At 45.4% G+C, this 71,295-nt stretch overlaps 3 protein-coding genes and 1 pseudogene across 4 annotated transcripts; 3 read left to right on the forward strand and 1 right to left on the reverse strand.

The window, feature by feature from the left end:
* The first annotated feature begins 10,932 nt into the window (after nt 1–10,932).
* LOC144118884 (superkiller complex protein 2-like) lies at nt 10,933–16,772 on the forward strand. Its single transcript, XM_077651670.1, has 2 exons — nt 10,933–11,134; nt 16,404–16,772. The coding sequence occupies exons 1-2, from the start codon at nt 11,042–11,044 to the stop codon at nt 16,770–16,772; spliced, it is 462 nt and encodes a 153-aa protein (XP_077507796.1). The 5' UTR covers nt 10,933–11,041.
* A 1,499-nt stretch (nt 16,773–18,271) lies between these two features.
* LOC144116790 (U2 spliceosomal RNA) lies at nt 18,272–18,407 on the forward strand (annotated as a pseudogene).
* Nucleotides 18,408–35,589: 17,182 nt separating this feature from the next.
* Nucleotides 35,590–39,129, forward strand: LOC144098063 (uncharacterized). Its single transcript, XM_077630624.1, has 5 exons — nt 35,590–35,865; nt 36,622–36,832; nt 37,408–37,547; nt 37,844–37,908; nt 38,011–39,129. The coding sequence occupies exons 1-5, from the start codon at nt 35,668–35,670 to the stop codon at nt 38,093–38,095; spliced, it is 699 nt and encodes a 232-aa protein (XP_077486750.1). The 5' UTR covers nt 35,590–35,667; the 3' UTR covers nt 38,096–39,129.
* A 1,008-nt stretch (nt 39,130–40,137) lies between these two features.
* LOC144115240 (uncharacterized) lies at nt 40,138–43,454 on the reverse strand. Of its 2 annotated transcripts, XM_077649531.1 has the most exons (5): nt 43,158–43,454; nt 42,296–42,457; nt 41,809–42,082; nt 41,536–41,646; nt 40,138–41,237 (listed from the first exon to the last, which is right to left on the reverse strand). In XM_077649531.1, the coding sequence occupies exons 1-5, from the start codon at nt 43,337–43,339 to the stop codon at nt 40,329–40,331; spliced, it is 1,638 nt and encodes a 545-aa protein (XP_077505657.1). In that variant the 5' UTR covers nt 43,340–43,454; the 3' UTR covers nt 40,138–40,328. The 2 variants fall into 2 exon arrangements, with proteins under 2 accessions (XP_077505657.1, XP_077505658.1); XM_077649532.1 differs by lacking the exon at nt 41,809–42,082 and having other exon boundaries at nt 41,214–41,237; nt 43,172–43,299.
* Between the last annotated feature and the right edge of the window lie 27,841 nt (nt 43,455–71,295).

Raw genomic sequence — 71,295 nt, forward strand, 5'->3', positions numbered from 1 at the left:
CTCGATGATATGACTTGCAGGCGAAGCGATTTAGTGAGAAACGAACTTTTATACAGGCTATTTACAGATGGTACAAACAAAAGTATGTATACGGCCACAACTATCCGCGGCCGACCTAGCCGACCGCCTGCACAGAGGCGAGGGACACCGCGTCCCAACAGTCAAACTGGCGCGCCTTGCACCAGCTCTCAACGGTCACTCCGTCCGCACTCGGCCAGACCGAGCGCCTCCGGCGGCTAGGAGTCGCTAGAGACAAAAGCCCACGGGCGCGGCTCCCTTCGCGGTACACCCCGAAGATGCCCGCGCCCCTTTCCACACGTAAAAATAAACTGCTAACTGCGGCTCATCAGTTTTGACGAATAGGAAAGCTCAGAACTGATGTCAGCGTTTTCCCTTACCCCCGAGTTCCTCCCTAGGTGGTCTCGCAATCCTTTGCCAAGGGGACAGGGGTCCAAGGTCGAGGCCTGCAGATAGCCCCGCCGTCCAGAGCGGCGAAGAAAACCGCAAGGACGAATGGGGAGACTAACCAAAAAGGCATGAGTCCCCTTCTAACGGCGTGCACCAAAGCAAAACAAAATAGAACAAAACCGGACGCGCAGCCCAGGTCACTGCCCTCTCGCGGAATATTCACAACACATGTATAAAAAGATGCGACAGCGTGCCGAACCCTACAGTTGTTTAACTCTCGTTACCACACCACTATGCATCGATCACCGGTGATCAACAGATTTGAACTGCGATTCCAATGCTACCGGGACATCCGAGGACTTGTTGATAGTGCCCCGGAACCAGTGACATGGTTGGTGGTAGTTTTCCAGCAGCCATTCTCTGCTCATGTCGACTGTCATGGAGCAGAGGTGGCGAAAACGGCAATAGCTTTTGTCTAGGCATTAGATTTTTTACGTGACAGCGCTGTAGTACAAGGAAGCCACCCTGGCTGACATTTGACTTGTTGCCAATATGTGCTGAGTAGCTTTGCGGGAAAGCCGACTTAACTGCTGTTTGTCACTGTTTCTTGCGGCCTCCGGAATTGCCGCAAGTGGCTTCAAAACAGTGCCAAAGCTATGGAAAAGGTCTCCCCCAGTTGCCTTACTTTCATTGATTAAATTTTGCTTCTCGACCATGAGTTTTGGCGAAGTATTGTATTGCAAATTTCGACTGTACTGAACTGTTTTACTTCTTTACATATTCTTTACTTATTCGCTATAGCGAGGTTTCACGATTACCTTATTTATTTTCATGTGTGTACATATTCATACATGATATGACACAGTCACCGCCGTTCTCGTAGTATTAATCTTTTTGTGGTGTCTGACCTCTGTATTGTAGAAATAAAAGTGACAGATCATTACTGCTAAGGGGCCCTGCGACGTTAATCAAGCGTATGGTTCTTATTCTTTCTATGCATAGCGCAATGCCTTGAATCTCGAACAAGATCATTGATATTGTAATATTCATGTTTTAATCTTGCCTAAAAATGCTTATATTTTGGGCAGCAGAAATGAGGTGGTACCTAGGTTTGGCACCACCTTCCTGGTTGGTTTGGTGTCCACTGTGAACTTCTCTTTACACTCAAGAAATAGATCCAAAATATGATAGCTCTTAGTGCTGTAAGCTTTTCTCATAGAACAGAAACTGAAAAGAAGCAAAGATAGCGAATGAAATCGAATAATAAGGATGTTAGGGGCAACATTTCCATTTTACTTCAAACTGCCATGGAGCCAAGTGCTGCTTTTCAAACTGCACCAAAAAGGCAAGAAAAAAGCCACTGACACGCCTTGGCCAAAAGTGAAGAGAAAAGCCAAACAGGAGGCGAGGTGGTGAGTAGCCGGTGGTAGCCTATCAATCCTACCAACGCATTACAGAAACACTGAGGAGCTTCCTTTGTTGAGTTAGTCACTTTTGCTCTGTCTGTGGTGTGTACGCGGACTTACGGCACTGTCAATATGCGCGGCTGTGGGCTGCCCTGGCCAGACGACATTTGCATGCAGGCTTCCACTGCACATATGCAAAGTGCGGTTCGTAGCGCCTAGTCTTAGCTCTGAGTGAGTGAAATGCGCGAGTGAAACGTGTTTTAGTCTGATTTTTTATTTTTATTTTTTTAAGTGGAATAACTTTTGTTTGCATGCTTCTATTTCAATAACCCTTTTTGTTTTGCACTGATGTCTGATACACGCAAGGAATCCAGTTATCCAGAATAATTGGCATTAAAAAAACGTTACAGTGCCTTTTTAAATAAAAGCTAGCACGTTAGGCTAGTTTTTGAATGGATTTATTGATAAAACTATACACACATGTGCAAGCCCTTGCAGAAAGTCGGCAGTGAAATTCATAGCCATTCCATCTCCTCTTCATGTAGCAGTATATCCGCTGAAGTTTTAGGTTTATTTACCAGGAGGGTGCTTTCGTGTGAGCAATCTTAAAGCAGGTCTTCTACATCTAGGCCAGTCGACACTTTGAGTTAGTTTTGAGAAATGTGTTAAGAAATATAATGCTGTGCTGGTGTGATATTTTCCTAGTTGTTGAAGTGAAAAGTATTGACATTAGTACAGTTCATATTGAATGTGGTGTGCAGGGTATCACAGTGTTAAGATAACACTTGGAAGGCGTGTAAGTGGCTACTAAAGGGCGTTACCATTGTATCAGTATACTGTGTGGTAGTTTGATTTGACATCTGATGATTTATGTGCGGGTGGGGCAAACATTATTATTTCTTTTGTTTCTTCAGCTCTTAAAACAACCTGGCACTATTGCAGTACCTTCTCTGTTGTGGGTTTCATTCTGACAGGTGTGAGTATATGTACCTGAAAATATGAAAGAAAGAACCATGACGTATGTCATTTTTAGATGAGTTTAGGTAGGGCTTGCAAAAATTTGAAGCAGCAGACCATTGCAAACTCGGGCTTCTGTGTGAATGTGCGAGTTAATGAGTTTTCAGGAATTTTTGTAGCTTCTGGTGCTGAAAGTAGAATGGTTAGTGCTCAGGAGAGCTGAGTAAACTTGTTTTGCACAAAAATGTAGCACAACAGCAGCGTGTGACAAGAGTGCCGGCTCTTGCCAAGCTGTGGGGGAAATAGCGTTCTTATTTTTTGTCATAGGACTGCAGTAGCCTGTAAGTTTCCAGTAATGGCATGGCATGAACATGTTGGGATTTCAATTCCTTTCCTTTCTGATTTGTCATTGTGTCCCACACCACACACTGCCTCTTGACGGGATATTTGAGTTTGCGCAGTTGTCCACCATTTGGTTTGGGTACATAGTGCATCGTTAAGCCAACAGAGTCATTAGCAAGTGGTGTGCGAATGTGGTTTTTGCTAATTCCAGGCAGCTGTGATGAGTCTATACCAGCGGCTGTGTGTAACTGCATTTCTGGAACCGGGACTGTTGTCAAATGGCCTCTGCAGCTGTGCTCTGTGGTGGGCTTATGTGTGCAGAGTCAGAGCGTGAGCATAGCTGAGCGATGCGCATCCCTGGAGGCAAAGCTAAGCTCTTTGGCACCTGTTGAGTGCCTCTCATGCCAGAACCTGCGCCTAGAGCTTCTAGAGGAGGAAGATGCTGCGCGTTTCGCTACCTGGAGCATGTGCTGGCACAACCTCAGGCTGCGCGTTGCCTCTCTCCAGGGCGCTTGCTGCTTGTGCGGTGCCCAGAGGGGCACAACCTGCTTGGGGCACTGGGCTCCCTGCACCTTGTGAGAAGAGGCTGATTTTATGGGTGCTAGCTGATCCCAAGGTGTGTATCCGGAGATGGTATCTGTTCCTCTGATTTTAGTGTAACTCTTTCCTTACGATGATTACAGTGGGCTTTTATTTCAGGCTGATTTTGTTGTTTTTTGTTATTGAAAATGACATGTTAAACTGACATGCAGCACATAGAAATGCTGATAAATGAATGTACTGCAACGAAGAAGACGACAGTGCGCCAACACCAACGACGATGAAGAGGTTTGGCCGGCCTCGGCGACCGGCTGCCACGTGCATTTGAGAGGTCGAGCTTGCTCACGAAGTCCGTACTGGTGCCGCCACTGCTGGGTCAGTTTGTGCCATGGTTACGCCGCCAGCCCTTTCAGCGTTACAATAAACCACTCTTCACTACTAATATTTTATGATATGCACTACAAATAGAAATACATTAGAATTTCAATGGTGCTATCGTGGATGATATGAAGTTCGCTATGATATGAATGAATAAAATAGACGGAATTTATGTAATGCACACAATGTGTAGAATTTCAGGTCTTTCAAACATGCTTCCAATATGGATGATACAAACACAGAAGCTGCAACTTCCAGCTGTTTCATGGTAAGGAACTCTGACAGAGCAATGGTGTGGCTGAGAAAAGGGGGTGATAGAGAGAGTGGGGTTTCAATGAGATGTCACATGCTTACACACTAGCGCAATTGACGGTTGCTCATCTTAGTGAGGGTGAGCACTGTCAAAAATGTGCTGTCTGTGATGGTATGATCTATGTGGACCTGGCCCATTTGGGTCTTGCAGTTGGCGCATGAATGGTAGAGGGTTGGTTGTGGCACAGCTGTTCTTGTTCCGTTCCTTCTTTGCTATGTGTCGTTCCTCTTTCTCTTGGTCCTGTTTCTCAACTTGCTGTAAGGAGGAAACACAGTTGTAGACTTGTCATGGGTTGTTAGATTCCTAAAAGTAGGGCATGTCATAAACAGACTGAAATATTTAGAATACTAGTAGTCCATAGCATAACAGTAACATATATCTATAAACACGTATTTGACGTGCAGTAGCCTTAGCCACTTATACGCCATAAAACCCAATAAAACAACAACAAAGCATCAACATGTGGCATCATTTTTCAGTGGACGTGAAGCGGCAGATTTGCCATTGGATGCTTCCTTGGGAATTGGTTGGGTGTGCAGTTTTCATCTAACTCCTTTGCAATTGACTACAGAAAACAAAGGAAAGTGAACAAGTGCTCAGGGGGGAGCCTCAGTGTGTTTAGCCAACGCTTTGACAATAGGACTAGTCGTCATGGGCAAACCGTTCATTGGCGGGGGTTAAATGGAGCCTTTGCTCCGAGAAGGAAGCCCCGCTGTGGGGAAGGAATAATGGTGAATTATGTCTGACTTCTACAGCTTTTATTTGGGCTGCAAAACAAACCAAAAACACTTGGTAAAGACACTTAAGACTGCTTACCTCTGGGAATGTGGTAATGTGAAAGCATTACTGTCCATGGGTGCATGGACACACGCGCACGCATGCAAGCACTCACGCGCGCATGCGTGCACACACGTGTGCCTATAACACCAACTGGAACACTGTATGACGAACGGTTGCTTCACAATTTTGATACAAAAATTGGTTTCTGAGGAAAGGAAATGGCGCAATAACTGTCTCATATCTTGGTGGAGACCTCAGCCATGCCTCAAGGGAAAAGGTAAAGATTCTGGGAAGGCATGCAATTAAGGGTGCGTATGTCGTCGGTTCAAATTCCGGTCGCAAGATAGCCTCCAACTTACATTTAAGCTATATACAACGAGAAATCGTATGACACAACACGTAGCGCTGTATGACAAACGGTTGCGTCACAGTTTTGGTACGAACCTTGTCGGAAAAACTGGCACCACATAGAGGTCGACCAGTGGCGAGTATATGTAGCCGAACAACATGTATAGGATTGTCTGAAGTGGCGATGCTCAGCTTTTCGTGTGCGTCATACGACCGCTTGATAACGTCACTCGATTTGTCTTGCCACCTCTGGGATGTTCTGTGCCATCTGCGAGTGCACACATTAATACACTAACACATATTGCCGACTTTTCTTGTAGTGAGATTAGTTATGCGTTTGCATTAAGCGTAATACTAAATCAAATGAAAATGATGATAGATGAGTATGGGGAAGCCATCTAGCGCTTTGCTTCAAACTCTCAGTGGTGAGCAGTTGTTTATAGGAGATAGCTCGAGCAGAACAAGAAAAACCAGTCGGTGGGTACACAATGGAGGTAATGATGTATGGAAGAAAAGGTGGAGCAAAGGTAAAAATTTTGCAACCCTACTTCTGCCCCAATTGAACAGCAGTTGGGGAGACACTACACCTGCCCACACTGCCTGCAGATGTGTATATAGGAAAAAATGAAGCCATCAAAAAGCATAGCTTTAACATGGGATACAGCTTTCCATGGTAGGGCTGCCATGACGTGCAAACTTCCACTACTTATATGAGAGGCATTGCACTGATTGGCGTGCAGCCAGTGTTGCAACTGGGTGACTGAAATGAGCTAGTTAAACGTATTATCTATTTTTCTGCTTGTATTTTGATTTTTATACCAGGAATAACTTTACCTCGCATATGCTAATTTCTGTAAGTTTTTGCACAGATCTTGGTCATGCATTACTTCATTATGAGCTGTCTAAAAGCCTTGCAGGACTTCTTATGATTTGCTGGGTATGTTACCTGCAACCTCAGACAAGTAACAAGACCCCGCTGCCTTGGCCACTCTCCAAAAAGATTGCTGTTCCAAATGAAGCCCTGACGGTACAGCAGATGACTGTTAAGTTCAACAGTGTCCTCTGCATTTATGCCAAAAGCGTCAAGATTGATCCGAAACGCATGTCATGAGTTGAAGTCTTCGACTTTAGTGCATTTTATTTGTGTGAGGAACAGAGCTGCAATATGAAAATTTAAAACATTGGCACAACCCATACAAAAAAAACCTTTGGGCGTCTATGGAATAAGCTATGTCCGTCTATGGCCTTTTATGAACGTCTATAAGCACCCATATAGGTGCTTATTGCCAGCTATTGAAAAATTTATGCCACTAAAGCTATAGCTTTGAAACCATACAATTTTATTAAGCTCTCTATAGAAAAATATATCAGTCTGTATAGACAGCTATAGACAGAAATAGGAAAGGTCTAGAGCTATTTGCTTGCTGTCTTTTTTTGCCTCCTAATTGATGCAGTCATGTTTGTTTGCTCTGCTGCTTCATTGCGAAGATGTTGGCGAGGACGCTGTATTTAAATATTTAAGGGAATAACCCAGTACATTAGTGATGATAATGCTACTTTACACTTCCGAGGAAAGACAAATGTCGTGAGCAGGAAAAGCTAAGCAGACTTAATATGGCTGTCATCTGTTCTGAGTCCAAACTATGGAAGACAGAAGATAGTCGAAAAATGCTATACTGTAAAAGCTTGTTAATTTGAACTTCAAGGGACCGGAAAAAAATGGTTGAATTACGAACCCGGACGCAAGCGAGGGGAATACACATTCGTGTAACGGTAACGGATGGGTGAGACTGCTTTTGAAAAGAAAAAGAAATGACCAGCGATGTGCCAGTCCCAGTCGGTGTCAGAAAAAGACCTGCAGCTGGATTCGGACGACTAGCGAAAGTGTGGGCCTACAGATGCCGTCGCTGTAGGCTAGCGGCAAAGCTCAGAGACCGAAACTACGTGGTGGGGATATTTTTTGGCATAGTGACAGGGGCCCTCCGATCGTCATCATGCCTGCCATTACACGCACTTAACATGTGTGCGGGTTACAGTGCACCATGCAAGAGGTGCGATATTCATGCGATCGCTTGCCCTGCTGGGACACCTAATTTGCCCCTTCCGGAACCTGATGCAAAATTTCACAAGTGGGCTTTCCCGCTTATCATAGTTGACAAAAACGAGATGGCGGAGCTCACGCCAGGAGAGTTGTGAAGGGGACATGATGAATGCCATGGTTGTGGGCTTTAGGTCTGTAACGAATTATGGAAGGATCAAACAAAAAAAAACACCGCTTTTGCGTTGCGATTGTTCGAAGTGGGGGGTCAGCCATCCTGTTTTTTCCCATCATGAGTTGCTTGCTTTCATTGTTCTCTATTGATTTTCCTTTTATGCTGTTCGTGTTTCTAATAGCACACTCCACAGTCTGCTCACCATGAATCAGCTGGAGTATTCGTGTTATTATTGAACAGACTAAAAAATTATGTTCGATATAACAAGTCTTTGCTTTGGTGCCTTGTTTTTTTTCCCCCACTTGAGGTGTCGTGACATAAAGTTAATGTACTTGCATTACTAAATATGAACCTGTGAAAAGAAATCTCTTGATTTATGTGGGGGGAATTCTCTTAGATTTGTAATACACATAAACAAAAAGTAATATTCCCTGCCATGGATACTGCTGGCGTGGTTTTGTCTTTGTTGTGTGCCTAGAATGCGTGACGTCAGCTTTATTTTTTAAGAAGGTTGTGTTAAAATCTTGCCAATGCAGTAATTAGTTTGTTTGCCTTTATTTTTGATTGGAAGTATGAGGATTGCTACATTTTAGCATTTGACAGCGGTCAAAGGGGGAGACACCATTTTTTGGTTGGCGCGTTCTTTCTTACAAACATTTCGTATTGCCTCAAGATGTGGGATACATGTGCCACGATTCATATGTGTGCGGTAAATAATTTATTATTGCGTTATTTATACTGACTGATTTTGGTTTTGGTTTCTGAGTGCTGGTGTGTGCTATGACGTCACACACAGGGAAGAGCAGCAACCCTGGTCACACGGGCCTCATAAGTAGTGACCCACGGACTGCTGCGTCATTTGCTCTCATACACATGCTATGCATACCATCGCCTTTTGAAATGCCGGAAAACTTGATCAATGCTGCGATATGCTGAGGAAAGCCGAGTGAGCGAGGGATGACACAGAGTTCTGAAACCAAGCGGCTCGCTTGGGCCGATCTCAGTTGGCATACCGCTTATGCCGGCGCGGTTTCTGCTGTGTATTTTGCTTTGCCGCACTACTTTGACACCGATGCTTGTTGGACGTCTGTGTCAGTGGCCCGTAGCCGAGATCGCATCAGTTGGCCAATCCCCTGGTCACATTACAACGCCGTGTTACCTCACTGTCCGTACCTACCAACATCTCTGTCTTCACTTCGCTCTGCTTGCGCAGCTGCACCGCGAGACTGCTCTGGGTCCCGTGGCTACTTATTTCGATATCTGCTGCTCGTTTAGCCAACAGTGCGTGCATTCGCTATACGAATTCGAGGTAATACTACAGGATTTGGTGTTTACCACGTGAATGCATAATTTCCCCAGGGATGTGCCCATGACGACGACTTCACCTTAGTACTATTTTTGTTTATATAGCTGCATGTGCACAGGCAGCAACTGCGTGACCGTTCGGCATGAAATGTAAGCTACGTTCGTCCTATAGTGAACAGTGCCTTTTCTTTTGCGCTGGTTGTATGTTTACTTGTTTACGCAGTCTGATAACTCTGTATGGATAACCGATGAGTGCGAGTGTCAGCCTGGGAAACGCTTCACAGCGAGATTGTTGGCACCGCATAGGTCCTGCGTTTCTCGCTCGTTGTAACTGCTTTTTCCGATGTGTCCAATACTTGACTTTAAAAAGCTTTATCTAGAAGTATGTTCGGCGCCCATTTTCAATAATTAAAATGGCTCAAATTGTCTTCTACAAGTGGCGTTGATGACTGCTGCCGGGCGCCTGCAGCTTTGGTCCGCAGACTGGATCAAACCTCCTAGCAGTGGTGCTTTCCGATCGATGTGTGTGTGTCCTAAGATGTGAGCAATCGTCTATGTCCGGTTACTGTTGTCAGTACTATGCTCGATGACCATTTGTATTTGCTAAAACTTGTGAAGTTGCTCTCCACAATCGCCGACATTGCAGATATACGAATCCTGCAGACTTGCTAGGCCTACTTGTACCGCTGATTATTGTCGAAGAGTGAACATGTGAAATGTAGTAAAAATAATACAGAAGAGGTATAGACAGGAGCAACTGTTCAGGTCGATGTGTCATCAACATGAAGGATTCTTCCGGGCACCGATGCTGGTGCTGGCTGGTGCATCAGCGACAGCATTTATTGGCCAATCACCCCACCAATGCAGCACCTTGCTGATGTCGTGCATCGCCGTTCATAGCACATCACATTACTGTGCTCTGATGTTGCTATTATTCACTGCTATCGTTCTTAAGGTTATCTGTCACCAAATATCGTGCTAGCGATAGGTCTCCATCATGAGAAAGAGCACTAAGAACTCTTTGAAGCTGAATTAAAATATATTTTAAGTATTTGTTGCATTCAGTACTTCGCCATGGGTGACATTACATTCAAAAAAGTCCGTAACAAGCTTTTTATAGCCTCAAAATTTGGTGCCTCAACCTCTTTAATTACGGGTGCTTGATGTTTGCTGCAAGTGTCAATGAATGCTTGTACACACCTTGTCTTAGAGTTGCCTTTATTCTGAAAAATAAGCATAACACATCATAGTGGTGTTATCGGAGTAACAGCATTGCTGCGTTTTAGAGAAATACAGGGGGCGCCTTGTAGCGCAGCATGATATACCTATATAGGTAGGAACACAGTGACCCATACCATTTGCAGATAAAGTTTCCTAGTTCCTCTAGGCACTACTAGATGACTCTTCGCCAAGTGGCTCATTTTCGCGCATTATTCGAACCTGTTGCATGGGTAAGAACCGGCACCTTGATGACAAAGCAGTAACCCTCACCTGGCATTCGCTTGTTCTTTTGTTCTTTCGCTTGATGGCTGGCTTGTTTGTTCGTTCCTGTTCCTTGCACCTGTTTATTTTCACCTGGTTTAGTGCCCGTGTTCCTCAAATAAGAAAAAAGGCTTACGACACATGTGATTGAACTGTACGGCAGCTGGCTGGCCAAATGCTAAGGAACAAGTGTCGCGAGGTAGCATCCGGTTTCTATGGCAATGAGGTAGTTCATGTATTTTTTTGTTTCTGCCAGCGAAATTTCACTGCTTTGCCAACAAGACGCTTTGATCACAGGCCTGATTTGGAGGTGCATGAGTGGGACTTTATCTGGCTGCTGGCATCCAGTGTGTTTCATATGTTGTGTCCCCACCTATATATTTTACACCATGCCTTGTAGCTTTTCTTATTATTTGAAACGATTCAAGGCTTCCCATGGTCATGTGATAATTCTATGCAGGCAACCACAGTGTCAGAATGTCCTGGGCCAGGAGCTACTTGAGCTAGTGGGAGCTCACCCTGGTGGTCCGCCAGTCATTAATGTGGTCTAAGGCCTTCCCCTGTCGGCCATGGAGACTGTGGACTTGGTGAAACGCAGCCAGCAGCTTGAGGAAAAGCTGCTGAAAAGCAAATGCCTCACTTGCCCCCTGTTTGAAGCTCATGTAAGTGTGAGTGCAGCCTAGCAGGTAGCATGCTAACTGATAACTGGACCCCACTTTGCCATGAATTGTTTCCATGTGGCAGCCCAGAGCAAGGAAATGTGTTTTTATTGGTTTTTAGCTGTGCAGAAATCCTCCAGAATGGGAAATTAAAGATATAGCACACAATGCAGATTGCCGCTGTACTGTTTGCTGTTATAAATTAGCATTGGAGCCGGGAAGGGTAAGCATTCATCTGCATGGTGGTACTATGTCGGTGCAGGCAAAATTTACTGCACATCTGCCGAAATGATGCATTTTGATTCAGAAGCATTATGTTGTTGCTCATCACAATGTGTACTGAATTGGAAGTTGCAGTGTGCTGAAATTCGTTCAAAATTCATTTCCATTGGAAAGTTCTGGTTTTGGTGGGGATTCTGCAAAAGTTCGCTAAACTGAAAAGTTCATGTGACATTCGTTCATTGGCATTTCAGTATGTTGCCAAATTTTGGTGGCTTGAGCATACACTGAGGATATATACAGGCTGTTTCTACGAAGATGATCCAGAATATTTAGAAATAAGCTTCTTGAGGCATAAAAAAATGGGTTCTCTGACATTGCAATACCGATGTTGGCATCCATCAATAAACAGGTCAGTCGTGTTAACTAGTAAGCTGGTTAACTATTTCTAAAGGCTATGTTATTGTTAACTACAGTTGAACCTCATTATAAGTAATTACCGGGCCCCTTCAACTTCGTAGCCATAGCTTTGTTGTAGCCCGTGTTGACCGAGCTTCCAAAGAGAATGGTCATTACTTCATTATATCCTTTATTTCGTTATGAACTGTTTCGTAATAATGAGATTCGGCTGTATTACAGTTAGGTCCCTCAATGTAATTACAGATTTGTAGCTGGCTGTTAGTAATAGACATATCTCTTTTTAGAATTTCCAAAATGCGATTACCTTTGTCTTGTGGCTCAACAAATTTTGGCCTTCGTGTGTTACATTTCAAGCATCGTGCATCTTTGGTACTACAGCGCCCACCAGTTTATGTCGCTCCGTGGCTCACATGTCACATTACCTTCACTTTCTCTTTCTATTGTCAGCGAACTTGTCGTTGTTGTACGCCTGAAGAATCTGCGCTTCATTTTTCACGTACGTGCTGAGCGTGCTTCTCTTTAGGTAGAATTTATTCATTTTAACGTGCCTAGGCACGCCTGCCTTCACGGCTTTCAATATTTGTACTTTCGCTGCCAAATCCTTCGCCTCATAATACTTCGCCCGCTTCGGTGGGGGACGAGAGCACATGTTGGCACGGCTAGGCGCGGCAACGAAGTGACAGGTGCACGCACAATGTCAAGAAAAAAGGTTAAACGCAAAAAAACGCTAACTAAATTTAACACACACAAAAGTTCTGCCGTCCTCGCCCACGTACCTGACGCAAACCGATAAACACGATAGAAACGACAACGAAAATACTGCACAACTCCATAACCACACAACTGCGCAAACAAAAGACAACGTCGGAAATGGCAGACAGCAATAGTAGAAAGAAAAAAAAAACATTTGCGAGGGTTGCTAGCATAGACCGATAACTACCATGCCGTTAACCGTAGCGGTGCAGAGGTAGTGCTAAGCGCCAAAAGCGACTGCAAAGCCAGAAGTACGTCATTGCCGCCATGTTGTTTGATAAGTAGGTTCGTCTATTAAAACATGGCGGCCTTGACGTCTTTCCGGCCTTTCGGCATTCCCAGCACATGCAAGCATGGCCTTTCAGATCAGCGCACGCTAATTGGAGACGCCATCGCTGGCGGTGCGATTTGAACACGACTCCACGAACTGTCAGAATTAACCGAAGTACATACGACCAAATATGTCCGAACTGATGGGAGTTTCGGGCCATAGGGTTATGTACTTTTTATAGGGTTATGTACATGACGGGGCCAGATGGCTCGGCAGAATTAACCGAATTTCCAAATTAATGCGGGATGAATTGACGAGGTTTTGCTGTACCACATTCACTATATAGCCTTGGTTGTACTACACCAGATGGCGCAACAGTCGATGCACTCACCACTATCGTCATTGCTTTTCCATCACCTTTGCAATAAGCACTTTCTGGGCACTGCCGTATTGCTCGCTGGACTGTCCTGCGCACCTAGTGCTAGCACGGTGAAAAAACAGCAGTAGAACCAGTTCGCAGCAGTCCAGAGAGGGAGCATTTCATCATTTGCATCTACACTGTGGAAAAGTCTACCTGCAAGCCAGATAGGGCCCCTTTCATGTAGGCTCTCTGGTGCGTGCTTCGGTACGCACTCCGCTCAGCCTCTTTGAGTAATTGGTACAATTTTTTCCTTGGGTTTGTTTCGTGCCAGCAGTGAAAGTGACACTTCGTTATGTAGAAAGTGGCAGAGGTTACTTAGTTATATTGAAGTTAAAAAAGCGTGGTGTTCTATGGACGCAAGAGTGTTAAAACTTGTTACACTAACGTTTCTTACATTGGAGTTTAACCGTACTTTGGTGTAACAAAAATTTCTTTTAGCAGGGTTTGGCTTTATTGGACTCGACGGGGATCACGAAATGGTTCAGTACATATATCGGCAATTTTATATAGCATGAGATATACCAGGAAGCCCGCCCCTAATTTTTAAGTATAGTGGTTTTGAAGTACAGAGAAGGCGGCATAGTAACACCAGTGTTAGCGGACGTCAAAAAAAACCAGCAAACCATGTTAACCTGTGCAATGATTAACGAAATTTTAGTAGTGAACTTTTTAACTATTGCAGATAGGCACCTGATTGTAATTGGAGATTTTTGCCAGCCATTCCTATAAGCCATATCAGTTTCTAGATTTTTCAAAGCGCGATTACCTTCACTGCTGTGGCTCAACTAATTTGGGCTATTTCTCATGGCCTTCGAAAACCATGCACCTGTGGGAGGGTGCAAAGCGATGGTGATCAAATCGTGTCACTTCGTGACGCACATACCACGCAACAATCTCTGAACCGACCATGCTGCGGTGCTCCCCGCTCCTCGCCACTTCGGTGCTTCAGTGTGGGTATGTCATGTGGTATATGTGCCACGGAGTGTCGTGATTTGATTTACGTAACTTTGTGCTCTCCTGCAGGTGCACAGCTTTTGAATACCGCGAGAAATGGCCCAAGTTAGTTGAGCCACAGCGGCGAGGGTAATCGTGTTTTCGAAATTCTGTAAACTGATATGGCTAATAATAACGGCCGGCTACAAATCGCCGATTACAATCAGGTGCCTATCTGTAGCAGTTAGAAAGTTCAATACTAAAATTTGGTTAATCACTTCAATACCTAGCATGTTTTGCCAGTTATTTTACGTTTGCCAACTCTGGCGTTACTATGCCACAAAAATCTTACCTTTACCTGCAAACGAATAGTTTTAAAAATTAGTGGCGGGCTTCACTAACACGGTGTGGGAACGGCGCTAAGAACAGGACAGAAGTCAAGCATGGAAGCACAGGGACGGGCGCTGTCCCTGTGCTTCCATGTTTGACTTCTGTCCTGTTCTTAGCGCTGTTCCTACACTATGCAATACCAACTAGCCCGTCAACTCGCTCTCCTTCACTAACACACCTGGTACATGCCACTATTGTAAGCTTATCTACAAGCAATGTGAGAGCCACTTTATGCCAAGAGCCATGATTGATATCAGCCCTTGTTGTTAAATGTAAGTTCTTTTTTGCGTCTGTGCTTCTGGTAATCAGAAAACATCGTGCCGGGAATAGTGCAGGGAAGACTCACAACACCTATTTAGCCACGATCCTGAACTTACCACGCCAACTGCAGCACCAGAAAAAAAATAATTACAGGAGGGGTACCACTGTATAATGCGAGATATAGCGACAGCTGTTCAGGTATTTGTGTGTTACAATACCGTATTTGCTTACGTAATTTGCGCTCCCTCAACATTTTACCCTGATTAAAAAACAACTTTTACTCGCAAATTTTGCGCTCTCTCCTGGGCAAGCACTCAAGCTTGCACACGGGTGCGTGCAATTCAGGCTTGGAAAGACCGGTGCGACTGCGAAAGGTTAGTGAGTGGTGTCAGAAAAAGTCCAATTTATTTGTAATTTGCTTCCGGTAAGGAAAAGTCAATTTTGCGCCGCTTACCCACCTCACTTGCTCTGTTGGTCACTTTCCCATATGAATGGCTGTGAGAGCAAGCTTCCAGTAACATCTGGAGCACCGTGCTCTGGAGCGCACATCACGCCAGAATCCGAAACTACCGAACCCTTGGTTGTTCTGTTTGCTGCTACTCAGCCGGGCCGCTATGGGGAGGGTGCCGTACTATCACCTTATATCTCCATTTAACTCTAACTGCTGCCTTTGCGATTGCATTGTTCCACATTTACTGCTTCGAGCTGTGCACGTGCTATCATGCCATCACGCTGGGAACTGCGCTACGCGAGTCTGTGGCAGGCACGGGGAATGGGTGGGTATCTTGCCTAGCTAGGAGTGCAAGTTGCCGGGCCTACTTATCAGCAAATGTTCCACTCAGCGGGAGTTTAAGTAAACACATGCAGTAGGGCTCTAAAACTTTTGCATGGGATTTTCAGTAAGTTGCTTTGACTGCTATCCTACAGGCGCGTACATAGCCAAGGGGGGGGGGGGGGGGGGGGGGGGCCGGGGGGCTCCCCCCCAAAAAATTCCTGGCTACGTGCCGGCTATCTAATAAAACATTAACTTGATATATCTTGGTTTTATATTATTTGGAATCAACTGTATTAGGTAACAAACCTCCTACTTCCCATTAGAAGCCATATAAAATGGAGTTGGAGCAGCACTGCTTGCCCTGTATTATTCAGGTTGTGTCTGTGTGGTAGTCATCACATTATCAGGCAAGTGTAAGCACATGCTTGGTTGCATCATTTCCATCGTAACTCTTGATAATGTAACTTGCTGCACCTTTTGAATCGGTAGTGAACGCAAAATGCAATTTAGTCAAATAACTAGCTTAGCCAAGACTTCTTGGCTAGACGATCATCTCCTGCTTCCTTGGTTTTTGGCTATGCTATGTCAGTTATGAATTCAGCCAAATGTGTGTGAAAATAGCAGAAGCGCTGAATAGGCTCTTGCTGCAAGCCAGTATTGTGACACTTGTTACTGCCACTTGTTGACAGTTGACAATTCCGTATTAAGTAATCCTTTAAGGTCGCACTTTTTGCTGATTTTGTATTTGTGAATTAAAAATTTTTAGAGTCAGTCTGTGAACAAGCACGTGCTTGGAGTTGCACTGAACGGGAAATGCTTGGGTGGGCAGTTTGAGCAGGAGCATCGGCGTCAGAGGCTGTCGGAGGAGGTGCGGCACCTGCAGCACCAGCTGTCAGAGGATAGCCTTGCTTCTATGCCTGACTACCGGAACCATGTGCTGGCACTGGAGCGACTTGGCTACGTTGAGCCAAGTGGTACGCTGACACTCAAGGGTCGTGTGGCACGTTCTCTCTCCAGCTATGAAGTGATGCTCAGTGATCTGCTGCTTCAGGAGTCGCTGCTCACCCTGGGTGCCCCCGAAGTGGCCGGCCTCTTCTCCTGCCTCGTCTATGAGCAGCGATCGAACAGCGAGGCAGTCGTCCCACGCTCAGTGAAAGCTGTAAGCAATTGCTGTCTTCTCAGACAAGTCTCGCAGTGAGGAATGTGCGATTGTTTAAAGTTTTAGATTGTTCGAATACATTAGTGCTAATCAATTTGCAATGCAATTTTACTATTTGAAGTATTCGAACCTCCTAAGCATTCATAAATTATAAAATTTTCAGTTCACCTGAACTCGTGGCCAAACATCGCAGCATTTCCAAACAGCGCTAAACAGTTATGCAATCTCATACATGGGTCATTCGACTCCAAACGTCCCAGCCGTTGCGCTCAACCATCTTCAATTTGTTAAAAAGTTCACGGAAACTTATCGTAATGTGCGTAATAAAAGCCTGAGATATTTTTGCCAGAAAAATTATTCGTGAGGTGAGGGCAATTTGATTATTTGGAAAAGGCGAGAAACCAGGCACTGCTCAATAATTAATAAATTCAAATTTTTAGAAAATACTTCAAAAATGTTTTTCATTGAATTTGCACATATTCTGTCTTTCGATATAATTCGGAGCAGGCAGCTTTACACAGCACAAGAATTTTTAAAAATCGAAAAAAAGTATGAAAATCTGCCATTTTTGTCGTTTTTGGTTTTAAATATCAACTTGATCTCGGAAATGGAGAAATAGCCCTTTTGTTCCTCTAGATTCCTAGTATTTATAATAAATGTTACAAATAATTAAACTCCGTACACAAAAATAAAAAAAATAAATTAACGTTGCGAAAAGTGCGTTTTGAGTTAAAAATACTCGTTAATTTCACCCTGAGGTGGTTCAAGTAAAAATACAAACAATAGCGGGTTACGTAGAACGATTTATTGCCTTTAATTTCTGAAATTGTTGTTGAGGTAATTTTTGTTTAAAGCGAGAAAGGAATTTTGATGTTGAGCTCTCGGGCCGCAAGTTGCGTCGTCTCTTAACGCCTCTTCACCGCAGAGTTCGACACTGTAGCTACGCGAAACCTGTAGTTCTTGTTCTTAAGTGAGGTTTACACTGCAGGCAAGCATGGGAATGTTGAGTAGTCGAACAGGTATTCGTGGGGAAGGATTTTGTTTACGTTGCTAGGGCGGCACATGCCCAAGTGAGCTAGTTGTTCGGTGTGGTTCTGTCGCATTCAGTCATTCTTGTCGGCGCCATCACAGACGTAATTACCAGCATAAGAGCTTTTGAGATGCGGATCTGGAAGTGACCAGAACGATCCGGTGTTGAAACAGTCCGCGACGCGGCGGCATCACGTGGTACCTAACCCTCGTGGCCGTCAGAGGCTCATGCCCGGTTGTTTCCGACATGGTGTGTTTGTTGTATTTGATTTAATCAGCGCAATTTCTGCATTAATACTCGAGCGACAGCTGTAGACGAGCCACTATGCTGGCGAAGCACCTTCATGCGAGCGACGCACCTATGCGCGAGTGGACCGCGTTCACCGCCAGAGCGTCTCGCGTTACTCGCAGCAGCGGTGTGCACTTCGCATCTTCACGTGCATGCGCTCCGAGGCGTGCGCTTGCCGCGGTCCTTTCGGATATAAATGAAGCACATGTGATATGACGATATATCTGATACGGGTCCCATTTGAACCCAACATATTATACTTATTTTTGGAAATGTGGCGGAGTGCTTGAAGGTTGCTTCACTTCCGCCATCGGTTGGCCCGATATTGCACTGCCTCCGGGATCAGCCTGGGACATTATAGCGCGCGTCTTTTCTATCCTATCTTTCTATCTTTCTATCCTATCTTTAGGCTCTCCTACTATCAGCACGTGGTAGCGATTGGGGCTCAGCTTGAGCCAGTGTGCAGGCCTGTGCACTTTCCTTTTCATCCTTCCTGGCAACAACAGAAGAAGACGCTTGCCATTACAGCTGGTCATCCCTCCTCGTGGTCCTTGCGAGAAAGCACGTTGAATACCCTTGTTTTTCTTCTCTTGGACGCCCCTCACCAAAGCGGGTTTGCTCGAACATCGAAAGCGAAAATGAACTCGTTTATTGCGTACTATCCGCCGAATGTCGTGGGATATCTTCTTTATCTTCAGCCCTAAAAATGCACGACAGTGAAAGACAGCAAACGATGTTATCTGGCGATAAGTGCCGTGCCATGCCAGGTGCCGTGCTCCGCAGTTAAGAGGAGTTAAACGATGACGCAACTTGCGGCCCAAGAGCTCAACATCAAAATTCCTTTCTCGCTTTAAACAAAAATTATCTCGACAGCAATTTCAGAAATTAAAGGCAATAAATCATTCTACGTAACCCCCTATTGTTTGTATTTTTACAGGACCCCCTCAGCTTGAAATTAATGAGTGTTTCTGGCTCAAAACGCCCTTTTTGCAACTTTAATATTTTTTTTAGTTCTGTGTACGCAGTTTCATCTCGTGTAACATTTATTATAGATACTAAGCATCTAGAAGAACAGAACGGCTTTTTCTGAATTTCCGAGAGCAAGTTGATATTTAAAACAAAAAAAACGACAAAAATGATACAATTTCATACATTTCTCGATTTTTAAAAATAATTTTTGCCGTGTAAACCTGCATGCTCTGAATCATATCGAAATCCAGAATCGGTGCTAATGTCAATGAAAAATATTTTGAAGTTTTTTTAATTTGAACTTGTTATTAATTAATGGGCTGTGCCTGATTTCTAGCCTTTTCTAAATACAGTCGATCCCGCTTATAACGAATATGAGCGTCACGCGGCGTCCGTTCTTTATATCTTGAAGTTCGTAGTAAGTGGGCCACAGCTTTAAAGACAGTTGCTTGTCAAAACACAAAAATTTTTCTTTGCGAAAATGTCCGTGATGGACGTCTGTTTGAGCAGCGCAGATCCGATGAGGAAGGTTTCCAGTTTATTTAAAGCAGAAGTGTGCTATCACCGAGGCCCTTGGCATAGACAAGCTGTCTGAGGCTCTCTATGTAGCTCATTCCTACAGGCGCGCTTATGGGTGCTGGCTCCGAACTTTCATGCTCATCTGATTCTTCCGCGTCACTCTCGTCCCACACTTCAGAAATGATGCCCTCGCCCGTGCAAGGTTCCGCGGTGTCGGCGTCGTCATCGACAGAAATAAAATCATTCCAACCAACGTCATGACCTCTGATGTCGGAGTCGACGACCTGCCACAAATCGTCGCCGTGCTGGTGATCTTCTGAAGCATCAGGCTCGACATCAGACACTGTGTCGACGAAGCCGGCCTTGCGGAAGCAGTTCCGCTCGCCAGTGGCCGTCACCTCCGCCCAGGCCCCTTTCATCATCTATACCGCTGAACACAATGGAAATGGGCATGGTGTTCCCGTATGCCATCCCGAATTAAAACCAGGGCCAGAGATTTGAACGAAGCCATCGAAACGTCCGCACCGCAACAAACAGCGCGATGGGGTAGACGTGCAACTTGCACAGGCGGCAGTTAAGCCAATCAAGCTAAAGATACAGACGCACAGGAGCGTGGCCTCCGCGATCGGCACAGGCGGCAGCGCGGTTTATCGCAGAGGCCACGCGCGGAGTTGCAGCAGAGTGACGAGAGGGGCGAAGAGTTGCGAGGAGGGGCGGGAGGGCGATGCTGGAAAGCGCGTCGGCGGGGAAGGGTAGCTTGCTCGATAGGGGCGCGAAACGGGGCGGGCAGTTGGCCTGCGATGAGTCTCGGGAAAACATGCCGCGCGCCGGGCGCACAAAAATAATAATAATAATTGGTTTTTTTGGGGAAAGGAAATGGCTCAGTATCTGTCACATATATCTTTGGACACCTGAACCGCGCCGTAAGGGAAGGGATAAAAGTGGGAGTGAAAGAAAGGAAGAATAGGTGCCGTAGTGGAGGGCTCCAGAACAATTTCGACCACCTGGGGATCTTTAACGTGCACTGACATCGCACAGCACACGGGCGCCTTAGCGTTTTTCCTCCATAAAAACGCAGCCGCCGCGGTCGGGTTCGAACCCGGGAACTCCGGATCAGTAGTCGAGCGCCCTAACCACTGAGCCACCGCGGCGGGGCGCGCACAAAAAGGTCGGAGGCAGGTTATCTCGCATCGCGCGCCGGGTTTACGCCGTCCGTTCGCTGTAACTGATCAGCAGGGCTTAATGACATTCGTTTTAAGTGTGATTTTGTGCCATTGCATGAAACAATGGGCGGGTTCAATTTTCCACGCTCGGGCAGCCCGCCGGCTGCCAGCAAGTAAGCCCCTGACAGGAAGGAGCGTCATGGTCACGTGAGCTGGCAGGCACCGGAAACCGCATGGAAAAAGTGTCGATCAGCCGGCTCTCGCGTCCTCGTCGTCTGCTGCGTCGTCTCCTGATCGCTTTCATCATGTCGAGCGAAGAGGTAGCTGCTCTTGCTGCGCTCACCGATGCTGTTGACCGGAGTGAGCCCGTTGACAGCGAAGATGATGACGACGACGTGTCTGTCGTGCTTCTCCTGGCGGTGCATGTAGAGAGGCAGGACCGTCACAGGGTCCCACTCTATGTGGATTGAGTCGTGCCCACATGCAGATCTCACTGGCGAATTTGAGGCATCTGCCTTCTGCCCGCAGGGATGACAAGGACGGCGCCAGATATCTGCCCAGAAGACGATGGTCATCGCCCTGACGTTGTATACATCGGTACTCATACCATGATGTACCAGATTGGCGACAAATTCGACGTGAGTGAGTCGACGGTCCACGCTGCAATATGTCGGGTATTAGATTTCTTGTTCTCGATAAGCGAGAGAGAGATATGCTGGCCGGACCCCGACGAGCGACAGCGCAAGCAAGACGGCTTTCTGCCAGCTCGGCCGTCGCGGACGAGTGCTGCCGGACGTCATCGGGGCCATCGATGGATGGATGCCGTGTCCGCATTGCTCCACCCTCGGAGTCGGAGGAAAGTTAGAATAATCGAAAAAAGTTTCATGCCATTGTACTCCACGGGGTCTGCAACGCTGACATGGTTTTCATAGACGTTTTCGTCGGCTTCCCCGGCAGCGCGCACGACTACAGAGTTCTCCGCGAGAGCTTCCTCTTCAAAGACGGAGAGTCTAAATGCGAAGGGGAGTTAAAGAACTTCTTATTGTTACTTAACTAATGCGTGTTTAATACATGCATGATGCGCGGAATTAGAGAGTTCTGAAAATTGAAAGCGGCGCGCGCATATATGCAAGATATGGTTTATGATTTATAGGGGTTTAACGTCCCAAAACAACTCCGGCTATGAGGGACGCCGTAGTGAAGGTCTCCAGAAATTTCGACCACCTGGGGTTCGTTGACGTGCACTGAAATCACAGAGATATGCAAGATATCGAATAATCATCTCGGATCGTTTCCGCTAGCATTAACCAAGCTGAACTCAGAGCCGTGTATGAAGGGAATATACGGCTCTGGTTGAACTGTGAGCAACAGGTATAGATAGTGATGCTCGGAATTACGAGTTTACAAATTGCTATTATATGCTAGGGTAGGCCATATACGCAGGAGGTTTTCGGTAATTTTTATTTCTTACATATGTGAATTAATTCGCGCAGGAGGATACTTTTTGGGCGACGCTGCGTATCCGTTTCTGCCGTGGCTGCTGCCCCCGCACCGCCACTCTACGACCAACTGGCAGCTTTGGATGGCGGCATTCCACAATGCGCACAGTCGGCTGCGCGTTGTTGTGAAGGGCAGCTTCGGCCGGCTGAAGGCGCGATTTCAGCGGCTCCTCTACATCGACGTCGCCAGAATGAGCCAGGTGGTGCACATCGTGCTGGCAGCTTGCGTGCTGCACAACAGAGCAAGGAAGTGCGGCGACGCAGTGGAAATCTTGGAGGAGGTGGACAGCGGAACCAATGTGTCGCCAACCGAGCCTGCTGACGACGAGGAAGAGAGTGCAGTTTCGGCAGGAACTGCGCGACAGCGTGGCTCAGAGCCTTTAATCGTGAAGTATATATGCCTCCTATGTATACCTGCCTTCATTTATTTTTTAATTGCTTGAGGTTTATGCAGTGTGAGCTTCCATCACGCCATTACATTTAAAAATAAAATTAAGGCTGAAAGCAGAGAAATTAAAATATTTGCTTTAAAGATAAAATTAAGGCTGAAAGCAGAGGAATTACATTATTTGCTTTCAGTACAATATGTTATGTATATGTTGCCTATTAGGACTATAAATGACGCAACGCAATTGGCACGTACTATGATTGACTTGCAGCCTTTTCTATCTTTTCTTAATGGAGTGATCTTCCTAGACTTTTTGCCAAGAGTTTTTATTGTCCTTTTAATTTCTGTACTTTTGTATTTGCATGCAATTTCTCAGTTTTCTTACACTGAAATATTTGTTATGTACATTGTATATAGATGGTGTGGTGAAGAATGGCGCATTGTTTATTGCAACAGCGCTTTAATTAAATGGTTTTTACCGTCCTTACTTACTTTATATCAAAAGATGTGGTTTTCCCTCATCACAATAATATCCCAGCTAGGTGTTGATTTCTCAATGGGAATTGCTGTTTTCTGTGGTTTTATTTGTCCCAGAAGGAATAAGTTTTCTTTTAGTGTATATATGGTCCTAATAGGGCAGCTAATTTTGTGCTGGGCTCATCTTCTGGTTCCTACTGGGAACTTCTGGTTCTGAAGTGGGATCTGCTAGCTCCTGCTCAGAATTTTTTTTGTTTAATTGGCACCCTTTTCTGTTGTGTGGTAATGGTATTCCTGAACCGTGCACTAGCAAAACTTTTTGCTGAATCTCATGATATTTCATGCAATAAATTGCATAAATAGTGCTTAAGTTTAATGAAAAAACTTTGCTTAATTATTAACCATACTCCACTGACACCTGCGGCCTCCCTTAATTAATGAGGGAGTATATCATTAATCCATGGTAAGAGATTCAATGTGAGCTGTATAAGTTTCTCAAGTTGTGTATATTGCAACGCTTTGTTGTTAGTCTTGTTCACACTGCTACATTTCAAACTCCGTGTTCTATGGGCAAATGTAGCTCTGTGGTCCTGCAGGATGACACATTTTAGTGTAGGTTAATTCCTTATTTTTTCCTTACTTCTTGGACTATGCAACTGCCTGTCACTTGCATAGACTGCTTAATGTAGCAAGGGATATTGGTACACAAAATGATGTTCATGTGTGATGTTCGTTAAATAAATTTTCATGCATAAATCATACAGAGTAGCCTTTCAGTTATCTCTTCGTATGTGCCTGCATTCTGCCCCCTGAACAGTAAATGACAAGAGGCAGTGTGTAAGCTAAATTGCAGGAATGAGTATGTGCAATAGAGAAATTATATTTAGACAGTTATGCTCTACAAGTAATCAGATTGTATATTCAACAAAACACCGAGATCTTATTACGTATGCATGGTTGTAGAATATATGGAAAGATGAAGCATTAGGATAATTTAAAGTACACACATATTGAAATGTAATAGAGGGTAAGAGACGAATTTACAAGTGTGCGTATACACACGCACATGCAGCCAATTAGTGGAAATATATGGAACTGAACAGAATGAAGCATACAGAAGCAATTAATTAATGAAATTTATAAAAAATGTAACTGCTGACTAGACGGAATAAAAGAAAACATTAAAAACCATGCATTAGTTACGAGGCTTGGAGAATGATGTGAGGAGGAGGTCCATCACTCAAGCGCTGCAGCCACCCAATTAAGTGCTGTACTCTAGTCAGCATCAATCTTTCTACAATGGCCATCCACTGCTGTGTGTTAGCTTCAGTCATCTTATTGGCTGACATGTTCAAATGTGCATTGTGTCCCCTGAATAGTAAATGACAACAAGCATGCAAGCTAAACTGCTGGAAGGATGGTGTGTGCTAGAGAAATTTAGACAAGTATGCTCTGCAAATTTTGTTGCAATCCAATTTATTATCAGTACACACAGAGACAAGTGATCAGAATGTACATTACATGAAACAAGCAGATCTTAGAGTGTTGTAAAATTTATTAAAGTATATACACAATATGAAGTGCAACCAAGAACGAGATGAATTTACATGTGTACACACGCACACATGCACACACACACACACATACATAGCAACTTAGTGGAAATATACAGAACTGAACACAAATATAAAACAGCAATTATGAATGAAAATTATAAAAATAAGCGCTCACTAGACAAAAACGAAACATTAAAATTAAGCATTATAGTAAGGAGGGCTGGGAGAGCGAATTGGAGAACGGATTGGAGAATGAATTGGAGAATGAGTTGGGGCACGTATCGGAGAATAGAGTGAGACAAGCGCCTGCCGTTCAAGTGCTGCAGCCACCCGCTCAAGAGCTCCTGTCCTCCTCTCTTCAGCAGCAACCTTCCTCTCTTCAAGAGCCATGCGCTCCTTGTGCTGCTGATGCGTGTTAGCTTCGGCCAACTCAAGATGGGATACGGCACTATCGAGCACTGCACGAGAGGTATCTGTCCTGGGCCTCTTCCTGGCTGGGCCTGGTTGCTGTTGCAGGGGGCTTGGCAGCGCGGATGGGCTTGGGGGCTGCTAGTCTCCAGTGTAGTGCTGCCTCTGCTCATGCTCGGTTGCGAGCTGCCAGGAATTGGGCTCGCTGTGGTAGTTACCCTGCTGGGGCCAGGCTGGGGGCTGGCTCCAGGTTCAGGCTGGCTGCTGGTGGCAAAATAATGCGACATCATTATGCATTCCTTACACTAAGGAACAGAGAATTTGTAGTGTATATGTGTAATCCCTACACAAAGAGCACTGTCATTCATTTAGTCATTTAATTTCATACATATAATTCTGCTGACAGCAAAAGTCAGCTTGGAGCACCTTTCAAACCATTTAGGAAACAGGAATTCAATTGCTATCAAAGGCTTTTCAATTTCAGTTAGCCAAAAAAATTATTTAACACTGCAGATTGTTTTGTCGTTTTGTTCAAAAAGGTTTACCCCATGGAATTAATCTGTCAAGTTTATTGTTGCGCCCTAAACAGCCATAGAATGAACTTTATAATGCTCATTCCGCATTTACATTTACAAAGGAGCTAGAGTGCAGCATTTTTCAAGAAGTGCAAACTAAATTTAACAGCTTTAATGTACTTTCAAATGTATCAAGATCCATTTTCAAAAAATGAGAGCATTTTATTGTCAGTAATTCTAGATTGCTGAGAGCGATGGTACAATATCGCTCAAAACATGAAGCCTTACATATGTGGTGCCATAATGTTCTTGATGTATTGGGCCACTATTTCACATGTTGGCCACATTAATCAAGAAAAATCACTCATTTGTAGACAAAGTCAATATTTTCAATTCTTGCATATGGCCTTCCATGTGCCCTTAAACCAGCTGTTTACTGCCTGCCACATATTCTGTGCGAGGTTCTGTGGCTTCCCTAAACACCCCCTTGTTATTTTGAAGGTCCTTTCTTAATTAGTAGTGAATTTTTTTCATACCTAACTCACGGATGTAACTGCTAGGAATGTGGCTGAGAATGTGCCATATATTTGTGGCAGTTCAGATATTTCATTAGTAGAAAACGCACAGATATACTCATGTCTTGGTTTATATTTCTTGATTGGTTGATAGTTATTGAGTGAATAGTCGGAGTGTGCGAAGAGCCTTGTACATCCTTGTGCTTGTACATATTCAACCAACTGTGTGTAGCAGCCATAAATCTTGATACCTAGATGTGTCAGCGTCATGCAAATCATCGCGGCTGACATCAAAGCTCCGAAGTACACCTTCCACGTGTGCGTACAGAGTTGAGCATGCACATGACACTTCTTGGTGTGTGTGTCTAATTACTGACTCGGTCTGTTATGTTCAGAGCAAAGATGCATGTTTTGCAGTTTTGCAAGTCTCTGATATGCGACTGGTGTTGAACAGAGATAGTTTTTTTTAAGAGTTATAGTAGTTAGAGCCACTGCACCGTCTCTGAACACATTTCATGTAGTCCTTGTTCCTTACTTTTGTCTCTTGATACATATGACTTGTATCCTTGTCTAAAGCGAAGCAACTGTTGGCGCTCTTTGTCATGTGTGTAGTGCTGCAGTCATGGGCCTTTCTTGTCCTACGTGCCACATCAAGACACAATTAAAAACTTAATAATGACTACCGCCACTTCCCTACTTCCACAACATCCTCTGAATTTATGCTTGGGGAAACCCCTGGTGGGGTTTGACTTCAAATATGTTTTGCATGACATGCACTGTCTTTTCCAAAAGTAACCAAGCAACTGGGTTTGTTCTTTAGGCATTTAATGCAGCACATGCATGGCACCCTTTAAACATTAAATCTGTAAGGAGAACCATTCCTCACTATCTGAGGTGATTTGCTGTGTAGTGGTGCCATAAGGGCTCCACTATATGGCTGAGAGGCAGGCCCAATATACTACTTACTTATTTTGACAAAGCCTGTGCTACGATGCGTTTAAATTCCCTGTCGCACTTCTCGTGTGTAGAAAAAAATGACCCACTCTTCGATGCTCCGGACGAGTCCTGGCCCCAGCAGGTAGAGTGGTTTGATGCTATGAGCTTTCTCAAAAATTTCAGTGAGCTACCTCAGAACAAAAAAATATAGGATCCATTTCGCACATATATATGACATCACTTAATATGTGTGCAGCTCTTTGCAAACACACTATTTCATGCATGAAGCTTGACATATCTATTCAGTGAGACAAGACACATGTACAGCTAGCCTATAACCACGTCATGCATAATGCCCGACTGTTGCCCAGCAGCAGAGCTGTTCACATGAGCCCAAAGTCCGGGTTTATGCCTCTCAGCAGCTGTGTGCAGCTGACGGAAAGACGGTCAATTTAACCACCCAAATGTTGCTGTGTAGTCTGTAACACCCTTAAATTACAACAGGAATTACATCATTTATACAAGAGATGTCCAAAATTGGTACAGGTAATTATTGTGTCACACAATCTACCTCGACCCAAAAAGTAAAAAATGCCGCAACATCCTTCACAGGTTTGTGGAATGACATTGTGGAAAAGCCCTGGATTGACTCTGCCTTACTAAAACGCATTACGAAGAAAAATAGTATGTTCCACAAATTCATAAAATCCAAAGACGGCGACTTGTTCAAAGAATTTTAAAAAAATCGCAATAAATTAAACGCTGATATCAAGAAAGCCAAGTAAGGCATGTTGCCGGGCAAGTTGGTTAAGCATCTTTGAAACTTGGAAAGAATCCAACCTGGCGCAAGTAAAACCACACACACAAAGGAAAGACAAGGAGACAACGGACAGGCGCCAACTTCCAACTGTTTATTCCTCAAGAAAACCACACAGATAAATAGTCTCAGGATACGCTCACTTTTTTTCACTCCATGTGCCTATCACAGCCACAAACTATCACCCTGCATTATCAGTTTTTGCACAGAAAATTGTACTCCGCCGCATACAAATTCACTGACGTGTCACTCATACACAAAGCCGCCTTTTTCTTTATGTGAAACGCTTCCAATAAAAGCCTCGCCTGTTTAACCTTGCTCCTGCCAAGAATCCTCACCTTTTCCAGTCGAGGTTCGCACTTGCACATATTAACATGGTTGACCAAGTTGGCATATTTATCTTTATTGTTTTCAACCTTTTTGCAATGTTCCCCAAGGCGTTTGTTGATGCACCTCCCCGTTTGCCCTATATAGGACTTTCCACAGGTCAGGGGTATCTCGTACACCACTCCTTCCATACAACGGGTGAAGACACGCTGATGTTTTCTAATGCATCCAGGGCACTCAGTGCCACAAATCCGGTTTATAAGTTTGTTCAGCTTGTTTGGTGCTGAAAATATTAGCGGTACTTCGTGTCTGTTAGCCACCTTCTTCAGATTATGTGACACTTTGTGCACATAAGGCATAACTTCAGGTTTTACTGCAGGGCTCCTTTCTTCCGGATTCTTTGGCCTGGTACAGCGTTTTGTTTTTTGGAGGAGGGTTTCAGCGACGGCAGTCAACACCACCGAGGGGAAGCCAGCAGCCAATAGGCGGCCAATCTGATTTTTTAAGCTATCGTGCATTTGGTGCGGACATGACTTTGAAAGCGAGGACTCAATGCAGAGAGAGGCGATGGTGCGCTTCACAATTTTTGAATGCGCCGTATTGAAGGGCAGGAGTTCCTTGCTAGTACGGGGATAGTAACCCCAGCATAAATGGTCCTCCCGGAACGCTAAGCTTAGATATAAAAATTGCAGTTTTTTGTCACTTGGGACTTCATGCGTAAAAACTAGACCGCGACCTTTGAGGTTAAAAACACTTAAAATCCTGGACACAATAGCTTCAAAAGAATTGTCAAAACCGGTGGATAAAAGAATAAGAAAATCGTCAACATATATAAAAATTTTAAAAACAGGTCCTCCTAAAAACAACTGTGCAAGATCCTGGTCCAAAGCAGCTAAAAAAATTTCACATAAAATAGGGGCTACACAGGAACCAATACATATACCTTTTCTCTGCAAGTAGGGCTGCTGATTAAAAACAATAAGAGTGACCTTAAGTGATCTTAAAGGGTCGTCCTTTTCGGGTTAAGAACTCGCTGGAGGTTGCTAATTATTTTAAAACACATCCAGAAATTAGGTCCGCTTTTTCAGTAGACATAGAGGATTTGTTTTATTCCGTCCCACACGCTGAGCTGCTGGCGTCTGTTATGTGGTGTGTTGAAAGGACAGGTGAATTGGCCTTCCGGGATGCTGCAGGTATATCTGTGGAAAATTTTTTGAATTTATTAGAGCAATATCTTAAGGTCAGTTTTATTGTTTTTAATCAGCAGCCCTACTTGCAGAGAAAAGGTATATATATTGGCTCCTGTGTAGCCCCTATTTTATGTGAAATTTTTTTAGCTGCTTTGGACCAGGATCTTGCACAGTTGTTTTTAGGAGGACCTGTTTTTAAAATTTTAGATATGTTGACGATTTTCTTATCCTTTTATCCACCGGTTTTGACAATTCTTTTGAAGCTATTGTGTCCAGGATTTTAAGTGTTTTTAACCTCAAAGGTCGCGGTCTAGTTTTTACGCATGAAGTCCCAAGTGACAAACAACTGCAATTTTTAGATCTAAGCTTAGCGTTCCGGGAGGACCATTTATGCTGGGGTTACTATCCCCGTACTAGCAAGGAACTCCTGCCCTTCAATACGGCGCATTCAAAAATTGTGAAGCGTGCCATCGCCTCTCTCTGCATTGAGTTCTCGCTTTCAAAGTCATGTCCGCACCAAATGCACGATAGCTTAAAAAATCAGATTGGCCGCCTATTGGCTGCTGGCTTCCCCTCGGTGGTGTTGACTGCCGTCGCTGAAACCCTCTTCCAAAAAACAAAACGCTGTACCAGGCCAAATAATCCGGAAGAAAGGAGCCCTGCGGTAAAACCTTAAGTTAAGGCCTTATGTGCACAGTGTCACATAATCTGAAGAAGGTGGCTAACAGACACGAAGTACCGCTAGTATTTTCAGCACCAAACAAGCTGAACAAACTTATACCCCGGATTTGTGGCACTGAGCGCCCTGGATGCATTATAAAACATCAGCGTGTCTTCACCCGTTGTATGGAAGGAGTGGTGTACGAGATACCCCTGACCTCTGGAAAGTCCTATATAGGGCAAACGGGGAGGTGCATCAACGAACGCCTTGGGGAACATTGCAAAAAGGTTGAAAACAATAAAGATAAATATGCCAACTTGGTCAACCATGCTAATATGTGCAAGTGCGAACCTCGACTGGAAAAGGCGAGGATTCTTGGCAGGAGCAAGATTAAACAGGCGAGGCTTTTATTGGAAGCGTTTCACATAAAGAAAAAGGCGGCTTTGTGTGTGAGTGACACGTCAGTGAATTTGTATGCGGCGGAGTACAATTTTTTCTGCAAAAACTGATAATGCAGGGTGATAGATTATGGCTGTGATCGGCACATGGAGTGAAAAAAAGTGGGCGTATCCTGAGACTATTTATCTGTGTGGTTTTCTTGAGGAATAAACAGTTGGAAGTTGGCGCCTGTCCGTTGTCTCCTTGTCTTTCCTTTGTGTGTGTGGTTTTACTTGCGCCAGGTTGGATTCTTTCCAAGTTTCAAAGAAAGCCAAACTTGCATATTATGAAACAATGTTTGCCAGGATAAGAACGGATCCGGCAAAGATCTGGAGGCAGGTAAATTACCTGACTGGAAGAAACCCATCACCGGTTAAAGCTGACCAAATAGTAATCAATGACTCCATAGTAGACAAAACGCTAGCAGATTAAATTAACGAGTATTTCATTAATGCAGCCGTACCTCAGCCATCTGTTCAACAATGTGGGAACTACTGGCCTTCTCGTCGAGTGAATTCATTCGTTTTGGAAGCCGTTACTGAAAGAGAAATCAATGGTCTTATAATACACCTAAAATAATGTCGCAAGTGGGTATGATGAAATTAAAGTTGAACCTGTAAAACGAGTGTCATTATTAATCATCCCTGAGTAAGCCTATCTCATTAATCTCACTTTTCTACTGGAGTCTTTCCGGATAAACTGAAGCTGGCCAAAGTTATTCCAATACACAAAGGAGGTAGAACTGACTATCTTACAAATTACCGACCAATCTCAGTGCTACCGGTGTTTTCAAAGATTTACGAATTGTCTATCAATAACCGGCTGTCAAAATATCTAACAAAGTATCATATAATATCACCCTCGAAGTATGGTTTTCAGAAAAATAAGACAACTCAGGACGCTCTTCTTGCCGTCAAGCAGCAAATAATAAGAAATTTTGAAAATCAGCTCTTCACCTTAGGAATATTTCTCGATCTACGCAAAGTTGTTGATTCCGTTGACCACGAAATCTTACTTATAAAATTAGATTGCTATAGAATTCAAGGCATCACATTGGACCTTATCAGGAGCTACTTTTCGTTTCGGCGTCAGTCTTAAAATAGACTGTACTTGTTCACAACAACTTGACATTAACTAGGTGTCCCGCAAGGTTCAATATTAGGCCCGTTACTTTTCCTTTTGTATGTGAATGATATAACGGAGCTACAAAGAACACCCACAATAACCATGTTTGCAGACGACACTACTCTATTCTTTTCAGGTAGAACACTATATGACATTGAGCAATCGGCCAATCTGTATTTAAATGATTTATCCACATGGTTGCAACACAAGAAACTTCAGTTAAATGCAGTAAAAACGAAGCACATGGTATTTAAGCCAATCAATAAGCATAAAAAATAATTAACTTACATTACAGAGGACATATCTTAGAACAAGTAAGTGTGCAAAAGTTCCTCGGGGTATGGTTTAGTGAAGAGTTGTCTTGTACCCCTCATGTTAATCATCTGCTTTCCGAACTCGCGAAGTCTGTTGGATGTATTAGAAAAAAAGCTTCTCATTTACCTCTGTGGCTAAAGCAATCATTATATTACTCCCCGTTCTATTCTAAACTTTTGTATGGCATTCTGGTCTAGGGAACAGCGACAAAAGGGAACTATGATAGGCTACAACTGCTGCTAAAACATGTCCTTCGAATTTTTGTGAACCACACCGGCCCTATTAGATTGTTGTCGACGCAACCAATTTTTCCCAGATTTGATGTTTTACATGCAAGTAAAGTCTATTTATGGATACTGGGACAGCAAATATATAAAAAGAATCTTCACAGTGTTTACACACCTGTTTTGGCTCAATATGATATTCGTAACCCCAAACGCAGAAATAAAAAAGTGAGAACAAATTATGGAAAACAAAATCTGGAATATCAAGTAATAGACATGTTAAATAACTCTGCTTCCTTTTTAGATTTCTGCGTACCCAGAAAAAAGTTCAAACGTGAACTGCGGGCAATTTTGTTTTCCGATGAGATTGTTAAGTAACAATGATAAATGAAATTTTGTTTTCAATTGTTGACTCTTTTTACGTGTTTTTGTGATATTTAAGGGAATCTCCAATGCGATTTAAAAAAAAAAACTATCCATAGTGCTTAAGTACAGCCCTATGTTGTATGTATGCGTGTACTATCTGTAACGCAGCTTCTCTTTTTTGTAACAGCTCTCTGCTGTACTGCTGTAGGTTGCTCGTTTGTTACGGGGGCAGAGACCTCGTCAGGCAACCATACCTTTAGTCTCTGCCACCCGCAGGATGATGTGATTTTCCTGCAAATAAAACCTGACTGACGTACTGAATAAACTGCTTCAGGGGAAAAAGTCACGTATGCATAATCAGGAAAACGTAACAAGTTTTCCATTCAGTAGAAATTAATTTACTCTTCTGAGATCATGTTCTATGTATACAAGTAATACTTACTCTTCAAAGTCGCATGTTCTCCGGTCCGCCCATGATTGGCTATTATGGTGTCGCACCGTTTTATATTTTCTCTCCACACCCCGTCACTTGTTCTCAATTTGCGAATGGGTCAAATGATATCCTAATTTTGAATTCACAAAATCAGCCAAATTTTTCCAGAGTTGCCTTTTAGTTTTTAGGTGTTTAGAAGGGTCTGATTTGAAATTTGTACATTCTTCAATCAGGAACAGAACTTTAAATTGGCCCGAGGCCACAACTCCTCAGGCTCGGTGGTAGATGGGACGGAGGCTGCCGGTGCATTCAGCTAAACCTGCACGTTGTCTGCAACCAAAGGAAAGCCTATATGTTGCGCACTAAGTACTGCATGATCAAATATTGCATATACATGCACAGCGAGAAAGCTATACGTACGTACCTGCTGTACGTCACATAAAGGCGCTGGTTTCTGTGGACAATGGGTGCACCAGTGTCGCCGACTACCTTAAAAATTTGTCTCCACACCTTCCACGAGGATTCTCAGCGGCGCGACCATCCTGTATCTCCTCCGAAATGAACGTATGAAGTGAAAGCGTTGGAAGGGACCTCGCGTATAAATAAGGGACGAAGAAGATGCAAAAGATAGCATGCAGAACGAGTGACTCCTGCTAGACATCCCTAAACCGCCAAAGAAACGGAATAAGATACTACCCGTAAGCTTAATTGCGCCAACAAAGGCGCACGCATGCATGTCTGCACCAAAGAGAGATCGCACGGGTGCCGCGCAGGGCTGGATGCCGAAGCGCTGTACGAAACAGAACGATATCGCTCAACCTCTGCAAGAGACGATCCAAAGATACGTCGCTACCGGAAGAGAGATACTGATATATCGTAGACGCCGCAAACTAAGCATTAGATGCCACTTAAGCTGCAGCAGCAAAAAGCGCTACAACGCATGCACGACGCATATGCGTGAATGCCTACATCAGAGGGAGCGCGCCGACACGCGCGTATGGGCTGCAATAAAACAAGACCCGACACCAACTCCGTGGACTTCACGAGAGATAACGGATGAATATCGTGTCTCATATACGATGCATCCGTTATCTGCCGTGAACCGCGCGCGTCTCACGCGTATACGAGCTCGTCGACCATCGGAGCGCGCGCATATGCCAATACGATCTAGCCGAAACCCAGAGGTGCGAACGAATCAGGCGTCGTTAGCGATCGCTGTGCCTGCAAGAGAAAAAAGCAAAGATATACAATACAGCTATAACTGATACGAGATGCGATGGTAGACGCCGCGCGCAAACGAAAAGGTATAGGCGCGCTAACGAGTTTGAGAGAGAGATAACGGCGCGCCAGTAGACACGCCACGAAGAGCTGCCGAAATCGCGAAGCGCGGACATCGTCGTCCGAAAAACAAATCGGGAGCGACCGCTGAACCTGCAAGACACGAAACAAAGATAAATACGGCTGATACAAGAATAGAGATCTCGTAGACGCCGCAAGAAGTGAAGATATGTGCCAGCGGCAAGGCAACGTACAACAAGTGCTCTCATGCATGCACGCAGTATACGTTAGAGAGGTATGCCGACGTACACGTAGTAAAATAAAATATGACCGGAAACCAACCCATCTTCGCAAGTAATCAACAGAGGTAACGACGCCTCGCACGAGACGGCGCGCGGCGGTACCGAAATAAGAAGCGTGAGTTGAAACGAGTAAACAAGATGCGGCTCGGAGATTCGACTCGAAATAAGGTACGCATAACCATGTTAGGAAAACAGCACAAAGATGCGAACGCGAACGCCGTTTCTGCGCGCTTGCTGTTAACCACCCAAGCTGTCGCGAATGCGCCTCCCTCCATTTTGAGGTCTGCTAGCCGCCACAGCGGAGAGCTGTGGAGCTAGCAGACGACGCTGCCAGCAAAAAATCGTCCAGGCGAGTCTGGCGGCCCGCTGGCTGCCCGAAACTGCCCAGCCAGAGAAAAACGAACGCGCTTTGGGCAGCCACCGGAAGTGCGCGGAGCAGCCCGAGAAAATCGAGCGCCTGGCTGCGCGCTCTGGCAGTCCGCGGACTGCCAGAGGCGGATAATCGAAGAGGCCCACTGTTTTGACGGTCGCGCAGGTCTCGTTTGTAATAAGCGAAAGTCCGTCTTAAGTGGGGCCGTTAAATGTGGGCTCGTCTGTATTCAAACTGCCCTCACCTAACGAATAACTTTTTTTTGGCAAAAATATTTCGGGCTTTCATTACGCAAATTATGATAAGTTTCCGTGAATTTTTTTTTCATAAATTGGATCTGGTCAAGCTAAACATCTGGGGCGTTTGGCATGGAATGACCTACATGCGACGTCTGCTAACTTGTGCTTTCCTCGTGAAATCGACATCCAGCATGCGGCAAAAGCATACTGTCACAAAGTTCATGCCTGCCCTGTCCACCTTTGACCTCTGTTTCCCAGAAACATGTCGCGGACCGGCGTCGACGACTTTTTCCCCCTCCCCCGCGTGGGGAACGGCATTCTCATCATAGCGCTGGAGGGGTCACTCAAAACTACTCCCCTGCCCCCTCCTAGCATTGTTGCCATACAGGTGGCAAGCGCTTGCACGTGTTGGGAATAGGAAACCAAAGCACCGCCGAGCGGCGCTGCTGCTCCGGACAGGGAGCGCCACCTCTGGCAGGAAAATAAACAGTGGGGATAGACGGGGGGCTCTCGTGCAAGCTTCCTTCTTTCGCTCACGCTTCCTCGCACGTGCAGACGTTTCGCGCTGCTTCTGTCGCGTGTCACAATGATCCGGCTGCAGTGCGGGTTCAAAAAGATATGCCAACTCGACAGCTTTTTCAGAAAGGCGAACCTAATCAAAGGTGAAAAGCTCCTCAATCATGTTTACTCCGTGGAGCAAATAATTGAAAACAACGAAGCCAGATTGAAAGGCAAGTGCGTGTCACAAGTCAGCGACAGTGTCGTCTACGACGTGTGCCTTGAGGTAAGCCTGTCCATTTGTTATATGCTCAAATCATCGAACGTTTTATAAGCACTAGGTACGAAACGAAGCGGTGCATTCGATTCGAGTTCTCCGTTGTTGTAATGCATGGGTTTCGATATGACATTTTTGCAGAATTAACAGAATTAATCGTGCGCTTTCGTGAACGACGTTTCCGGCGTGGGGAAAAAAATTTTTACGACCATATCATACTATCCACTGTAAAGCTTGGAAAGGTACGAGACACTTGTGCACCATCCGTTAGAACATCACCCGCTGGCTTGGCCGGGAGGCTGCCGAACTTAAGAGCTGAAAAGCTACACGTACTGTTCGCCTTTTTTTTTAGTTTCACGTTTTTATTCCGATTCTGATCGCATGCACGCACTTTATTTTTTGCGACTGTCGGATTTAAGGACGTAAATATGTAAAATATGCTTCACGAACGCGATGTTCAGCGTGAGGGGTGCCGAGCTAGAGGCGCGCTGTTGTAGCTATGGTATCGCTCGCGCGACGCGCTCGCTTAACATTGTGCTGGGTTTTTGAAATAGTCAAAGCTTTAACCAAATCGTTTGCCTTATTTCCAGTTTTGTACGCGCGCCCGGAATAGTGTGACAGAGAGGCAAACGAAGCTGCAAAAATGTACACTGTGCCAAATGACATGCTGCTGAAAATTTGTAGCAGAGAAATTTGGGAAGGAAATCACGCTTAAAAAGTCGGCAGGCGTCCACGCTGTCTCAATTTTATTTCCACATTTCATAGCTGGCATGGTCGTGCCACGAAAAGCAGGAGCTGCTTGTTCGAGAGGGGCGCTGCACCTGCAAGGCTGGAATTGCAGCTAAGTGCAAGCACGCAGCAGCGGTGTGCCTGTACGTGGATCAACACGAAGTGAAGTCGTGCACCAGCGAGCCCCAGAAATGGGGCAAACCGAAAGGAAATCCCAAGAGGAGCTTAGAGCTCTTCCTCTTCCCTCGTAAGTATTTTTGGACATCCGACGTGTCACACAATTCTAACTGGCAGTTTTCAGTTTGAGTGAATAATTACTCTCCTTACCCCTTGTCTTATTCTCCATAACAGGAGAGGGCAGCAGCATTCCTGATATCAAACCTGCTGACCCTAATACTATTTTCGGCTATCCGGACATAATGTGTCCACTGAGAGAAATATTGGAGCTGCAGGATCGAAGCGCTGATGATGTTATTTGTGCAAACGTCCTAAATGACATTGTTGAAAAAGTCACAGAAACTGTGGAAAAAGAAATATTTCACGATTTACTGCTACCAATGTCACACCGGCCTGTTTACCGGTATCTTAATGTCCTTGATGACAAAACAACACAGGCAAAAGACTTTCTTGTTGAAATGGATGAGGAAATGGCGAATATCTACAAAACAAAAGTAGTGCTGAAAGAATCACCATGCGACATGTGCTTCTACACCGTAGGCCAAGCAAATTGCTCACGGTATGGAACTAAACTTTAGTAAAGGATAGCCAACACATCTCATATACACTGTGTTGATTCATTTTTGCAAATTTTCCAATTTGCAGATGGCATGAAGAACGTCGCCTTCGAATCACTAGCACGAAAGCACATGCCATACGCACAAAACGAAGTGACGAAGGATTCCAGAAAGCTGCTGATAGCCTCTGCAAGACGTCATCGTACACGAGTGCTGCAATGCATTATGGTATTTATTTATTTTTTATTTACAGAATACTGCAGGCCACTCTGGGCCCTTACAGGAGGGGCCATACTATGCAACAGAAATACAGAAAACACTGCAATAAATTTTAAACACAAAGTCGATAACTTCAATGGCGTCAGTGTTCTATTTTTCTTTTATGTTTTTTAAACAAACATTTGAGGTGTTTAGTTATGGTGTCACATCTCTGCTTTCACTTCTGCTACAGCAAGCCTGATTTCAAAGTGTGATGTTCATGGTTTCTTTGCTCTGAAGTATAACGTGTAAATATGTTTCACTAGGCATCAAAACTGAAGCCACAGCACCAGAAGATCTGCAAAGAAAGCTCGGCATCCGTATTGTGCAGGTGAGGTTACTCACGAGTTTACGTTACAAGTTACTCCAGGCATGCTCTCTTTCCTGTTGTATGTTTCAGCTTAAGCACTAATCTCAATTATTCATGTTCTAGGCAGGACTCGTTGTGCTTCCGCAGCAGCCATGGCTGTGCTGTAGCCCAGATGGACTGGCAACAATTGGCAGTGAAACTGTGCTAATTGAAATCAAGTGTACATTCAAGTACAAGGAAGAACCTTTTATAGACTACGAAGAAAGGAGGAGCTTGCTCCCCTACTTAATGTTTGATGGGGATGTGATTGTGCTGAGACCCACACATTGTTATTACACACACATGCAAGTCCAGCTGTATATCCTCAACCTGCAATGGGCCATTTTTTATGTGTACAGCCCCAAACATTCTGTAATAGTGAAAGTAATTCGGGACGAGGCTTTTCTGTGGGAGCTTATCCCCAAGATGGAGCATTTTTATTTCAAATTTTTGATACAGCATTTGTTCTAGGCTTGTATGCTCTATTTTTCTGCATTGATTTTCGATGATTTCCTGAAATCAAACTTTTTGCTGGCATATCTGCCATTGTATTTTGGCCTTGTTCAAGTTAAACTCTTTTGTATATTTTGCTTTTATAATTTCCCTGTAGACGAGCCTATTTAAGCAGTTTTTTGTTGTAATTGTAGTTTTATCTAGTCGGGCTTATTGCATTGCATAGTTGTTGTTCGTCTGTGCAGTGTTATGAACGGGATGCACACCCACTGAAGATTAATGCGAAGATTCAATCGACCAGGATGACCACGTGGTAGCGGCAATTTCGACAGGTCGTTGACCCACGAGGCCCCCACGAAAAAAAAAAAATGTGCTGCGAATCTGCCTGCGGAATCTTTCCATGCTCTTCAGGAAGGGGGAGATGACCTTCCCTTTGTCTGTTTCTTCCAAGAAGTGACAGTGGTCAGACAACAGGGGAAGAAGGAAACTGCAGCATCCCCGAAATTAACCGTGACTGACAAGTGCCTGTGTTTGACTTCCAGCGAAGTAGCAGCCGACCTCCGAATCCTCCTCGCCCATTTTCACGGGGCTCCGCGTGCCATGTGTGGTGACTGTTTCGGTCTGTGCCTCGTGTGTTGAAAGGGGCGGAGCCTATTTAACATGCATCCTGAGCCAGAACGAACGCTCTGGGCCTTGGCGATAAGGCTCATCCAGTCGTTCGATGCTACGAACTCTTAATTCTTGACTGTTTGTTCTTTCTTTCATAAAATAGGTAAATAAATTTCTTCAAAGTGCCAGTAAACCTGTTTGTGTTTTCGTTGTCCCAAATGTCAGCTTCTATTCTTCATGATAGCTTATCCGGTCGTAACAGTAGTCATACTGCTTTAATTTGGTGTGGTAGGGTTAATAATGCGAGAGCATTACATGGTTATGTCGCGTCAGTAAAAAGTGCCCGCAAATTTTGTCCACACAATTATGTATTTCTGTTGAGATCAATGTGCACAAGTTTGATTGTGTTAGGTAATGCGTGAGTAGATTTTAAAATGGGAAAAGTGTGGTTCTTGAATTTAAATTAGGTAATTAATTTAATCGAAGTAATGAAAATAAATGCTGTGTTTGAAGCAGGTTTTGTGTGACGAATTCGATGAAAAATTATGTAAATGCGTGAGAAGGCTTACTTAGTATAAAAATCAAAGAATAAAATATAAAGAAACAAAAATTTAAAAATAACAAAAACAAATAAAACTACAAGATAAAATTTTAAATGAAAAGTAAAAAAGAACAGTGGACAGATAAAGAGGAAAGGCTTTCGCATTTCAGCTCTTAAGCAGACTGAAATGCTATCCTGTAAATTTTTTTTTGCAAAGAACTGCTTGTCTATTATAGCAATAAAATATATCATCAAGCCTTTGCTTGCTTTTTACAGACAGCATTGTTACAAATAAGGGCAACAATCAGAATCCTTCATTACGTTTCATTATTATAATTGAGCAGCATATACTTTTACATTGCACACTGGTCTATTTGATACTGGTCTGTGTTGTCTGAGTGATCTCCATTGCTGTAGTAGGTTACAGTTCACACTCAATAAACCAAGAATAAATGCTGTGTTCTCAAATGAGGTCAATGCATTGGCTTGTGTCCATTACTATCAATTTTGCATTCTTTAGCTTTTTACGACTGATTAAAAAAACATTCACATGCAGTACAATGACACATTACAGAACCATTACAGGACTTATCACTTCAAAATAAAAGCCAGACGGAAAACATTGTTGTGATTGCGGAACAAATTTATTGGTTAAAGTGCACATAATTGCGGCTGTCTAGTCACAGGTTGTCAAATGAAATTGCAGAGCTATTTTGTTTCTTTTGAAATGTCATCTCTTTTACAAATGTAATCCATGCACGGAAACCAATTTATGAATGCCACAGCAAACCAAGCAGGCCTACTTCTTAATTATCGGTGCTTGCATGTTCACAAGGGCAGCGCACACAGACACTACTTTGTTCATGTGTGGGACCAGGCTTAGCGGTATTCTGTTGCTTAGAACGTGATATATCTTCAACCTTTGGATTACTCGTTCTACATGGATGCGTACAGACGCAATCTTGTATGTCTGCTCCATGGCTTGTTCAGACAGCTGTCCAACCCCTGAATTAAAAGGAGGCATAAGTAGCACTGCGCCTTTCCCTTCTACAGTTGTCCGTATGCTTGGGAATCCTTTGTCACTTAAAACTAAGTCCCCTGGTTTGAGAAGCTGCAGGAAGCCAGAGTCCTGGGTTATGAAAGAGTCGGTGTGCCTTCCTCCATAAACCCTAGAAATAAAACTTATCATTCCATTAGGAATTATGCCTATCAAAAATTTCAACGTGTATCCTCCTTTGTAATGAGAATACAACATGTGTTGACAATCTGGATTTGATGGTGTTTCTGTGCGGACCTCGGTGCAATCTATTATTAAGGTGCAATTCGGATAGTTGTCTTTGAACGGGGCAGGCAAAGAAAGCTTAATTATTTCTCGGGAAGGCATGAAGACCCAATTTTTCAGGGCAATGCTTAGAATGTCAAGTGTCTTTCTAAACACAGTTGACGCTGTTGTGGCTGTGACACCAAAGATAGCTCCTAAGGCACTGTATGTGATCCCAAGCCGTAGCTTGGCAAGGAATAAGCATAACTTGTCTTCCCTTGACATGGCATTGCGCCTGTACTGTGGTGCTGGCAGCAAGTTCAGAAGGAGGCAAAAAACTTGCAGTGTCACACCGCACAAATCCTGCAGTGCCTCTTCCTTTTCCTTTAGGGATTCAAAGCCAAAAAATCCACAGTTTCGCTTCCAATTTTCATCTGTACTTGCAACCTAAAGGAGAGAATAAACATACAGGATGATGAAATGAAAAGGAGATACACTTAGGTAAAAGGAATAATACATTAAAGTGACATTTGTACTCTACGGTGTCTAAACAAATTCATTCTAAAAAACAAATTAACACAGGCATTAAAAATGATAAACAGGAATGTCATGCAGGAACAACCAATTAGAAAGGAACCTTGCCCAATAATGCAAGTAAATTGGATTGAAACAAGAGGTGCGGTGCTAACAGCAAGACAACACCACAATTCAACAAATTAGGTAACGAACAGCAGCATCGTCTAACCTTGTGACTCATTTCTGTGTGTGCGATTTGAGCAGATGCTTCAGTGCCATTTGTTGCTGAGAGAAGTAGAGCCAGCTTCCCTGAAGTAGCACATTCCTCTGTTTGGCATGCCTGAAAAACATGAAACAAGGATATTTTGTGGTATTTAGACAAACTTAGTGTGCTGCCTAGGGCAGTTGAAAGGACACTATTAAAAGCAAATGCATGCTGCCCTAGTAGCGCGCTTTGTTTACACTGACTGCACAGGAGCCCCAAACTGAAAGATGTCCTTACAGCATCCCTCTTTCTTCCAGTGGAATGACTTTCTTGTCTTGCACTACACACAAGCACCAAAGAATGCGAGTCACTCATGTTAAGCAAAGAGGTAGCTGTGCTTGTTTCCAGAAATGCATTGCTGAAATCCATGGTGTTGAAGTCACGATGCACATCTTCCAGAAGGGAGGTTTCCGGGGCCTGCATTGTTGCTCCAACCGCTGTACTTTGTGATGGATGCTCATCTCCCACAAGCTGTCTCGAAGAGATTTCCTTCTTGAAACGTGCCTGCCACCTGCATTGCACAATCAAAAGCTAAGGTTAATACCAATCGGGTAGGCTGCAAGAAAACCTGCCATGAAATGTAATCACTAAATACTTGCCCATGCATCTATTATTCATATTATGCTGACTCTGCAATTTCATAAACCAGGTTAAGTCAACAAAACATTGTTCAAAACATGAGTCTGTAATTTCTACTGGCAGCCTCACAATTTTTCTTTCATACCTTTGCGCCCTTTCCTGATCAGGCGCCTTTTTTCTGTAGACAGGTGGAAAAATGGTTGGGATGTAGGATGGATCTTGGCTGACGTCACTCTTGCTGTTGCCCACAAAATGTCGGCTGCAAATTCGTGTATGTTCTTTTGGCTGCCACAAAGTTCCATCCGGACTGCACAAGAAAGAACAATATTCCCTCTTATCCACTGCAAAGACAGGAACACACACTCATGCACTCACACACATACACGAACACAAAACGAAGGTAAATGCACGAACACGCACAGTAACACGAACGAGTGCACGCACTCTAACAGGAGCGCACATGAAAACACAGACACGAACGAACACATATGCACACAACAAAGACATGAACAAATAAAAGAAAATCGCACGAACTTCGAAGGTGGCAAATGAGAGAACCGCCGAGCTTCTAAGCACTGGACAAGTGATATTCACAAGTTAATATTCTACCGTAATAAAGAGGCACAACAAAGCGAACAAGCAAAACAATGTCAAAGTATATTGAAATTAAAAGCAGTTCGTTCCGACACGAGAAAGCTGCTTGCCCGACGCGTAACTTGCAGACCTTTGACAACGTCCGTAGTTCAGCTGAGTTTAACCAACAGCACAACAATCAAATTGCGAGTGTGAATTTAAACGGCGACACCTACGTCTAAAAGAACAAGCCGAATCAAAACGTTTAATGTTCTCACCATGCCACCGTAGCTTGGCTTTCACACACACACAGGCTGCGAGAAGGCAGCGAGCTCGAGATAACTTTCTGCAGTCGTCGCGCGTCGTGTTAAGGAACAAAAACTAGTAGCTAAAACGGTCAAAGCAAAAAGCGAGATAAGGCTGTAACGACTTACTTTACTCTCCTTACAGCGGTGATCCAGGATTGTCGCCTTTCTTTCTCGTACCATCTTCCAGGGAATCGATACAGTTTCACAGGCGGATCGCGTTCCCTGCTGTTGTCTGCACTGTTGTGGCAGCCCACGACACAGCAGTACTTCGGACCCCGCTTCTGTTTTCGTTGGGCCGTTTCTGCCATTGCGAAAATTCCGCTTCAACACCCTCGTCGAAGTAGCAAAGCACACTAGCCGTGCGGAGACTCCGCTGCGCACCGGCCGGACTGAATCACGTGCGCACGCGCGCGCCCACGCTTTCAAGCAGGCAGCACCCGCACGAGCGATTCCCAGTAGTTCCGCCTCCGCCCGCGCGGCGCTGTCGTCGCGCGGGGAAACTTGACCTTGGGTCCCCTATAGCAGAAGCGGATGGAATGCCCCGGCACTGTTCGCGGCCCCCAATGACTCCTCGTGGGATGAAGGCATTGTACCGAATTTTTTCGACATTCCTTCATGTGTTCTTTTTTTCTTTTTGGGAGCTGCATTCCTCTGTGCGTGGCTCCTGAAGAGTTTTTTTCCTGTGTTTTTTTTCTCATTCTTTGCCATGCGAAGGGGGCGACGGGAACGCCGCGTGCTGACAGTTGGTCTAGAGATTTCGGTGCGTGCTGTCATGAGTGAGGTCAGCCAGGGAAATGGTCGGCAAGGAGCCTAGGCGGAGATCTGACGCGTAGAGCGCGGCGACGGTGGTCCCGAAGACGCGAGGCCCAAGTTCGCCCGTATCCGCAAGCCCCCATCAGCCCCGCGACGAGCAACCGCAGCCCGACGCTCCCTGCGACCGGACCTTGCCACTCCGCAGCTAAGCCATCGTTTCTCACCACTCACTTCAACTCTTTTATCTTTGTATGTTTGCTTTCTGTGTTTCTCGTTGTAATACTTTGTACTGTATTTCCGTCTCGTAACATTTTTGTATAGCAAACGCCCTGATGTTTCTTTCTTTGTGTTAATTGTTGTGTTAACGTGTTCAATTGGTGCTTGTGTTATTTTCGTCACGTCAGTGTACGGCGCTACCTTGTCGGGCATATTGTAATACTTGGTTGTTGTTTGCCTAATTAAATTAATTCGCTGCGGAACTTGCCTACGCCTCATGCCTCCGGTCAACGACTAATCAGGCGTGGCCCCTATCGCCGGTCAGCAGTCGAATCACAATCTTTCGCACGCGGGGTGGAGAAGTTTGTCGCTCCTCCCTCTTCGAACTTACGGAGAGTGCAGTGGTGGGCAGGTTGGCCCGATTAATTGTAACTTCGGCGCCAACCAACACCACAGCCGCCCACGATATCTTGACACATACACATGGCAATTATACGCCGTGTATAAGAGAAATGGGTTAATGGTAATCGAGAGAAGGTGTTGTGCATTCATGGATCGCAAAATGACATGCAGCACTTTACCACATTGTGCCACAGTGCACTTGACAGGCAGTTATGAACACACCGGGGATGAAAATGAATGGGCGTCAGTGCTCCTACTTTCGATTGCTACAATAAAAGATGTGGGAATGGAATGGCCTCGGTAGAAGGTGGTGCAACACGTGAAATTGTGATCTGTGTACACTGTTTGGCACGGCCACGTTCATCCTACACACACTCCATCTGTGAGAACCTAGAAACTGCATATTTTATGCAACAGGTGGCAAGAAAAATGCAGAATACAGAAACAAAAGCCTTGGAGCAGGACAAGCAGCTGCATCTCGCAGCATGTCCAGTGTGCTGCCTCTTGTACCGTAGGTTCAATTTCGTGGCTTAGGTTTGCAATAGTGTTCGGGCTCATCACAGTGCTTGCATTACTCTTTTAAAGTGACGCACGAGGGCTAAGCAGGCTATGTCTCATCAAGAGCGTGCTGCGCTTGCTGCAGCATTTCACAACGCTTCGTCTTTGGGGTTGTGAAGGACCATGGAAGATGGTAGATTTTTTATGGGGCTTAACTTCCAAAATCAACAGGCTATGAGAGACGCCGTAGTGGAGCGTTGTGGATAATTTTGACTACCTGGTGTTCTTTAACGTGCACTGACATCGCACAGCACACGAGCCTCTAGAATTTTGTCTCCGTCGAAATGCAACCGCTGCAGCCAGGATCAAACCCGCGTCTTTTGAGTCAACAGCCAAGCACAATAACCACTGAGCCACTGCAGCGGCAGAGCATGGAAGAGTTGCCCCGCTCAGGTTGTAGGCCAAGCTGCCACTCATGTATCTGATGAGCCGTCTTGTTGCACTTTGATATGTCCCTTTGATAGCAACCTCTGGTGTCACTCTGCCAGTAAGGTGATATTTTGCCACTTTACAATGCTTCATGATGACGTAAAGGGGACATGCAGCTTTGAAATTAAAAAAAGGGCCAAAAATTGTTTTTTAAAATTGTTGTATCTGCCTATATGTTTCGTTTTTTACACTGTCCCGAAGTTTCGTTGCTCAAATAGACTCAGGATAGTTCTAGCGAAGATGAGGGGGGCTCCTTGTGGTATTTCTTTGGGATGTTTTTGTCCTTCCTCGCCTCAATTGTTGTTTTTTGGCTTGTAGATATGGCTGAAGGCATAATCTTTTGGAAATTTGTACCGAATCATGATATGACAGCAGTTGCTGCGTGCACAACCAACGGCTAAACAGCAATGAAGCATTTTCTTTACACACTGAACGATCGAGAGATCCGATCAGCTCGGCTACCTCAACATGTTAGTGAGCGAATCCGTTCATATATGGGTTTGTTTTCTTCAGTGCCACCCCTAGTTAGTGAGCGTGCTTTTTTGCCTGTATGTTTGTTAACGTGATGCCCCTTCGCAGTTTTACGACCAGGGGGGCGGGAGTTCGTTTTGTTCAAAACGCATGGCGAAGCGCGGACCCAGGAGCCGTCTGGCATTTTCTTGGAAAGCAAGTCTGTGCACGTGGGCGCTTCTCTGTGTTTATGTGTTACTTCTGTGTGTTTGTGTCTTTTCTCGGTTCTTAAGTTCGTGCCGAGGAAAACCAGGACAGCGGTGGTATAAATTAGAATGACAAGCGAGGAGCACTGTTTGTGATGAGTGGTCGTGTGTGCGAACGAGGGGAAGGCTGTACGATATGGCACAGAGCACTGAAGATGCTGAATGAGACATGAACTGGGACAAGAAAATAAAAACCTTGTTTTTGTGGGTCCTGTATGCATGTGCGATTACGAAAGGTGCGACTGAAAGTGCGCGCGCAAGATGCAGACGGTACAGCGCATTGGCTACACCCGCCCTTCACCTGTTAGTCAGAGCAAAGGACGAATGGAACGCCTTTCGCGAAAGTTTGGCAGATGACGTCATTCGCAAGGCTCGGGATGCCAGCGTAGGGGACGAGGAGGTTGGCTTCTTGAAAGGAAGAACGAACAGGCTTTGATTTGAATATTTGCTGCTTTTCGGGGCATGCATAGCTCTGGTATTTTGCGGGGGTTATCTTCAATGTCTCAGCTATGTACGGGGCATGTTTTGTCTAAAATGTCCAGACCCCTACTCAGTGGCCATTGGGTCGTTGGCCCTTCGGTCGCACATAGGTCGTTCCACACCAAACACACCAGAGTGCCCTCAACCCTCCCTGATTTCGTTTAGAAAATTCATGGCTCTTTGTTACACTATCGAAAGTAATTTCCTTCCATAATTCTGGCAAAAAAGATTTTCCGCTCATGTGACAGATTCTTGAATTTTCCAGATGGGATTAAAACCAGTTCGCAGGAAAAAATTTGCGAAAATTTGTTCTATGCTCACAATTCTTCCTGAAGAAACTAGTAACATTGCACTTTGGTATCGGCCAAGAATAAACTGCTGGCGGAAATGTTTTATGTACTTTGTAGTACTTCAATTTAGCCCTTTTAGTCACGAATTATGATGTTATCTGAAGAAAAATTCTATATTCACAGGTTTTGAAGTGTTAAGTGTCCGGAGGTGAAAAAAAAAACGTTCCATCGCACCAGAACAATTATTATGCAATTGCGGTCGCGTCCTCATATGGAGCCATCGTGACTCAATCCTGCTTTTTTATATAAAAAATAATAATTAAGGTGAGCCATTGTACACCAAGGAGGTAAAATATTTATTTTAGAGGGTGCAATAGGTGTGTTGACCAGTTCAGTGGTTGTGGTAACGGTAGAAACAGTCCTTCTGAGTTGCGATGCACAAGAAAACGTCGCATTTCCTGCAGCGGACCCTGGTTTTCGCAGAACATTTCTCATACTTGCAGCGCTGTGGAAATGGCAGCTGGACCTGCTGAGGCCAGTGATCCTTTGCATCGTACCTCATAACATTTGGCGGTAATGGACGAGAGTTGTGTGTGTGACTTGGTGTTACCTCAGCTGAGTCGGCACTCGGCCGCCCTCTCTTCGTTGGTGCCGTTTTGTTGGATTGCACTAGGCTGAGAGCCACATCAGTCTAGAAGGCGAGCATGTCGAGGGCCTTTCTTCTCAGAAGTCTCTGGTTGCTCGCCTCTCGCACGTACTCCAACCACGAGTTGGCCAAAGCCAGTGAGGGGAAGTGGCACATTACTCTGACAAGCCATTTTCTGGCTTTTGCTTTCATGGGGTAGACGGCCATTACAAAATCTAGTTTGTCCACTCTTCCCATGAACCTGTTCTATTCCAGAATTGCTTGCGGGCATGGTATTTCTACCCTCTCAGATCCTTTGATGCATCACTCCATCTGCTGGCGACACCAACCGAACCGCATCCTACTTGCGTAGAAGCGATGTTTACGACACCATTGCCAAGGCATCTAACTAAAACAACATCACCTTCTTCAGTCACTTTCATGCCCATCGCTCCTTTTCCTTCCTTTTTAAGCTGTTTCTCATTCTTCAGGTTGCAACCCATCAGTCTATTTCCCCTGATTGTTCCTGTTGCTTGTTTCCGACCATTCGTAGTTCACGAAGCAGGTTGACAGATGTGAACTAATTGTCAAAAAAAACATTTGAAGTTTCTTCTCTTTGGCAATTCCTCATACAGTGTCATTACAGCAGAGCCACCAAGATCGAGATGCAAACAGCTGTTTTCAATAAGACTTCCCTTGCCCTGGTATATTTTGAAATCGTGGGAGATTCCATCCGGACTACATCAAACAAAATCTTTAACACCCTCAGAGTTTGACATGGACTTAAATACCTGCTTTTCGGGAACTTTTCCAGTGAAACGTATCATCCGTTCATCGATGCTTGACTGTTCCGTTACGTCAAGCTCCAGCATCGCTCTCTCACGACATCAGTGGTCGCGCTTTCCAGAATTTATTAGTGCTGTTGGCGGCTGGAGAGCTCGCATCGGTAATGTGAACAGCATCCGAAGCTTGTAGAAAAACGGCGGGGGACAAAGCCGTTCACCCCGCCCGCACTCCCACTCCGCGGATGCAGCGTTCCCGCTCGCTAACCGCGAAGGGGTTCGTGCTCGAGGGAACAAAAGGAGGGGACGACAAAAGCGTTAACACTCATATGACATTTATTACACTTGCAATTAATCCACAGAGCGGGCCAGCTAGCTACAATACATCAACGAGGCATTCATCGGAAATAGTAGGCAACGTAATAAGGACTTCCGACTTACCGGATGGGGCACGGCCCGACTTCGGAAGTATAGGTGGCGAACGTTTGTATGCGCCGACAATGGCGGCCGGGTTCTCCCGTGCGCGCCACATTCTTGAGACAAAGCCATTCCCTAGCATTTACTGGGGAAGGCGACCAGAGCGCGCGTTTGCTGAACTCGCTTCGCTGCCTGGAACCAGAAGTCCAGCGGCAAGGCACAACGGATCCCCGTGCGCCTGCCGCGGAAGATCACGAGAGCGTGCGGCTCCAACCGCTCGTAACGCTGGCCGGATCCCGAAGAGACTCTGTCCGGTCCCGCAGATTTCCGCGTAACCTAGGAGGTGGCGCTCCCGTCGCCGTTCCCTTTCCTCCATGAGGGAGACTTCCCTCCTCGCCCAGCCGGGGCTGTCCCGGCGCACACCGATGGAGATGGTCGGCCCCGTCGAAATGGAGGGGGAAAACAGGTTTCCACATTCGTCCCTCCTTAAAAGTCGGCCTACGGTTGAACTCGTCCATGGATGCCATCGAAGAAGGGGCCACGAGCAGTGCGGTGACGACTGCAAGACAGCTCGTACAGGCGGGGTGTCGGGGTCATACGATGAGCAGCAAGGTCACCGGGCACCCGTCCTTGTCCCGCGGCAGGCATCCAAAATTAGCGTGTCGGGATGGTGTTGTTCGCGCCGACGCACCTTTGGGAAGGTAGAGGGAACTGGTCTCCCCGCTCTCGTAGCCGCTGCAAACTGCTCGCCGGAGACTCCGCAGCTCGATGACTCACGGCCGCAAGGCAGCAGGCAGGGACCCATATAATGGACAGCAGGCCGGGGCAGCTTCTGTTGAACTCTGCATATTGCTCCTAGGACCTCCAAAAGGTTGAATCAAAAGCAATGAAGACCGCGCAAACTCACCATTTGGTAAAATGCGGAGCAATGCAAGTGCCAAACAATCCTATCCGGCACCGCCCAAACGCTCGGTTCATTTGAACATAGCTGGCTCTCTTCGGTCGAAGCACATGCGCAGTTCGCTTTCCGGCATGGTGATGTTAAGCTCATTTGAACTCCGTTAGCGTCTCTGGTACCGCGAAAATATAAATTCGCTTCGCAGCCCAAGAAAATAATAAGTTCGTTCGAACAAAGTCAGCTTTCTGTAGTTGAGCGAGACCTGTCGGTTCTAGCGAGGTTAAATATAAAACAAACAAATCCGTTTGCGCGCGCTTGTGCCGCGGTAAGACTGTCTGTCCTCCCAAAAGCGACAGGCAGCTCCCGAAGAGCCTTAGGCCTACTCGCTCTTACACTTGCGGGTGCCAACAAAGGGCCAAGGACAATAGCTAGAACAGAACGCCACGAGGAGATACGTTTCTGCCAAGGTGACACTAACGCGAACGGCGCCTACCTCTTCTCGCGGTGTCGCAGCGCCTTGGTGCATTTCCTGTAATCACGACTGCAATCCAAATCAGCTGACTACGGCACCCGGCTCCCAGAGCCAAAGAGACAGAACAGAGAATATTTACAACTATGTACAAGAAAAATCGGGCCACCCTCCAGGCTTCCGCATTCACTCGCTTCTGGCTTGATGTTCCCCGTGGACGTCTCGGTCTCGCTCTCCATGTGCGAACCTCGTAGGTACACCTTCCAAAGGCGCATCGATGAAGTGCTCATCAAAAGCGTAGCATGCACGGCAATTCTCTGATGCTGCTATTGCGCTCATCTCGCTGTAAAGAAAGCATGTTAGCGTTGCTAGCAACTCCGAATTCGGGTCAGGCCTAACGCTGTTCCAAATCCGAGCGGGCATTCCACGAATCGAACTGACTGTCGTCCCTCGTCCCAAGAGCTTGCCACACTTTGGGACGCCATTGTGGAAATACTGCGGGGGACAAAGCCTTTCGCCCCACCCGCACTCCCACTCCGCGGATGCAGTGTTCCCGCTCGCTAACCGCGGAGGGGTTCGTGCTCGAGGGAACAAAGGGAGGCGACGACAAAGCGTTAACACTTATATGGCATTTATTACACTTGCGATTAATCCACAGAGCGCGCCAGCTAGCTACAAAACATCAATGAGGCATTACTCGGAAGTAGAAGGCAACGTAAGAAGGACTACCGACTTACCGGCTGGGGCAGGGGCGCGACTTCGGAAGTATCGGCGGCGAACGTTTGTATGCGCCGACAATGGCGGCCAGGTTCTCCCGTGCGCGCCGCATTCTTGAGGCAAAGTCATTCCCTAGCATTTGCTGGGGAAGGCGACCAGAGCGCGCGTTTGCTGCACTCGCTTCGCTGCTGGAAGTCCAGCGGCAAGGCACAACGGATCCCCGTGCGCCTGCCGCAGAAGGTGACGAGAGCGTGCGGCTCCAACCGCTCGTAACGATGGCCGGATCCCGAAGAGACTCTGTCCGGTCCCGCAGAATTCCGCGTAACCTACGAGGTGGCGCTCCCGTCGCCGTTCTCTTTCCCCCATGAGGGAGACTTCCCTCCTCGCCCAGCCGGGGCTGTCCCGACACACACTGATGGAGATGGTCGGCCGCGTCGAAATGGAGGGGAAAACAGTGTTCCACAAGCTTAAAATATCTGTTGACATTCATTTCATCTGCAGCCACGGCAATCCGGGTCCGCTGCTGCCTGTACATTGAAATTCTAGGAAAGTTTAGCACCACCATGTACATCATAACGCTGAAAAAACCTTTATTTCCTTTGGTGTAGTGCCCAGGGCCGGTTTTGCATAAGTAATACAGGTTTAAGCACTCTGCAAGTCTTTCAAATGTGCTGTCAGGGAGGTATTTAATGAAATACTGAAGAGGTTCAGCCAGCATCTCGTTTTTTCTGGGGGCTGGGATCCATGAAATGTCACCTGGATCGAAGGTTTTCTTCACCCAGATTACAAGTTTTGTGCGCAGTGTTGGGTGCTTCACAACGGCATCGTTATCTTCATCAGAGTCGCTGCTCTCCGTGGCCACTGACGCTGAAGCATATCTTGAGTCTCCAAGGTCAATATCCTACAATAAAAAATAAAACGTAATCGTCTAGGGCTCCGCTTCGCTAAACTTCATGAAATACGTTTCCGAAATATACATTCCATATCCACAACATCGTAAGACACTTCGGCCTCGTCGTCAGATAGGTTAGCGTCGGACAGGTATCCGTCAGCAATAGCCAAAAAAATTTGCTGTGCTGCAGAAATACTGGCCTTGCGGCGAGTCCTGCGATGCCTCTCATAGCCGAGAAGAGACGAATGCTAGCAAAAATGAACACCACTCGAATGGCACAAGCAAACTTCCCGCGGCAATGCTAAAATCAAGTACAGGTTAAAGGGCACTGAGGAAAACTCTGTCAAAATTTTTTTGTTAGCAAAGTCTGATAGTTCGGCATTTCATGGCTTTGTTGCCGCTTGTCCGGGAGCGAAACAAGCATTTATTTCAAAGAAATTTGGATTCGAAGTTGAAAACGTTTTTCCCGCCGTTCCGATACAAACTCGAGAACTCTTATAACGTCATGGAGAACTGTTATGACGTCATAGGACGGAGTGACGTGATACGTGACGTGAACGCAGACTCCGTGATTTCTGGTGGCCAGCGGTGCGGTCTAGCAGCTGCCGAAATTAAAGCTAACGCCGCCACACGTTGAAGGCACCTATCGGTGGTCGCTACCATCGCTTCGTTTACGTTTGCACTGGCGTCTTACCATGGATCCCGTTCCCGAACCTGGTAAAGAAGTTCTCTCAAAAACTCCGGCCTGCATTTCAGCGACCTCTGCCCCACCGAGCGTGCGATGCTTTTGAGGGAGCACGGTTAGGTTAGGTGCCGGCGGGTCGTTTCCCCCTTCCTCAGTGAGCAGCCGTTGCAAACTAAATATCATAACCCCAGTGCGGGGAGTCGCGAGGGGCCAGGACAAGGTCGGCGCGTTGCGCCCATAGGAGTCTCGCCGTGGCTTTGGGCCCTACGGATTGTGATTCCTTGAACGGCGCGGTTGCACGGTGCAGCAGGCGGCGTCGAGGTCTCCCACGGTTGTGAGGGTCACGTTATTTATTTATATTTTTGCCCCCAAAAAAGGAAGGGTGCTCAAGGGCGGTCGCATTTAAAGTTGGCGGCTTGAAACTAAAGCCGACGCACGACGCTTCAATGGCTTCCGCTAGATCCAACGGGTCCACTGGATCGGGCTCTCTCGCCCGCTTGCGTGTACCTTCAGATGTGTACTGTGAATGGATTAAATTAGCCGAGAGCTCGAAAAGAACAACTCCGCTAAACTACCGAAGCTATTGAATGACATCACAACGCGCATCTCGCCGCGGAGCCGAATCGGTCTGGCCAGGTCGTCGCGGCGGGTGCACACGGCGCGAAATAGAGACAAGCTCCAAGTCTCCGCAGTGCGGTCAGAGTACGCCGAAGCCGCCGAACGTGTCGGCAGTCAAGCGCAGTTGAAGTATAGAGGGTCTCCCTTTTGCTGACGTGACGTCGCCGTGCAGCGCGCGCGCGCGTTACGCCGGAGCATAAACGCGCCTTAACAGAGCCTGCGCTTAACCGCTAACCAACGTATTCGGTGGCGGCATCTATGGGAGCCACTGAAACCCCCTGCCCACTCACTGAATAAAAAAAAACAATCCTGTGCCGAGGCTCAGAATCGAACCAGAGCCTCTGGCGCTTGAGGCGGAGCCGCTACCACTCCGCCACGACGGCTCAAGGCATAACCACCAATAAAGGCGCATCTAGTGAATGCACTCTTCCGATGCAGAAATCTCCGCGCTTTCGCTACGTATATCCTGGCCTAACAGAGCTAGGCCATCAGCAATGTTTCTTAACTGCCTTGTACCTTGTCTCCCGTCCCTAATAAACGATTTCCGTTAAGTAGTTTGAAGTTGACTGGCACAGCCGGGAATGTTTCGCCGGGCGAGCGTGCGAAGACATAAGTGCTCTTTATACTGCGAACTGCATTGTACGATCACCAACCATCGTGCCATAATAGTTTTTCATCGACCGTGGCGATCATCTGACCAGCCTTAACAGGCTTATTCAAAGGTTAACTAGCACTTGAAGCGGCACTTGGAGTTTCTTTTCTGTTCGGCGCTTGTAAATCAAGGCACGTTAAAAACAAAACCACGGGGCACGCAAAGCTCAGACGCGAAGCGCCATAACAAATCGAAACTCTCCTGGCCACCTGTGGCGCCGACAAGCATCGGTTTTCTTTGCTTCCAACATTCATGTTGTCTTTTGTCTGTCTTCCTTGTGTGATAAATCGCATGAATTTTATGCCGCGTTCTGAAATGAACTGTGCACTATTGGATTTAAAACAAAACTTACTTCAATATTGAACTGAGCTACCTTCTTTTGTCAGCCTCAGAGATTCGCGGCACCATTTAGGAAGGAAAATTCCTCCAAGGTGGCGTCTATTGTCCTATGATGTCATCACACTAGTACTGAAGCAAAAGAATTACAGAGGCATTGGCTGTGATTTAAGCAGCAGTTTGAATTATCTGGTTTTCCAGATTAATAATTGTAGAATTAACAAGCTTTCACTTTATTGAACGCCAGAATTTTTTAATTCAGGGCTAGCTTCGGAAAATCTGTAAATTGCTTTTATTAAGCAGTTAATCTGTTGTACCATACAGTACCAATATTACATCCACTAATTTTCAAAAATTGCTGTAGTTTCTGCGCTTTCCTACTGGAGGATGTGTTAGTGTATAAAAAGAACGCAAAGCATGATTTTGTTTGTTTTTTCCTCTGAGAAATTTAAGTTCCAGAACAATGCAGCAGCGTGAAATGCCAAGAATACTTCATGCATTGCAATACACTTGGGACTCTATGAGTTCTGTAACTATTGCATGGCAATGATTTAAAAACAGAGGCTTTACTGAGAACAAAATTTTATTTTTTCAACTGTACATCTGCAAAGAAAAGCAATCTCTCTTCTCACAGAGTGACAGTAGGAAAGGGATTGGGCAGTGCTACTCACAATTTCTGCAGGCAGCAAAGCACCCATCAGTTGAACCTTTGCTGTAGTGTGCAGTGCTGTAATCATGTGGTGTGTAAACAGAACACTGCAGAGTGAGCTAATAACACCTGTTGGTAGGTGCTGGGTTCAAGAATGCGCCACCACCTCTAAGGAAGTGCTTACAAAAAATGGGCAGGTTGGCTTTGCATTTTTGCTGCATGCAGTTTGCAGGTGCTATACTGCAAGCGCTGTCATTGAAATTGGGTCTCTGAATAGTCGAAATAGTCGAAATTTTGAATAATTTGGACTGGCATTTTCTGTTTTATTCGACCACACTTTTGTTTTAAATAAGTACTCAAATTAGCAGTTAAAATTATTTTCTGCTCACTTGAACTTCTCCAATCTCCCAGTATTTCTGAATGGCATTTAGTACAGTTAAACCTGTATGTAATTGACCTCAATGTAGCGAATTCCTCGATGTTACAAAGTTTCTTAATTATCCAATGCCGTTCCCATTGAAGCGTTTGTATTCTTGTACTCCATATAATGAAGATGCTGCTGTGGTTCATCATGATGTAACGAATTTGCTACGTCGACTAGTAGTGCTGTGGTACTTGACACGAGGTGAAAACAAAATCAATTTCCCAGGGCAGTTACACCCGGCGAGACCAAGAGTCGGGCCATGCGGGAAGATGGCAGCATCATCTCGAAGTTGCGGCACTTTGTTATTGAAGATATCTTTGTGTGGGGTGTCATTGTATTGGGTGTAGTGTCATTGTAGGGGATGCAGTGTCATCATGCGTCGTCGGTTGAGGATCTTTTCGTTTATATAAAGTAACCCTGCCAGCAATGGTGTATTTGCTGTTACCGCTGCCACTCAGCTAATTTATGCTTGAGGGCATCAGTCTGCCCGAAAAAAGAAATTTCGAGTTTGACGCACGTTTTCTTGTTTTCGTTCTGGCCTGCCTGCCAACATATTAATGCTTGCGCAATCCCCTAGTAAGGCAGTCTTGGTCATGGCTACTACAATGCATTTATTGAAAGTATGTGAAACAGTGATCTCTGCATTGGATTTCGTGATTGCTAGTCGCAGCATTTCTGGCCTATTTCTTCTTTTTCCTCTTTTTGCTCACATAGTTGGTCACTAATGTATCGCTTTGTTTCTTTATTTAAGCTTGTCTCGAGACAGTGGGTCTTTGACTCTACCTTGTGCAATGGAAATTACCTTGTGTCATGGCGCTCTTTGGCCAAAGCTGCCCTTGCGCCATAAAAATTCATTATCAATCATCAATTTCAATTTCTCTTGCCCTTGCTTCAGATTGTATGTGGAAAGCATGCGGAAGTTTTTTTTCAGTGACAGCTGTTAAGCGCCCATTCCCGGATTTCGTGCCATAGCAGCTGTAGTAGCCGGTGTAACCGGCGGGTGTGTTGCCATGGAAACCACTCAGAGTATGTTACCTTGGAAATTGGGTTTTATAACTTGAGTGAAAAAATGCATAACCAGTGTGTGGTTACCACTGCAACCAAAGGTATTGCGAGGTCAGAGGAATCCACAACTGTAGGATGGTTACCGTCGAAGGAGGAGGGTATGGCGAAAGCGTAAGAAGGTGCAACCGGTTGGTGGTTGCCATAGCAACCTACCGGAGGGTAGTTACTGTGGAAGGAGGAGTGTGTGGTTAGAGTGAAGGAAGGCGCATTCGGACGGTTGTTACCACAGGAACCGCCAGGAAGGTGGTTACTGTGTGAGGAGGAGGATGTGGCAAGAGCGGAAGAACTGCCAACCAGCGGATGGTTTTTGTGGAAGTAGGAGGGTAAGGCGAGGGCATAAGAAAGCTCTACTGGAAGTAGGTTACTATAGGAACCACTTGGAGGGTGGTTACCATGAAAGGAGGAAGGTACGGGGAAAGTGTAAGGTGAAACCAGAGGGTGGCTGCTACGGGAACCACCTGGTGAGTAGTTACACTAGTCTGAAAAGGAGAAGGGTTACCATAGAAGAAGGATGGTATGGTGAGAGCATAGAAATGCATAACCGGAGTGTAGTTACCATGGGGTGATTGCCATCAGAAGGGTGATTACGATGGAAGGAGGAGGAAGAGTATGGCCAGACCCATACAAAAACGTCCTATGGACCTCTGTGGAAAAAGCTATGTCCGTCTATGGCCTTTTATGAACGTCTATAAGCACCCACAGAGGTGCTTATTGCCAGCTATTGAAAAATCTAAGCCACTAAAGCTGTACCTTTGGAACCATACAATTGTCTTCAGCTCTCTATCGAAAAATATATCAGCCTGTATATACAGCTATAGACAGAAATAGGAATGGTTTATAGCTACTTGGGCCAAAATCCTATCGCCGGCCATAGGACATTTTTGTATGGGGAGGGGAAAAACCTAGCGTGGTCCATCTGTGGCAGCCGCTGCAAAATGCGCCACATGAGGAGAGTGAATGCCAGAGCCGCGCGCCTATAGAGACGGACTGGAGAGGAGAGCTAGTTGAATAGAGAGTATGTGTGGAAAACTAAAAAAGAGCGTTCTTGAGCTATACAGATATGGAGTTGCTCTTATATTCTCTACCTCAACATTTTGTAAAATATCAATACCTTAACAGCTATCGCTCAATATCTTGTGGTAACCGTCCTTTCACTTTTTGTGTGTTTAATGTGCTGCCCTAGAAGACTTAAGTTCAAACGTTCTAAACAAACAGAAGATGTAAATGGTGATAATCGTTGCTACAAACTATTGATTATAGCACCCTTTTTTATGCTTACAATGCAGTACTTCGCACACATCATGGAGCTGACAGAGGTGAAGAAGGTATTATCGTTCGGTGCAACGAACGCCTGGATGAGCCCCTCAAGGATGTCAAGACAGCTGAGGGCGTTGTCGGCAATCCTGAACTTCGTGCCAAAATGACAGAGGGATCGCGATTGATTCGTCGAGATATCGTTTTTGCAGCCAGCCTTGACTTGCAATGTGGTGTGGCACCACTGTTTTAGTTTAAAGGGGCTACAATTGGGTGCTTTTATCTTGTCTACATAGCAAGTTCTTGTATTTTCTTGCTGAGAGCACACTTCAAAACGGTGCAAAACCTTTTTTGTCTGCTCGCCTTGTTCAGCAAATACCAGCAGGGGTATTTCCAAACAGTGTAGTTTGGAAGTTCTCCAAAACACTAGGAATGGCAATGGATGCAAGATACAGCCGGAATTATATTTTCAAATGGAGTCTGATCCCAAGTTTGTCATGAGCCACATGATGACGTAGGCTTTTTGCAACAGCTTTGTTCTTTTGTGATACTATTCATGGCACTTGACGCTGTAGAGTACAGGTATAAGCAGGACCTGTGCCAAAGGTCTTTTAGAACTCTAAACCAGGTTTATTCTAATCAGCATGGCAATCACAGAGCCTTATCTGCATGTTATGCGGATCGTGTCAAATTGTGTTTCTTCATTGTTCGGTTGACAGCCATGCCACTACCGCACCAGAGGCAGAAAGGAACTGCTGCTACTGGGTGACCAGTAAGGGAAGGCGCTGGCACTAGTGAACATGGCGAGATGCTTTTTTCGCAGTCGAGAGACGTGTAGGGAGATGAAACAAAAAAGCGTAGTTGGCAAAAGAGGCCAGCTTGTGTCTCTCAAGAGCAATCGAGTAGGGCACCTATTAGTGTCCACTTTCTATGATGCTGAAAAGTGCTCAGGGATCCAAATCGGTCCGGGTTAATGCGGCTGAACCAGCTCCAGTGGGATCCGTGATGCACAAAAACTTTTGTAGCTGTGTGCAGTCTGCGTGATACACAAATGTGCGAGATTTTCTAGGATGTGATGATTAAGGGGGGACACTGGTCTTGCAACTATTTTCCTTTTTTTTTAGTTCAATCCTAATGAAACTGCATCACCTTGCTCGGTTTTTTATACAGATTTCAACTCTGAAATTACCTTTTTCATAAATTAGTTCATAAGATAATTCATTTTAATTAGTCATTCAATAGTACCTTGGTGCAAAAAGAAATTGGTCTATAAAAATAATTAATAATTCATGGCTGTTGGTATGGTGAGTAAAAAGTGCAATAATGAAAACTGTTTAACCATCAGTCATTTTACTTCACATGGAATATCAACAATAGTGGTGTGAATATAATGTATCGGTAAACTTTGGAAAATTGTAAATTTTTGAAGCATGATTAAAAAGTTCTGCTGTGATTATTGCACACAATGTGCCTTCAGCTTCCATTCTCTGTATCTGTCCTAGATTTTGAGATATCGACCTACTAAGACAGCCAGATGTCCAAAATTTTCATGCCATTAAATTATCTGTTCCTGCAAAAATTTAGGCCACACAGTGATCTGGATTTAATATTATGATCAAAATACTGATTCGTGATGGAAAAATTTGGTACAGTTAGAAAATAATAGCTATATTTTCCACAAACGTCATTTTTATAAGATCGTTTTTTTGGTTCGGCCTCAAAGACTAGCGTCCCCCGCCGATGATGCCAAAACATGTTTCAGACCAGCTTGATGTATTCGTGTCTGAAGAGGGGGTCAGACTGTATAGTTGTGGAGCATTTTTTCTACAGTACACTCCAATGAGATTTTTGTGTAGCAACATGGTTGCTATCTATATTTTCAGTGCCCTTATTTTTTATTTATTTACAAAATACTGCGGACACTTAGTCCAAGCAGGGTGGGCGAACAAGTCAATCGAACTACAAAAAACGCAACGCTTCAAAACAACACAGCATTGTAATAATTGGTTAAAACTCATCATGACAATGATTAGCTGATTCCAGTCTCATTGTACGTGGAAAGAACGAAAACTTGTGTCTGTTCTAGCGAATATAGGGGTTAGAGAGCTGGGTTGATGTTGACTAGCTTGTGTGGTTGGTGCAGGTAATAAGAGTGATCAGGGATCCAAACCATGTTTGTTATGTAATTTAGAGAGAAATAAATTCTAACCTAAGCTTTCTTGTGGGATGTTCAAGTGGTTCAATTTTATTAATCTCCATTAAAGTGGTTGGGCAGTCAGTCCTTGCATATTTACTAAAAATAAACCTGAAAGCTCTTCTTTGTATTCTTTCCATATTTTTTACGTTACCTTTAGTATACGGGTCCCAACTATGCAAGCATATTCGAGTTTAGGTCTAATTATTGAAGAATAACAGGGTAGCTTAATGTTAGAAGGGGCATCTTTTAGTTTGTTTTAAGCAGCACAATTATCGAAATGCAGCAGAGCAGATATTGCTTATGTGCAAGTTTCACGATAGATTGCTACTTATGGTTACTCCTAGGTATTTGTAGTTCGATACTTGTTGGAGAGGGAGCGAGCCTAATTTATATGTGTAGCTATGATGTATAGTTTTCGGGTTATCGGCATATAAACACTTTTATGAGGGTTCAGAATCCTGCCCTATCGGGCGCACCATTCGAAAACGTTCTTAAAACTATTGTGCAGGTCACATCGATCTTCCTCATTTGTAGCCTCTTGGTAAAGAATGCAATCGGCAGCGAACAATCGAATATGCACTGGTGGGTTAAGAACTTGAACAATATCATTGACATACAAAAGCAAAAGCAGAGGGCAACGGATGAAACTGGAAAAGAGCCCGAACGATGTCCATCCACTTCAACAAACTGTTTGGGGTCTTTTAAGTATGCAGTAATCCAGGTTACTAAAATGTCAGGAATGCCAATTTCTTTCATTTTAAAAATGAGCTTATTATGAGGAACTTTGTCAAATGCTTTGCTGAAATCCAAAAATATTGCATCAATTTGGCCTTTATTATTTATGCAGGAAGCAAATGAATATATTACTGTAATTAGCTGTGTTACCGTCTAGAATATTTTTCTGAAGCCGTGCTGGAAGCGAGTTAGCACTAGATTTTTTAAAATAAGTTCACATAGTGTGCAACTATATGTTCTAATAGCTTTCAGCACGGAGACGTCGATGATGTTGACAGTAGTTGTGCAAAAGAAGTGTGTCTCCTTTTTTATAAAGGGGAACAATTCGGGCTGTCCTCCAATCATCAAGTATTTTGCATATTGACATTGAAGCGCGAAAAACTACCACGAGTAGTTTAGCCAGGGTTTCGGCATAACGTCTCAGAAATGCGTTTGGAATGTTGTCAGCCCCGCCGCGGTGGCTCAGTAATTAGGGCGCTCGACTACTGATCCGGAGTTCCCGGGTTCGAACCCGACCGCGGCGGCTGCGTTTTTATGGAGGAAAAACGCTAAGGCGCCCGTGTGCTGTGCGGTGTCAGTGCACGTTAAAGATCCCCAGGTGGTCGAAATTATTCCGGAGCCCTCCACTACGGCACCTCTTTCTCCCTTTCTTCTTTCACTTCTTCCTTTATCCCTTCCCTGACGGCGCGGTTCAGGTGTCCAACGATATATGAGACAGATACTGCGCCGTTTCCTTTAACCCAAAAACCAATTATTATTATTATTATGTTGTCAGGGGCAGATGATGTTTTGGATTTCAGGTTCAGTAACAAGGAAAAGACATCAGGGTAAGAAATAAAATTTACTTCGGCGGGATAATACACTCGGCTGTTATGTGCTCGGGGCAGAAATATACTGTGAAAATAACCAATAAAATGCTGAGCAATAGCCTTTGGATCACCTACCGTAGTGTTGTTCACAAAAATTTGTGTGACTACTTTTCTTTTTTCACTAATATAATTCCAAAAACTTACTTGGCTGCGTTTTTATAAACTTTTGAATGGATGTGTTGTAGAATCTTATGAATCACGTAGGGCACGGGCCAGATTCTCCAGCAATTTCTTGAGCAGTTCAGGATCTGCGCGTTTCTTGTGCCGTTTTACCCTTCGCCTCATTTGAATTATATTGCGTGTCATCCATGAGGTCTCCTTTCTATTTTTTTATGCCTGCTTGGTACAAAAGTTTTGATACAATACAGATTTTTTTAAACGGTCCGAGAGTGCGCAGACATTGGCATTATCGAAATCAACAAGACAGGTTTCCAGACGTTCAGTGACAGATACGTCATTGGCACGCGAATAATCTTTAAAGTAACGTGGCGATGAGTGTTTCTTTTTTGTTTGCCGTACTAGAGGAAATGAAGCACTAACCAAGTGGTGGTCAGACAGGCCTTGTTTCACAGAAACAGTAAAATTTACACTGTCGCGAGGGATGAACAGCAATTCTAACAACGAATTCGTGGAACCGACATTGCGGGTTGGTTCTTTTTTGTCAGGTTGTGGATAAGCATTATTTTAAACAATACGTTGGCTTGCTTTGTGCAAGCACCGAGACACTCAACAAGTTCCCAGTTGTGGGATACACAGGTATACCCTCCTCGTCCCCCGCGCCAGCGGCGACCGTGACTTACACGGGCGCGCTGGCCACCAGGAATGTGGAGAGAAGGCACCCCCGCGACTCTGCTCATTTCCGCCCCAGCACTGACGTGACGTCAAGGCAGCGCGCTGCCTTCTGCGGAGAGGGCAGCACGCCTAAGCTTGACGGCAACGATTTGCTGCCAGGGAGGCAATGCCCGAAGGGATAAAAGGGGGAACGCGCGGCGGGAAGGGACTCTCGCTGCCGGACCTTACCTAACTGCCCCACGGACCCCTTCCGCTGCCCGCCGGCCCCCGAACACCAACGCCAGACGACGTCAACGACCTGGTGAGCTGCTGAACATATATTTTACGGATAGAACATTCTTCCGCAGTGTGCTTTACCTCGCGTTAGGATAATAAACTATTTCCTAGCGCGCCCGGCCGTTGCCTATTTCGTCCGGGCCTGCCGTGGCTGCGACTCTGCGCCACGGGTTGGGGAAACGTGTTGCGTGCTTGAATAACGCCTGCGTGTAGCTTGCACGGAAGCTCGCCTTTCTTCAAAAGCTTTGTCAAAGGCGCCTGCAGCGCTGCGCAATCTGGGATGAACTGGCGATGAAAGTTCGCCATTCCCAGGAAGCGCCTGAGACCGGCTATATCTGTGGGCGACGGAAACTTAAGCAAAGCCTCAAGCTTATCATCGCACGGCATAATGCGGCCTCTGTCGATCGTGAACCCCAAAAGTGTTATTCGGGTCGCGGCGATCTGCGCCTTCTTCGAGTTCAAAGTGATTCCCGCGGACCTCAGCCTCTCTAGGACGTCCCTCAAGTGGCGCAGGTGTTCCTCAAACGTTTTTGAGTACACCACGATGTCGTCTAGGTACGCGAGCGCATGTTGCCACTTCGCATCTCCCAGAACACGGTCCATTAGGCGCAGATAAGTAGCGGGTGCTCCTACCAAACCAAAAACATTCTCTTGAACTGGAAAAGGCCTCTGTGAAAAGTTAAAGCAGTTTTCTCCTTGTCCCGCTCATTCATTTCAACCTGAAAGTATCCGCGGCTAGCATCGAGCGTTGTGAAGTACTTCGCCCCACCTAGGTTGGACACTAGGGAAGAAATGGTTTGTAGAGGATAGGCGTCTTTCCTCGTAACCTCATTCAGCTTGCGGTAGTCCACGCAAAGTCGATATGTATCGTCTTTCTTTGGAACCAAGACTACCGGGAAGCCCCAAGGGCTGTTAGACCTCTCAACAACGCCAGTATCGATAAGTTCGTCTAAGGCGCTGTCCAGTGCTTTTCTCTTGGCCAAGCTTATTGGTCTAGGATTGCACTTCCAAGGCAGTGCGTCACCCGTGTCTATTCGGTGCCTGACTAGGTTAGTGAGGCCCGGGCAGTCAGTGAATGTCGCGTTGTACTCGTAGAGGAGCGATGACAAACGTGCCTTCTCCCTCTCCGTTACGCTGTTCATTTCCGACAACAAGGGGTGCGCTGACCTTCCCTGCGCGGCAAAGCAGCTTTCTACCACTGCAACCATCTCCCTGCCCTCTCCCTCAGCGGCGATGGTCCGCTCGCCTCCTGGATCTCGGGCTGGCGGGGTGGATTTGTCTCGGTCTCCCCCCTGCTCGCGCCGCGTTCGGAGTCTGAATGGTCTGCGACGCCGCGGGCGCTTTCGCGAAAGGCTTCAAGGCGCCTGACGTGCGCTCCCTGTAGCCTCCGCTGCTGATGTCTATCGCAATACCTGTCTTGGCTAGGAAGTCTCGTCCAAGAATTACAGGAACGGATAAACAGGGAAGATGAACGAGGCGTTGTCGCCGCACACGTCTTTCCCAGCGAACCACTATCCTAGCTGCACCGCTTGATTGCGCTGTGCCGCTCGCGAGGCGAAAAGTGGTATCGCACTCTCTCAGCCGGATTTTATTCTCGCGGAGATGGTTTAACACCTCGTCACCGAACAAAGAAGCGCTTGCTCCTGTATCTAGTAACGCGGTGAATTTCTTTCGAGCTATCGTTAGCTCAATGAACGGCGCTGGCAGGTCAACAGAACTTCCTACGCGACATGCCAAAGGCGCTGGCAAACCAGGGTTTTCTGTGTACGCCGCGCGGGATCGAAGGTCGATCACCGGCGGCTTTGGCCGTTTCCCGACCGTGTTTGGTCACGGACGGGAGGGCGGTCACACTCGTGGGCGAAGTGCCCCGGCTGGTCGCACCGGTAGCAACGGTTGCCCGGGCCCCGACGGGCTAGGCGCTGGTCGCCCCGTTCCGGTCGGCTATCTCGAACTTGCGGCGCGGATGGTGGGGGCCGCGTGTCGGCCTCGCGATCTCGCCTCGGTTCGTTCCGCTCTGCGGCAGCGTGTGCTGTTCGCAACGCGTAGCTGAATGGGTCCAAAGCGCGGTCGGACAACTCCCAACCCCTTGGGACACGGTCGTCAGCAAACTGTGCTGACGCTTCAGCTCTAGATGGACTGCGCGCTGAGCTGCCATTCCACGCGCAGCGCGGCTCAAGTGACAACGATGCGGGTGGGGGTGGCCGATACGCTCGCGCAGAGAGGATGTCTCTGTGAATGCGCTTCGCCTCAGCTGCCAGCTCATCCAAATCTCTGAACCTGACTCCTCTCAGGTAAGCCGTGAAAGTCGGGTGCGCTTGTCTCGTGACACGCTCAACTTTCTCCGTGTTCGTGGCGCGAGGGTCAGCGATGCAATAAAGTTCGTCCATCGCTCGGACGTACTCTAACAGGGCCGCTTGCTCCGTCAAAGAAACAGGCTCAACACGCGCTCCCGGCGAGCTACACGCAGGCGTTATTCAAGTACGCAACACGTTTCCCCAACCCGTGGCGCAGAGTCGCAGCCACGGCAGGCCCGGACGAAATAGGCAACGGCAGGGCACGCTAGGAAATAGTTTATTATCCTAACGCGAGGTAAAGCACACTGCGAAAGAATGTTCTATCCGTAAAATATATGTTCAGCAGCTCACCAGGTCGTTGACGTCGTCTGGCGTTGGTGTTCGGGGGCCGGCGGGCAGCGGAAGGGGTCAGTGGGGCAGTTAGGTAAGGTCCGGCAGCGAGAGTCCCTTCCCGCCGCGCGATCCCCCCTTTTATCCCCTCGGTCATTGCCTCCCTGGCAGCAAATCGTTGCCGTCAAGCTTAGGCGTGCTACCCTCTCCGCAGAAGGCAGCGCGCTGCCGTGACGTCACGTCAGTGCTGTGGCGGAAATGAGCAGAGTCGCGGGGGTGCCTTCTCTCCACATTCCTGGTGGCCAGCGCGCCCGTGTAAGTCACGGTCGCCGCTGGCGCGGGAGACGAGGAGGGGATACCTGTGTATCCCACACAGTCCACACCTGGCAAGTTGAAGTCGCCCATCAATAAAATTTTACTGTCTTGGTACTGTGATATATGATATTTCTAGTTTAGTTAAGTAGTCGGTTCCGGAACTAGGAGGCCTATAAAGGGCATATAAAACAAAGTTTTGTCCCCAACAGCACAGTATCACACATATGCATTCAATATCATGCACGTCATCTTGCAAAACAGCATTAATTTGTTTATTAATTATGACAGCCACTCCACCAACCCTAGATGTCCTGTATTTTCGAAATACAGTGTAAGAAGGAGGAAAAACATCATCATTCACATCACTGTGAAGCCATGTCTCAGTAATCACTGTAACAAGCGGATCATAGTGTTATAGCGTTATTTCGAGCAAGTCTTTCTTACTAACTGAACTACGCGCGTTAGTGTTTATTATGCGCAAATGTTTGCTCTGATCTAGCAAACCCGTCATGCCTTGTCCTGCTGATCTACTCTCTTCTAAAAAAAACATATCTTTATCCACTTTTAGCTTGTCATGATTCAGGGTGACCTTTTTTGATCTCTCTCTTCTTTCGCGCTATCCGAAAACAGTTTTCATGTCTGCAGGGTACACTGAGAATAATCATTCTGAATTGATATTCCTGAGCCTTTTTGCTTTGTAACATTTTCCATTATTGTCTCTTTTTCTGAAAAATTCTGCAAATATAGAATTACAGGGCATTTATCAATCCAACCCCCCAACCTATGAATGTGCCCAATAGATTGGTAACTGACTTGAAACTTATCCTCAAAAACTTCTTTGATTATTTTATCTTTCAGCGTAGCTTCTGTTTTGTCAGGTTCCTCGGTAATACCATGAATGATTAGGTTGGACCATTTGCATCGATCTTCGAGATCAGTCAGTTTTTTGGCTTGAAAAGCCATTAGATTCTCTATTGATTTCAAGGTTGTGTGTATTTCCTGGGGCTGCTCGGTGAAGGTTGATCTTTCGTTCAGCTTTTCCTCCATTTTTGGTATTAGGCACTGCAGCTCACTTACCACATTTACAGTCTTAACTAGCTCTGCTTTCATTTCACTGATTTCGGATTGAAGAGACAACTGGCCGTCTAATATTTGTTCAATATCTTCCTTTTGAGTCGGGCCAGGATTCTTCTCGATATCGCCACGAAAAAGCAACTTGCAAGCGATAAAACATTCATATGCCAAAACAAGACAACGGCGGGGGCACGACAGGACCACGATACCTCGGCAATCGCTACGAATGGTGCTCGAATAGCTACCAACCTGCAGAACGTAGAACAGCCTCCTCGTAAGTGACATGTTGGGCACAGGTCCGCCGTGCCCACTGAAGGTGAATTCCTGCTTCGCTTCTTTTATACCCGTAAGCTCTGATGACGTCACGATACCACGTGCCCAATTCGTAACGCGGCGGAGCCCAGGATAACCTGCAGAACGTAGAACAGCATCCTCGTAAGTGGCATGTTGGGCCCAGGCCCACCGTTCCCACTCAACTGTGCCTTTGGCATAACATAATTGATAGTGCCTTTAAAATGATGCCGTTTCATTACGGTTCTAATACTGCTGTGTCAGTCTTAAAATAAAGCCCTTAGTCTGCTTAAATTGTGGCTTGACTGTGTATTGTTTTACTGACCCAGTTAATAGTGCATGGATTCTATGGAAGTTACCCCATTTTTTCTAACTGTTAGAATCTTGAAAACCATCCAGTTGGTAAAATTTAATGCCCATCTCATGACCAAGTGTGTATTACAGTATCACTATGTCTAGCTGTTGTGTCTCTGAGCGTCACAGTATTTAATTTTTTTTCATTATACCCATATGGATGTTGTATTTTTTCAGCCTAAGCTTTATAGTGTAATACAAACTAATTGCACTAAATTTTTTTCTGCTTCATCCTTTTAATTCTTTTTGCACCAAGTAGCTCATTGTTCTGAGAAGTACAGAAGGAAACAGGTCACATGGCTACTCAAAGAGGTGAATAGTAAATTCTTAGGGATAAGCCCAGCAGCTCTTATTAGATGCCAGCATAATTTACCACAATCCCTATTGTGAATTGAGTGGCAGTGTTATGCTGCTAATAACCCATAAACCTTGCCTCCACAAAGAAATAAAAGCAGCAAACAATTGAGAAACTTCGCTTCATTTGATTTGCATGATGCAAGCTGTCTGAAAATAGGTTGTTCATTGCCAATCAATGCAGGAACTATATTTTCAGCTGGAATTCACTGCCACTTGAAGCAGCGAATTCGCTGCAACCAACGCAAACCAAATGGTATGTGGAGCCGATTCGTGCTGCCAGCTCTCTGTATTTCTTCATGTGCTTCTATTGGCTGGTGACCTACACAGTACACTGGGTAAAAGTTCATAGTTATTATTGGCTCACGCACTTCATTTGACACAGACCCTCTAACTTTTCATAAACTGTTATAAAGTGTTTGGACCAAGGCGTTTGCACGTCTATGCATTGTCAGGGGTGTAATTCGAAAATGGTAGTGACGGTCGGTGTAGATAAGTTGCTTTCCAGGGGAACCCAAATTTCTCACTTCAACAAAGACTTGATGGTCTATTTTGCTGATGCGTGTTAAATAAAGTGCATTCACGAAGAGTGCCCTTTGCTTTCCTGTTTAGCAGCACAAAACCTCAAGTGCCACTCGGGACGCCGAAGTGCACTCCTTGTGACTGCACTTAACTTGCACGCTTGACAAGGGTATTAAACAGCATTTTGTTTACTAATATTGAGGCCTTCAGGTATTAGCAGCTTTTATTAAGCTTGCTGCTTAAAAAAAACTGATAGCATAACAAATGCTATAGCATAGACAAGTAGCTTTGAATGACAAAACCTGTTAATTGAAAACCACGCAGAAAATGTTTGATGTACATATAATCGAGTTTAAAGAAATTTCACTTTCCTAACCTTAGTCAAAGTGTTAGAAAGATGAATAAATGTGAACATGCAGACATATTAAATATATGAAAGGCAAAACAATTTTTTCCTTCCGCCTGTTTCATGCAAACTAGTGCCAATTTATTTTTCCAGGTGTCGTTGTAAATGTCATTGTTATTGCTTTTCAATGCCTTATGCTGCCATGTTTAAAGGTCGTTGTTATTGCTTTTCAATGCCTTATGCTGCCAAGTTTTAAGTGCGCTCTTTTTTGACAAGTTGTGTATTTCTCTGATACAGTAGAGCCGATCGGTGATACACTCAGCACTGATGTGAAGTGTATAATATGTATTCATAAAATTCGCTGACCAGTGGGCATTGTGTACAGTGTGCAGAATTGTCGGCAGTTATGAACACTGTCCCGCGCCTCTTCGGATGATACAAATGCAGGGACCGCCACCATGATGACAAATACTAAGTGTTGCCTTCGCATTGCCTTGCGCTGCGATCATCAGTCATACAGTACACACAGCGTGCACTGTAGGGTGGCACCCAAGCATAAATAAATCCAGTCAGCCATAAATAAATTTGTGTTACTGCATTTCTCGTGCCTCACATGTGAATTTTGTTCATTTTACTGTGGCAGCTCTTGAAGGCGCGCTTTCCAGATCTGCAGGGTCGACGCAACACCGTGTAACGCTGATTTGTCGGCATGCAGTGACGCCACGCTAAGTGTTCCAAGCACAATGAGGAATCAAGGGACCGTTAGTTGAGTCACACACACTCTATGTGGGGGACATACTGCAGAAAGCTCGTTCATTCGTGCATAAACAGACCGGGAAAAGTGTTCGAATTATAAAAAAGTTCAACTTATCAAATGGCCCTGAAAAGACCAACAGCAACTGCTTGTATCACGATAGATTTATTTGGCTGCTTGTTTTTGAGCGAGATGACAGCGGCGCGAAAATGACTATTTTTAACGGTGGAGCTTCCCCGCTACTGCCTCAAACACTTTACAAACTGTTGCTTCGTGTGTAAAGAGGCTTGATCGCCCAAAATGCGCATGACATGTGACGAGCGTGCAGTTTCAGCGCACTGGAAGAACGGAAGAACCATGCACAAGGAAATTCTCAGTGGCACTGAAACAGCAAGAAAAAAATGTAGACAGAAAAGACTAACGGGACCTTCCAATCAGTGCCCAAAACAGTGCATAGCTGAGCTAAGTTGGCTGGCTAATGCGGTCTGCCACGAAGCTCAGGAAGGCAAACTGAAACTGTGTGGTGTGGCTGTTGTTGGATGGGGCTTTCCGTTGCCATGCCTGCCGTTTAATGTACTATCGGGAACAAAAGTGGTATACTCCACGCAGCGGAAGCCGAGATACAGAACACTGTATGGTAATGCCATCTAGAGGCGGCATCTGGGATCGAGACAGCCAATGGGAGCCGCCCTTTATTATCTGCAGCATGTTGCTTGACTCGTTTCAATGTTTCGTGCTTTGGATGGCGTTACGATGAAGTTTTCCGTTGCTCCGGCTCCCGCTGTGTGGAGTATAACGAGCTTTTGCCCCGGTAGTACGTCGGAGGTGTGTGAGCGAGTGTGCACTATGGAATTCAGGTTTGAGTATGGCTATTTGAACGATTGCTTGCCACGCCTTCATACCTAGACACAGGCTCCCTTTGATAACCTGTTCGAGGTAACAGGTGCAGGACCCGTAGCGTCTGAATTTGCGAACATATGACGCCATATACTTACATGGGCGTTGGCTGGGATTGCGCTAGCAGTTCGAATAATCCAGGTTTTCAAATTAACGAGCTTTTACTGTAATAATGAATAAAAAATATTTTCGCCACCCCAAACAACTGTCGCTGAATCTCTCGTTAACACAGTGCGAACTGTGCTGTAGTTTTTTTATATACGAATTTGGGCTGATACAAGTATTTTTCACGATGCCATGACATTCATATCATTGAGGTTCTACTGAATACATGACGTGTCGGATAAGATGAATTAGATGTACGAAAACAAAATTAAGGACTGCATGCTAGAGTCACGTTGTCTCGGCAGACGAAGGCAGTTGTGATTACTAGAGACCACATTGTAATGTGGCACGTAACAGCGGTAGCCTAAACAAGGTTTTCGCTCTACCAGCTAATGATTATCTTTACCAGCAGTGTACGAGCTATACAGTGCTGGCGTGTAAGTGTTTTATGAGAGGGTAAAACTATCTGACTAGCAACACCTAGTGTCATTTCTGTTCTTAAGAAAAAAAAGATGTCTTGGGGAAACTGCCCGCGGAATCTTTCCCTCGCACGCTCCCCTTGTGTCGGACCGCGAGCCGCGACTCACGATGAACAAGGCGACGAAAGGAAGCGGGAAAAAGCGCATTCCCGAAACTACCGTGACTGACTGCTGCGGACGAAGTAGCAGACACCTCCATGTCCTCCTCGCCCATTTCCACGGGGCTCAGCGTGCTATGTGCGGCGAGTATTCCGATCTGTGAATCGTGTGGTGAAAGGGGCGTGGGCCTCAGTGTATTTAACGAGTGTCTTGAGTACGAATGATCGCTCTGGGCCCTGACGACAAGGCTCATCCTATTGCTCGACGCTATGAACTTTTAATTATTGACTGTTTGCTCTTTCTGTTTCTTTCCAAATTATGTTATCAAGTTTCTGGAAAAGTGCCAGCAAACTCATTTGGTTTTCATTTTCTCAAACTTCAAGTTCCATATTTCTTCAACCCGAAGGCTCGGACACGGTACCCAACGGATCCCGGGTTCGAGTGAACCCCTGCGCCACGACACTATGAATGATTTACTTTTCATTCTTCAGACATTTTTTACAGTTGAAGATAGTCTCAGCAGATACTTTCTTGTTGCACAGCACTCAGTACCACAAGTAATTGTTTTCATGAAAAGTATTTTCAGCAAATCTGTTTTGCACTCATGTGCCCAAACTTTGACCGACAGCAGACAGATTTGAGAAAAACGCAACAAGCCTTAACTGCCACTCAATGTTATTTCACAATATCAGCATACGGTGATGCCAATTTCAGCAATACACAGTACTACAACTTGTTTAGCACACTTCGCTACAAATGTATTAGGTTGTCTTGTCATGCTGTTGCCAAATTCAAGACATGTTAAGCAGTTGTAGCATTTGCCATTATGAGCAGGCAATGGTGGTGAAAAACAC

The sequence above is a fragment of the Amblyomma americanum genome, chromosome 1 (assembly GCF_052857255.1).
Source record: "Amblyomma americanum isolate KBUSLIRL-KWMA chromosome 1, ASM5285725v1, whole genome shotgun sequence".
Classification (NCBI taxonomy): domain Eukaryota; kingdom Metazoa; phylum Arthropoda; class Arachnida; order Ixodida; family Ixodidae; genus Amblyomma; species Amblyomma americanum.

Bases quoted from the DNA above. Each gene is read 5' to 3' on its own strand.
- LOC144118884 (XM_077651670.1), top strand. From the start codon at position 11,042: ATGGAGACTGTGGACTTGGTGAAACGCAGCCAGCAGCTTGAGGAAAAG. The intron at 11,135-16,403 runs GTAAGTGTGAGT...TTGGGTGGGCAG, and splicing joins GCCCCCTGTTTGAAGCTCAT to TTTGAGCAGGAGCATCGGCG.
- LOC144115240 (XM_077649531.1), bottom strand. From the start codon at position 43,339: ATGGCAGAAACGGCCCAACGAAAACAGAAGCGGGGTCCGAAGTACTGC. The intron at 41,647-41,808 runs GTAAGGACATCT...CATGTTTTTCAG, and splicing joins CTGGAAGAAAGAGGGATGCT to GCATGCCAAACAGAGGAATG. The intron at 41,238-41,535 runs GTTAGACGATGC...TCTCTCCTTTAG, and splicing joins ACACAGAAATGAGTCACAAG to GTTGCAAGTACAGATGAAAA.
- LOC144098063 (XM_077630624.1), top strand. From the start codon at position 35,668: ATGATCCGGCTGCAGTGCGGGTTCAAAAAGATATGCCAACTCGACAGC. The intron at 37,548-37,843 runs GTATTTATTTAT...ATGTTTCACTAG, and splicing joins GAGTGCTGCAATGCATTATG to GCATCAAAACTGAAGCCACA. The intron at 37,909-38,010 runs GTGAGGTTACTC...TTCATGTTCTAG, and splicing joins TCGGCATCCGTATTGTGCAG to GCAGGACTCGTTGTGCTTCC.